Raw genomic sequence first — 66,530 nt, forward strand, 5'->3', positions numbered from 1 at the left:
AATGAGGCGACTGAACTGAGGTCAGATAATGTTCTTGTTTGGTTTATTTCTTAAAAGGGAAGCTGTTCTCGGAACAGTTTGTCAAGATGTCACTTTCATGCACTATAATGTGCCCTGATCACATTCTATGTCAACGTGAAGCTTCAATATGGGTACAGTAGATAAGGGGAAAAGGCATGAGTGTGCATGTGTGTGTGTGTCTGTGTGTGTGTGTGTGTGTGTGTGTGTCTTTGACAAAAGCTATAATGACACACAACAAATCAGCAGACCAAAAAGCACCAATGACCTCTATTTAACCAGTGTTTGTTTATTTCTAAATGATACATATGAGGAAAAATAACATCAATGTCTTTATTGTTTTAATTACGTTTGAGGAGTTTATGAAAATATACAGTACACCAGATGTTTGTTCTGTGACAAAACAAAGCAAAAAAAAAAAAAAAAAAAATATATATATATATATATATGTATATAAAAATAATACAGATCCTTATGGAAAAAACAAATGTAGAAAATGAACTGAATACAAATACAGAGGATGGTGGTAAGTGCCCAAAACAGTGCATTGAAAATGTGGACAGGGTGAATCTGTTGAGAGTAACCAGTGCTAATGCAGACCAGCAGTACAGGAGAACAGATCTAACCCTCTGCTTCAGCTAAAAGCAGGGACATACAGGCAAAAAAAAAAAGTTCCTTTCTTTTTTTTTGGAAAATTCAAAGCAAAATGTTGTAGTTTTTTCTTTAAATCAGTGCAGTGTCAGACTGTTGCAGACATGAGGACCAATCTGGAATATGACAATGCAAGAAAAACAAAGGAATGGACACACGCAAAAAAAAAAAAAAAAAAAAAAAAAAAAAAAAAAGACCAGAAGACGATAAATGTGAACGTGAACATTTTTCTAAACAAACAAACAAACAAACAAACAAAAACACCCCAAACAAAACAAAACAAAACAAACAAACATAAAAACCTCAAAGACAACTACATATTTACTTACATATATATATATATGAGCTACACACGTTTACATGAAGGTTTCTGATAGTATGAGAAACTAGTTATTTGTTCTCGTTTAGAGAGGAATTAATCTCCTCTGCTGCTTACTTGTTCTTTTTTCTTTTTCTTTTTTTTTTGTTTTTTTTGTTTTTTTTTTCCTCTGAATGACGTATTCAATTAGGTCTTACAAAACCAAGGAATAAGCATATGAAGTTACTTTCAAACATTTTAACAAATAATGAATTGAGCATGCAACCATAACCGTAAAGTCTTAAGTCTTGTTTTAAACATGCCAGCTAGTTGTTTGGATTCTGTAGATAAATGGGGGAGGAAAGATGCATCTTTACTGTGTGAGTTTGTGTGTCTTTATCGGTAGCTATCATTAGATTAGATTATGCTTCTCTTTTTTTATTATTATTATTATCTCTTTTACTATGCTGGAGTGTACGTTAATACAAAATGTCTTCCATAAAAGTAAGATAGTACTATTTTCGACCATTATACAAAAACATAATCACATTTATGTATATGTATGTGTAACTAGAAAACAGGAGAAAGGATTCAATAGTTCTTCCACTTAGTCAGTTTTTACACGATCATTGTCGACAGAAAGGCTTTGGGATGACGAAAAAAAAAGGTGTTTACACTACAGACAATAACATCCAGAATGTTGTTTTTTTTTTTCCTATCAACACAACAATTTTCAATACAGCAAAAGTTTTTCAAACCAAATCCCTACATCAGGTGTAATATTCAAACGCTTCCAAAACACCCAGATGTTTAAATGTCCTCACAATGTTGGTTTTTTTGTGCTAACACAGTGACGTAAAACACAGAAGACGCTATTTATTTATATTTTTTCTGAGGTAAACTTGCCTCTCTTTGCCATCAACAAATAAAAGTAGTGTGTCATAAACAGACAGAAAAAAAAAAGAGGTCTTTAAGTGATAGGCTTACCGGGACGACTCGGTACTGGGGGAGAGAAACTGTTTGAGAGGCCTTACACACCTGGTTAAACATCTTAGCAGCTGGAACATCACAAGCTAGCTTTCAACCTCGCTCCTTTTCTACTATTTACACTCCACCACAAGAGCACCTTGAGTTGCTGACCTTTTCAATGTGCGCGCACCCGTCGGAGTTTTTGGTCCAATTTCCTCCTGAAACTGTACATATACTGTAGGCCTGTATGACGTTCAGAACAAGGAGTTGGAATTAAATGCTGTAAAAAAGGAAGCTTTGTACGGTCTGTTTTTCCTGTCTGACATTTCTGTAATATGTGCTACTAAGTGTCGAGAGGAAGACCATGCCTTCCTCATTCCAAAAAAAGTCTGGGGTGTTTTTGGAGGAGTGGAGGGTTAAAAGAGGGGTGATTTTTGACAGTTAGCAGTAAGGTTAGACCTGTATTTTTTTTAAACCGGAACAGAGAAAATAGGCACAAAAAAAAAAAAAACCAACCAAACAAACAACTTTTCATATGCACCAAGTATACATTTGAGACATACAAAAATAACTTAGATTGAACACTGTGTAAATATAAATAAAAATGACAACATTCTTAATAAATAATTCTATTATTTACAACATCGTAAATCGCCAAAAGAGACTTAAATTACTAAAACACTGAAAAAGTAAAGCAGCAAACATTACAGGTATGAGGTAAAGCCAGTAGAATCCTGTTATGTTTACAGTAGACCAAAAAATGTTTTCTCTTCAAACATCCTCATTAAACTTCATTTGATTCTACTCTGTTTTTCATGGCGGGTACAAAACAAAAACAAAAAAAAAAGAGGGTAAATACAGAAAAGGTGATAAACGGAATATGATAGACACATAACCAACCAGTCAGGCCTAAAGGTTCGAGTGATCCTTTAAAAGTTCCTTGTTTTAACATTATTGTTAAAAAAAAAATAGCCACTATTCCTGGACTACTGCTAAAGCATATCATTGTTTATTATGTGTGTGTGTGTGTGTGTGTGTGTGTGTGTGTGTGTGTGTGTGTCTGTGTCTGTGTGCGTGTCTGAAACAGGTTTACAAGTTTTTTCATGAAATTGCACGTGTTGATATTGGTTCTAGGCACTCTCTCCTGGTAATGCTGGCTTTAAAGCAGCAGGGTCTGAGAAATTCTGCATACATAAATAAAACACAGAGAACAAACACACTACAAAAAGCTGGATTACCACATGATCATACAATTCAAATGAATACAGACTTAGATGAAAAATGAATAGAGCGATACACCACACCAAAAACAACAGTCACTACTGAACCCCCTTCTCTACTGCTGTACCTACAATATGAATTCCTTTGTTGTCAGTCTCCACAAACAACGTTTGAGGTCTTAGCCTAACAAACCTTGCATCTTTTTTCTTCTTCTTTTTCTTTATTAACATTGAATATGTTCGAATTTGAGGGTGCCTTTTTTAAACTCTTCCATTCAAAATCTTTTACTTTTTTTCTTTTCTTTTTTTTTTTTGTTTTAAATCAGCAAATAATAGATTGACCTAAGTACTACACGATGATACTATACACTTTGAATACTATTTTAAAAAAACAATTACCTGTCTAACCATAGCAGCTTTTTAATGGTAAACACAATGTTTTTTTTTTTTGTTTGTTTGTTTTTGTTGTTTTTTGTTGTTGTTGTTGTTTTCATCCATTTGATCAACAAAAACTGTACAAGGACAAGTGCAGTAACTGAGGTCAATGGTAAAAATACTTGATGACGCCTTTTAAAAAATATATCAGTAAAAAGAAACACGTTATATAACATTTTCAGTCCATGTATTTCAATCTCACCGCATGCTCAAACAATATCCTCATAGAAATGTCCTTATCCTGGTAATTCACTCTTTAAAACCACTTGCTCCTATGTTTTCCTATTGGCTCATTCAGGCTAGCTTGACCGGGTAAATGTTATCAGTATGGAAGCTTGATAAACAGTATTAGTGTCAGTATGGACGCTTAAACAGTAGGGCCTTAGGGAGGTCAATCTGACTAATATGCAGTTCCACTCAGAACAGGTGAGAATCTAGCAACTGCTACAAACTCATCCAACTCAACCAACTCAAGAGCTAAAGAAAGGGAAAAAGCTAACAAATGTATGTATCCACGGATTTCTATTAATTCGATTTATTTCTGGTCGGCCCAAATGGATGTATCTCAGCCAAGGGTTAGGTTTAAGGAAGACTGCATGCTAGTGTTTTGTCAAGGTCAAAAGGACAGCATCTAAATGGAGATATATTTGGCCATCACTGTAAAAAGCAGTGTATCAGCAGCAACAGCGATACGGACTCAACTGGTCTTTGTTTAGCAATATGGCGCTTTTTTTTTTTGTAACATCTGTTGGAATCCTAATTCACTGCATTAGCATCTCTCTGAGCCAATGAGTTTTGAGTTTGACTTATATAGGCCTAGCTAAGGATGACTTTTGTTTTTTTGTCATTTATTGACAAATCAGATGGAGCAGAATGTCTACAGATTTCCCATATGTAATCCTGTTTTTCTTCCCTTTCAGACGGTTTAACAACTTATTCTACTTACGAAATGGAACCACCAAATAAAACTGTACTGGTGTGATCGTTTCTCCCTGTAAATTTGTACCAAACAGAATTTACTTAACAACCTCGGTTACATCAGCCTGTTTTGGGAGAGAATGAGCTGCTAATCTCCCATCATATGCAACTGAATGACAATATATACGCGTGTGTGTGAATGTTTGTCGATATCTATATTCACCCATTTCGGTTCGCTGGCCTTAACTTTCTACTTTGTTACCGTTTTTTTTTTTTTTTGGGGGGGGTTTTTTTTCAGTATTAACTACAGTAACAATCAAACAGTAACTTTCACTCTCTCATCCTAATACAAAAGAGGAAAGAAATACCACTGCCTGTGTCTCTTTCTGTTCACTTATATTACGTTCTCTTTTCTGTGCTTCAAAAACAACACTGTCTCAGTGCACGTTGTAAAGATGGCGAATTAAAATAAAAGCAAAAACATGGCAACATTCTATCCTGACTTGTTTTTTCCTCTTGTTTTGTTTTGTTTTTTTCTTCTTTTTTTTTTTTTGGACAAAATGCATGGTTGCTTTATGATTATCGTTTGTTCATTCATGAAAAAAAAAAACCCTGTACTTCACATCCCTTTTCAAATAAAAAAAAAAAGAAAAAAGAAAAGAAAAAAAACGTTTTCGTTGCTTTTTGGTTGCGGTCACACACTCCCGTAAATCCATTTGGCTGAATGAGAAGAAGAGAGCATGTTGGTCGGCAAGCGTTTTGAGGTGCATTGTGGGTGAAGAGGTCCTCTTGTAAGCAGCATAGAGAGGAATGTTTTTTCCATTGAGCCTCGGGCCCCCTCCTGGGGACCACCGGGGACCTGAAGCTCAGCCCAGGGAACGATGTCGGAGCCCTTTGCTGTTTTCCTGGGCATTCGGATCCCGACAAGCACAGTCCTCCCGAATATCACATGTCATGGGAAATGGGATTACCTGTGAACGAAGGTCAGATCGAGATCGGTTCAACAGCGCGAAAGAATCGTAAAAGTTTCTAAACCGAGAAGTTATACATGATAAAGTCTGAGTGTCTTGGCTGTTTTTGTTTTAGGATTCAGCTGAACAACCAATGGGAAGGAGAATGGTTGTTCAGCTGAAGATAACTACCTACATTATGGGATATTTTGTAGGTAGTTATCGGTCTTAAGATGTGTGTTACCAGCCAAAAAAACGACACTTGTGATAGGAAACACTAAGGTAAGAAACACTAAGAACAATGACATAAAATGTGAAAGGATTTCAGTGGAATCATATAGGAGTCGTATGGGAACTCGGGGCTTCCCAATGGAGCCAACAGCGCCCTTGAACCAAGATTTTCATACTTATAAGTGTAACTTTCAAAATTAAGACTTCAAAAAAAAATGTACATTTGATGTGAACCAGTTCATTGCCTGTATGGTAACTCTGTGCAGTTTGCTAAGCTTCCAGAAGTCTACGAGTGCAAAGGCAAAGAGTCAAAAAAAAAAAAAAGAGGGGAAAAAAAACAAAAAAACAAAAAAAAACAATTTCTTTGTGGACAGCATTGCAGTGAAACAGAAAACAGACTCCAAGCTAAGAGAAAAGGGGAGGAAAAGAGAAAAAAAAAACTGTTTGCCTCAAACAAGGGATCTCTTGTACAGGGATCACTGAATGGAAGGAATGCCCTCTCATTGCCCTGAGAAATCTGCAGGCTTTCCCCTCACCGGTATCCCCGTTCACACCATGGGGGAATTTCCCAACAGTAAATCTAGCCCATTCACAGTATGCCCCATAGTCCTTTGCACAATCCGTATCTCTCATCAAAGTTCCAATCTAGAATCTTCAAAGGTCATTTTGCAGTGGGGAAAAAAAATAATAATAATAGCAGACTGCTGGTTGAAGGTTAAATTCTAAAAATATCAGGGATTTCCTTGAAGTCATTAAAAAAAAAAAAAAAAAAAAAGTAGTAAAGTCAAGGTATTTTGAACACTAAAGCGGTAACCAAATTTTCTTAGTACGTCTGGCCTTTGCTGAAGAAATAAAAGGTGAAGTTAAAATATACAGTTTCTTCTCTGGAACTGAAAGGTGAAACTCGGAAAAAATTAGCTTAAGGAGATTAAGTTTAAAAACGACTCATTCAAGATCCATTCCCCTAGTCATGACCTCACATAGGAGAAAGTGGAGATGTTATAACAACACGTCATTACCAACCACATCACTTTTACTCATAACCTGTTCATCATCTTCAAGGGACAACACACCACTGGGAATCTTTGTGTCACCGAGTCTGCCTCCCTGAAGGAACCTAACGCAATAATCTGAACCTTGCCAATTTTTCCGAAGTGCCAGGTGGAGTCTGGAGAATGCTGCATTGGCTTCTGATGACACATTGACGAGGCAGCGACCTTGGCGTGAGGGAATGACATGAGCGCTGGACCCAAAACTACATTCTCCATCCAAAAAAAACCCCTTTCATATCGCCGCTTAAGAAAAAGAGACTAACCACCACGTCACAGAGTTAGGCCCCATTTTTACACTCGAAGTCGCTGATAAATATTTATTTACTTCTGAATTCTAGTAGTACATTGTGGCTACATTGTAACTATTGTGTCGTTACAAATGATTACACAAAATTCACATTACAAATGAATGTAAACTATAACGTGCTATTTAAACATTTGGCTGTAAAAGAATATATGGAATGACAGTGTATGGAAAGGTTATTTTACTTTGGCGAAATATCATCATCCAAACACAGTTATTCAGTGCGAACGTATAGAAATACGAGGGATAATGTAAATGTAATTGTTGTGTACCCACGCAGGATACTGAGAAGCCCAATGCATCAGTGTGTGAGGTCCCCAAATGCAGCTGAAATGTTCAGTCAGCCACTCCACCTCAGTCATGATTATGGCTCACTGTTTGTTTATTTTGCTCTTCAAAAACAATGGCCTGTTTTTCAGGGATTCAAGAAGAGCAGGATGTTCAATTTGTTTTATTATTTGCTTGGGTAATCCTGTGGCGTGACCAAGTCAATGGCTCTGGCGTTTAGAAGTTCCTATATGATTTACTGACGCGTTTAAAGAGTCCGGGGAAAAAAAAGAAAAGAGCCCGGCTCTGAACGCTCTCCCTGGGATGTTTCACAACACGTTGTGTATCCTGCTGAGACTGTCCTGGATGCACGCCAAACACACACACACACGCACACATAAACATGTACACACGCACAGACACACACATACACACACACACACATACATATATACGCACGCGCGCGCACTCACACACACACACACATACACACACACACACACACACATATATACACACACACACACACACACACACACACACACACACACACACACACACACACGCACGCACACACGCGATCACAGGCACACACAAACAGATGCACACTCCCAGTCATACATACACATACGCAAACTGTGGTTTCTCTGGCTGCGTTTAAACCTGGAAAAACTCCCAAGCTCGCGCTTCTTCAGAGGTATTGTAATTTTCAAGGTGATTACCTCACTTCCTGTCTGTCATATGTTTACCCTGTTTCCTAAGGCAGCCAAAAAAACAAAACAAAAAAAAAGAAAGAAAAAAAGGAGGGAGTACGAGTAAATAGAACCAAAAAAATGGAGGTAGAGAAAAGAAAGCTAAAGGACACAAGCTAAAGTGTACTATCATACAGGTTAACATCTCTCTCTCTCCCAAGACTCAGAACAGACACAGTTCTGTTCCAGTTCAGTCACCAACTCCTTATGATAGATTCTCAATTATAAACACGCATACATCCAATAAACAACCCATTATAAGCAAGTGACAGGGAGATTTAGTCACCTTGTCCCCCAGTTACGCTAAGTCTAGGACAGGATGTAATTCTCCGCTTTGTTGTCCTCTAAGATCCTCATACAACAGGAATGAGGGTATAAGGAATGACATGCATTTATGGTCCTATCTCACATTAGGGTGTGTCTGGTGATGAGGTAACTACATAAAATCAGTCTGTAAAAATGTATTTGTAATATCCATTTGCATTTGACATTTGTAAGCGAGGGATAACCCTGCTGTGTCTTTGGAAGTGGATGCAGTTCGTACCTTTTTCGTTTTCACAGTGGAGTGGCAGCAGTCGCCCCCGTCGTAGTTACAAAAAGCCCGATTGTTGACGGCGTCACAGTAATTGTCCCCCATGAACGGCTGCAGAGAAATAAAAAAAAAAAAAAATCCTCACCAAAAGTCATATTTTTTCCTCAAAGCTGCGCCGTGACACGCTGCACGTCAACGTACGTATCGCAGTCGACATTGACCATATACGTAGATGTGACTAAAACCATCTTCGTCATCATCGTCGTCATCATTCAACATGTGCACTTTACGCAGGACAACAAAAGCAGATGATATCTACGTATGCATTTGCACAGTGACCAAAAAAAAAAAAAAAAAAAGGCCAAAGTTTCAGCAATTCTGTTGCCCTGGAAAAAGTGAGGAGGTACGGAGCGGGTTGAAGGGATGGAGGAGGCCTTTTTTCACGAAAGGGAGGAGGAGAGACTCTATTAAACTACTATGTGTCTCCCTAGAGAGTTATTCCACATTTCCATTCGGCCTGCGCAGTGTACCTGTGTCTTTATTTTTAAGGTTGGTGTCATCCCTTTCGGCTTGACACAAACCCTTCTCTCTCTCTCTCTCTCTCTCTCTCTGCACCACTAATTACACACCTCCACAAAAACTGGGTCAGCTAGAAAACAGGCTGGTGGGTTTTGGTTTTTTTTCTCTTTTCTTTTCTTTTCTGGTTCCTATGCCAAAGGTGCACTGTTAGGAGTCATGAAAACGCTTTGTGGGTGTTTCTCCTTCAAAAGTGGTAGCAATTAAAGACTTCTACAAGCACCCCCAAAAAAGTATCAATATAAATGAATGTAGAGACTAGTCTTTATTCAGAAAGGGACCAAAACGACTCATTTAATGATTTTTCAGTGACTTTGCCAACAGCCATCATTAGATGGAATGACTGAGTGGCGTGGACTGAAATGGAAAAAAGAATACAAGAGAATCCTATGTGTAATTCCACCTGGAGCTGGCAGAGCCCCACGTTAGCCGCATACCTCTCTGTATCAAAACTCTACACTGGACCTTCGCATCATCGCAAAGGAAGAGTAGAGAAGAACGTTCTTCTCTTTTCTCCTTTTTTTTTTTTGAAAGAGGGGGTAGCGGTGGTGGTTGGGGGGGGGGGGGGGGTGGGGGGTGGTGGTTAACAGATGAGCTTTCCAGGTTCCTCTAAAAAAAAAAAAAGAAAATGAACGTCCAAGCTAACGCAAACAGAGGTGGCTATGAATTTCCGCTCTGTCAGTTTTCATTGTGTCCGTCCAGAGCTGAGCGGGATTAGACCGGTCAGTCCATAACGCCATGAAGGGGCGACACCAGCCTCTGTGTGTTTATTTATGAGCCTCACATCAAAGGGGCCAGAGAAGACGGTGGAACCGACTGCTCAAGGTCGAGCTCAGGAGGGGGAAATTCCCGAGCTGGTTCTCCTCAGCTGTCTTTAAAAAAATAAAAAAAAAAACCTTAAAACCATAAAAAGGGGAGATAAGTGTTTGGCGGCTTGACTTTGTATCTGAATGCGGTCAGCAATCACCCTCCCCTCCCCTTGTTTTTGAACCATGAGAGACTAACCAATGAGAAATTGATGGGAGCTCTGAGAGATTATAAAAGGAAAAAAAATTGTGAAATTAGCGGAAGGCCGTAGATACATATACTAAAAAAAAAGTATATGTATCATGCCAGGTTTACAAAAACAAAATAATAATCGATAAATTACTTAAATAAAAGAGAATGAGAATAAAAGCCCTGAAAAAAAGAGATTTTTTTTTCAGTTGTAAGTTCTTACCTCACAGCCTTTAATGCAATGAAGAGTCTCTGGATTTGGGTACCACTTCAACCCCATTGTGCATATAATACTCTGTGTAAGAGAAACCTCAGTCAGTCCACAGCACCACTGGAGATCTTTACAAAGTTTCTAGTGACAGAATCTCACACACACACACACACACACACACACACACACACACACACGCAATGTGACGACCATCTGTAGCAACGAATAGCCAAACACGATCTGACTTTCATCTGAGTCCTGAAATGGTGAGGAATGTGTTTGTGTGTTCTTCTAATGATGTCATAACACATCATTCCGAAACTTCTTTAAAAACATCAGAGTGAAAGTATCTCACTGGTGCTTATGAAACTACTGAACAACTGAAAGTATTGAGAGACTATGAAAGATGCTGGTAAGTAGAGTTTTAACATGTTTTAACGACCAACTGCGGGGAATTACAACTTTCCTGGCTAAGGAGGCACAATAACCTTCAGGAGAGAAACCCTTCTCCCTGAAAAGAGACAGAGAAAGAGAGAGAGAGAGAGAGAGAGAGAGAGGTACTGTGGCACTTTGCCTCTTGGGTTAGCCCAGGTAGAAGGTGCTTAGGAAGGTGGGGGAAAGAATCTGAGGGAACTCCTAACGCAGAATGGAAATCCTCTGTATGAACATTTCCAAGAAAGTGACATTTGCTCCTGGCACACACACACACACACACACACCAACACCAACACACACACACACACGCACGCACGCACGCACACACACACATGTGCACACACTCACACACTTAGTATTCAGTGTCACACCAAGAGCTGCTTGTTTACACGAGCGTTAATTTAAACCTTCTGCTCCAGTTACCCGTGCTTGTTTTTACAGTTCTTCCAAAAGCCCCACACTGCTGGAGCTTTACCTGACTTGTATTAAACGGACTTTTATACTATCTGTATCTGGACTGTTTTCTATGTATTTATTTATATAAATATATATGTATTTTTAGGTTTTCACATTTTCCAACTGTACCGTCAAAAGTTGGAGTTTCCATTGACTTCTGGGTTTCTTTTAGGGAGCAGGTCACTCCACATGTGCGTGTGTGTGTGTGTGTGTGTGTGTGTGTGTGTGTGTAGGGTGGTATTTTGACAAACAGTAAATTACACGCCAGAGCCGGTACTCCTAAGGCTTCTTAGAGGACTGTTGCTGATATAGGTGCCGACTTAGCTACTAAGGCATCTCCAGACTGAGGATAAATCTGATCCTGGATCAGTGATCTAACACTTGAAGTATGTCTCTACACAGTCACCTCAGAGCTGAAGAGCCTTTGACACATTGTGACCCCTTTGTTTGGGCAGCACGATTTAAAACACAGTTTACAATAAGATTCCATCAGGGCATGCATTCCACACACGGCTACAAACAGTAACACAAACCACGTATTTGTAGTTTTGGGATGCTGGGTGCCTAAACATACAATCCGGAACATTTTCCCAATTTATTTTTTCAGAGCTTTTAATGGTGATACAGAGCCACTAATTCTTGAAACCGAACGTATTCACGCCGTATAAACTCAGCGGACCTGTTTTTATCCTAAAATGACCCAGAGATGAAAGACGTGTTTCTCATCGTTAATAATTCTGTCTACGAGTTTTAATAAGGTTTCAATTTTAAATGAGCTTTATGTTTGTTTAATGTGTTTGTAAAGCGATCACGTTACTAGGGTCTTTGTGTCTGTAGCTCGGGCCGTGAATCTGAGAGTAATTAATCTTTTTCCCAGTTCCTTTCCTCTGCCTATTAAACAACGTGCCACACCGAAATTGCGGCGTGTAGCTTTAAATCTGTTCAGCTCCTTATTACCAAAGTAAAATCAGACTAGCAGATGTGAGCAACTACAATCAGACTAGCAGATCGAAATGACGTCCACAAACACTCGGTTCATGTTTGAGATTAAAAGATGACAAGCGTTTGAACTCGTTTTCTGATGCATTTTGCCGTATGACTGCAAAACGTCCCACATGACGGAAGTTTAAAAATAATTTTGAAAAGGCTGTGGTATTTTAGGATTTTCGATTAAACACTCTTAATGTTTTCTTAACAAAAAGCAAGTTTTTTTGTATTTTGTATTTTTTATTTATTTATTTATTTTTTTTGTACCACCATTTCCGCGGTTTCAAATCTCTATCTTTTAACAGTTTTGTGTATTTATGAATCCTTTTTTGTTTTTTCTTTGAGGGGAATAAAACAGTGTTTGAGCTCTAAAAACATCCTGAGAGACTATGAGAGAGAGGGTCAGCACGAGGCCAGACAACCTCTAACCACATTCAGGCGTGATGTCAGCCAACAATCACTACCATTCAATCTAGTCTATATAAACTGGATGACATAATAAATCATGCAAATGGATATTCCTTTCTTTGCCCTTTCACTAGGCCTCCTTGACCCTCCATTTAATGCTGTTTGGTATCGAATGATATAATTTCTTCCCATCAAAGATATGGAAGAAACTGAGGTCAGTCAGTCAGTGCGAGGGTATGTTTCTCAACATCTTTTCCACAGTGACTCATTTAATGAAGCTGTTTCTTGGAAAGCTAGACTTGGAGCGGTGACTGTGGTCTCTTTTGTCAGTAGGATGACAAACAACAACTCACTGCTACCACGATAAACCCCCACGAAACGGCATACCCCGTAGGCTTAGGAAAGATCTCGCTTGATTAAAGGTTTTTCTTTTCTTTTCTTTTTTTTAAGAAAAAAAAAAAGAGAGAGATACATTATTGAAATTGAGTTAAAGTTGAGGTGTTCTCTCTGGGGGAGCTTAACAGCCCTGAAGAACGGTGAGGAACATTGTTGTAGTTATTGTCGTCCGTTCAGGGGTTCATTCAGAAGTCTGTTATTAACCACACCATACGGTCCGCTTCAGCGGTCAGACAGTTTTTGGAACAGACTTCATTCGGCGGGGGAAAAATAACCAAAGGAGTTTCTCCAAAGCTCTACACATCCGTAACACTAAGTATTTTTAAAACGGAGAAGGTCAAGTGTGACACACGCACACATAAACACATATACAAAAAAATAAAAAATGTGTCACTTGGGTCTAGTGTCTGTAAGTATTTGTTTATGTCTGGTCTGAAGGTCTATGTCGAACAAGAGCACGACTGTAAGTCTTTCTATGAATACTCTTCTTATTATGTATCATAAGAGCTCCAAAAATACTTTATACACTGTATCATAATTGGTTGTACGGTGCTACATATGCACAATTGACTGCTTGGGAACTCTCATTCCTACAGTTATAAAGCACAGTGAGACCATTTATTAAAAAGTGATCATTATACTGACCTACATGAAATGGCCCATCAAAAAATTGTGTCCGAAGTCACATTAGTTTCAGACAGTGATTCAGATTAAAAAAAAAAAAAAAGGAAGACCAGAGTGTCTTTGTGAGAAGCCTCTTACCATCTTGACCAAGGAGGTTTCTTGAATTTAATCTAACCACAATCTTGAGAATGAGAACTATTGAGAAACTTGATTTTTGTTTTGTTTTGTTTTGTTTCTCGGTTGTTTGCGTAGGCTCGGTGGATGTGGGTCGTGGATCAGAACCGCAATTCTTCACTTTTTCTCCTCTCACGCTACCTTACTCAAACAATCCCCCCACCTCCCTCCCCTGCCGCCGCCGCTGCCCCCCCCCACCCCCACCCCCGCCGCCTCCTTCAACCCCCCCCCCCCCCACCCCTCCAAAACCACCCAAACACAGAGGAAAGAGCAAGAGGGAAATGCTGCACAAACGTGTGTGGTCCAGTCAGACTTTTCCACTTTCGGTCTAACAAACAGTATGATGTGTTCTTCTTCTTCTTCTTCTTCTTCTTCTTTTTTTTTTCCACAGAAGAGAGAAGTGTGTGCTCTCCCACCATTTTCCTTTTAGTGTCATTAGCCGTCGATCTCAACATTAATCCTTTTTTCAGTCTGGACAGCAAAAGATGACATTTATGCTGTGTCTGGCAGCTCTGAGGGCGCTGCTTTTTCTTTTATAGCCGTGTTCAGGTTCAGGTGTTAATGTAATTACAGTATGTCACAATGACGTATAAAAAACAGCTCTCGTTGCATTGTGAAGACATCTGATAACTGAGCTTGCACGGGGCGTTGGCTGGAATAATGACTTAACTTGTAAATGTAAGGGTGATAGAGAGAATGAAGCTGTGGATATGTTAACGCAAACACATCACTACAGCTTTCGTATCACTCGAGAAAATGTCCACAACCTGTTAGTTACAACAAGTCAGTTTTTACCCTGTTATCTCCTCGTGTTTCTGAAACGCATCAAAACTATGACAGTGAACACATTTGAAATGAAGAAACGCTGCAAATGTCAAATAAAAAAAAAAAAAATGATAACACGCATTCACAACAATAACTGTTATCTCTCTGAAACAATAAAATTTCGCTGATGGGGTCGCTGGTAAATGTTTAAATTGCATAAAACAGCTATCCTAAATATTTTTTGGCCGCACCTTGACTTTTGGAGGGTTTCTCCAGTGGTCCTTCATTACAGCTTCCACGGTCAAATTTCTGGGAAGGATAACCACACTGCTGCCTCCTTCTTTACAGGTCAGTTCACACTCCTCTCCTGCACACAATCAGTTACACATTTAACGCTACACACCACAGAAGAGCCTTGAAACAACTGAGGTAGCGGTTGTTCAGTAGTTAAGTTGGCTTGAGGTCTTTCAGTAGTCAATCAGTAGTACTTTTTTTGAGTTTTAACCACTCACCAATGTTATGTTTGTTCTTACAGTTGAGGTAAATGTTTGGATTGAGGTTGACAGGGAGCGCGCACTGTCCAGTTATGTGAGGGCAAAGTCGAAACGACCCGGTCCAGTTTCCGTCTTTTCTGCATCGGATCACGTTGGTGCTCGTACCCTGGAAGTAAGATAAAGCATCTCTGTCCATTACTGTGATGAAAAAAACCCCAACTTTGATACATACTGATACATACAATACAGAATGACAAGAGACTCCTAGTAAGTCCTACTAGAGATCTCATTTCACTTACACGCTGGATGTTCAATTAAATTACAATCAGGTGACATGCAGAGGTCCATCACATATTTAATGAGTGTCAAGACAAGTAAAGGCAGACGGTTGACCATGAATTCTGAGTATAATAAGAAATAAAGCCTGTAAAAAGTGGAGGATGTGATGACGAGAGATTAAATGTGGGTGAATCTGATGTTGCAGAGCCGTGCGAAGTGGATGACCGAAGCACAAGGGGGACGTGAGAAGGGAAATGGAAGGAGGCCCCGAAAAGTGAACGAGAGAAGGAAAAAGAGAGAAAGTGACAGACCTGCTTGCATCGACCGTGCTGTCTCACCGTGTGGTTGTCACCGTCGCAGTCGATCCAACAGTCGCTGTTGAATTGGAAACCGTTGGTGCAGCGATATGTTCCGTGGAAGATGGGAGGCGGAGGGTCACATGTCACCGGTTCACATGACCCGGGCTGCCAACTGCCGTCCTCGGTGCACTGTCGTTTAAATGCTCTCCTAAAGAAAGCATAAAAAGCTGTTTGAATCATAAACAAGTTGTAACGTGTGTTATTCAGGCAAATGATGATATCACTATATTTAGAGTAAGACTTGTGAAGCTTTTCTGCACTTATGTTTGTACCTCCTTTCAAAAAAAAAAAAAAAAAAATTATTTTATCGTTTTCTTGCTTTTTATTTTCGCATTTCTTACGCTTTCACCTTTTGAGTTTGTCGGCATTGGCGACGTGGTAGCCGGGCTTGCATTTGTATTTGCAGAAAGAGCCCACTTTGAGACCCGTGGTGTTGCAGCGTTTGGTCTGCAGCACCGCGTTCGGGACAGGGGGAGGTGCTGGACAGCGCAGCTCGCACAGGGCCTCCGGGAAGGACCACATTCCGTCCTCCATGCACGTCAACACATTATTCGTGCCTGTGGTAAGCCGTAGAACCAACACAGAACGGAATCAGAGCGCAGAAACACTTTAGAGTGCAGACGGCTATGCCTAGAGGGTTCACTGCCTGTTTCAAGGGACTGGGCACTCTCTGCTCAAGAGAATAGCTGAAGAACATGAGAACCTACAGCACTGTTCATTAGACAGCCTTCCTATAAACTCAAGAGTAAGGTAAACCACATCAGCAGATATCAGTAATCATGGTGGTTTTAAATGACAGGATGAAAGTCTTATTTGGGTTTGTGGTTGGACAGAGTAACCCCCCCCCCCCCCCCCCCCCCCCTCCCTTAAACCTGAAGCAACCGTGGCATTTTCAAAGCTAATCTTTGAGACCGTTGACCTTCTGCCTTTACCTACCCACGAGCTGAGCCGGTTCCTTGCACTGGAAAGTGCACCTCTTGCCGTAGGTGGTGCCTTCAGGAAACTCAAAGACAGCCGGGTGCACGTGGTACTTATCCGGGCGACCGCAGTCAACCGGCTCACAGGTGACCTGTTTGTTCCATTTCCCGTCAGCACAGGTAAGGGTTACCGTGGAGTCTGACTGTAAGGGAGAAGGAGCCAGAGAAGTGAAGAAACCTCTTTAAACTGTCAGAGCTAGAAAACCTCAAAAAGAGGTTGAAACTGCAATTTACAGGGTACAATGTGCAAAACCCTTTGCAAGTCTACTCTTCTTCTCTTCTCTTCTCTTCTCTTCTCTCCTCTTCTCTCGATGGTAAGGAGACGTCTCTCACGAAGTACTGTCATTGTTTTCCCTAACAGTCCAGAAGCACATACAACTCCCAGACTAATAACGTTTGTTCGCTAATTGCGAAATGTCACCGGATTTTGACAAAATGCCGACCAACATCGACTGCTCTGCCTAGACTAGAACATTCCAGTATTTCGGAGACTCTGAACCAACCCCTTTAGGACTTTAAAGAGCGATTTTGACGGGTGGAATTGTGGTAACATTTACTGAACTATTAAGCAACGTACAATGCAAACAAGCTCACAAGCTATTGATTTATGGATATTTCAGTCCCATAAATCAGGCTATTACAAGGGCTTTCACAGGAAAAAAAAAAAAAATACATATCAAGAGTTATGATCACAATTTTTTTGAAATACAATGTTGACACACCACTCATTCCCAGTAGCCCTTTTTTAACGTCATCAAAAGAAATTAATTAGTGAATGTTTCGATGTTTTGAGAAGGTATGTGAAGTATGCTAACGAACTGATTCTATGATAGCATGTTGAAGATGATGCTAGTGTTGAGCCATTGTAAATTTTCTGGTTTTTCATATGTGGTTTATGGGAAGACTGCATTGTTTTTTTGTCTGTGGTTTTATTACTCGTTAAGTAAAAAAAAAAAAAAAAAAAAGGATTGTATAACACGAACCATACCCATATTCTTGGAAGCGACGAGTAGGCATATTTAAGCGTCCAGACTGTTTCAATGAACTGAGAGCTGAAACATGTTTTCTTTTGCTAGATCTCTTAATTTGTTTATGACAAGTGATGAAAAGTTGGTCGTAAAATGATGACAAAGATGTTTATTGGTCCGGTTTTGGCACAACCAAATGGTTTTTGTTGGTGCAGCGTCACGTTATTGCGGCAACGAGTGTCTTTGTTTGCGTGACAAAACAAAACATTTAGCGTAATCTTCGTGTCACATTTTGACCAAAACAAGACTCCAAGGGGGTAGTCGAGGGTATTCTACCCCTTTTTTATTCTTTCTTGTTCTCTCTCTCTCTCGCCCTCTCTCTCTCCTTTTTTTTTGAAACGACAGACTTAAAACAACTTGGAATGCAGTGAGACTGTGGAATCCAGTGCTTATCTAATGTTCTGTACCCTCACAGGAAATGTAGCGGCAAAAAAGGAAAAAAAAAAGAAAGAAAGAAAGAAAGAAACTTGAACATAACAGCAGGAAACTGTTGAAATGTAATCCAGACACACAGTTACGAAAATGTGATTTCTTATGCTCTCCCTCAAACTTCTTTGGCCAAACACTGTTTTATTGAGAGTCGTTCCCTATGATGTGGAAACCTTAAATTTTCATAGACAATAATTAGGAAAAATAAAAATTTACACGTGACGTGGAAGGTTCTTGTATTCAGCAGGTGTACGCTACATGCAAACAACAAACAAATGCTAGTATGATTATAAAAATGTATACTATGGACTTATAGAGATATCCACCCACAGTTCCCCATTTATTCAATGTTGTATACATTCATTTTTGTCTTCAGGTCAAATCGAGTGCAATTACATCTTTTTCGTGGGAAAACAGTTTCTACGTGATTTTCAGCCATTCATATTCATATGCACTTATTGTCATACAACTTCATTCAAACAAAATTTAGAACCGTCACTAAACAACAGCTCTAAATATTTTTGCCTGAGCAGACCAAGCAAAAAACTTTCCCATAACAAGAAAGGGGGTGGGGGTGGGGGTGGGGGTGAGTGGGGTGTTAAACATCATCACCCATCCCCTCCCTCAGTCACCAAGCCATGGAATCCAAGACTGACACCCTGAGTTTGAACAGGGGCATAGATAAGCAAACAGTCCTCAAATGCCACATACACAAGAATTTAATGGGGAACTGAGACGCACAAGGTGACACATAAGATTTTTCTTGTTCGTATTCACTGGTTGCTTTTTCTTATTCAGCGCTGCACCACATCACCTGGTTTTGGCAAAATAAATAAATGAAAATCACGGATCCTTGCAGTGACACGATCAGCCAGTCAATAAACAGCGATAATCAATAAACTGAATCCTGAGTGATTCTCAGCTTTGCAGCAGTTTTTTTTTTTTTTTATTTTGGTGCTGAAATCTTAACAGCTACGCGGACTCTCCCTCTCTCTCTCTCCAGTGTCCTCCAGGCACTGCACAGGGAGAGAGAGAGCAGGAGGGAGCGAAAGGGGAACAAGCAGGGTGTAAATAGTCAGCTTCGGAAAAGGGGAACTGCCATCCCTGTCGGGGAGGGAGGGAGGGAGGAGAGGGGAGGGGAGGTGGGGGGAGCAGGGGGGGGGGGGCTGCTGGAGGCGGGGGGTGTCTGCGTGCAAGGAGTTTCCTTCTTTTAAAAGCGCACAGCTGCCGATTCGCCCTCCGTCGCATATTTAACTGCTTCTGACTACTGTGCCTAATTCAACACAGATGCTTCTGTTGGACTTGCTTTGCTTTGCTTTGCTTTGCTTTGCACCCTCCTCCTCCTCCAAAACCCGTAGCCTCCAAACTCACACACAGACACACACACACACACACACACACACACACACACACACACACACACACACACCAAAAAAAAAAAAAAAAAAAGGAAAAAGGAAAAAGAGAAAAGCAAACCTCGAACCCTATGCCCCCCTCACACACTTCTACCCCCCCCCCTCCTCCCCCCCTTTCTTGCCCTGCTGAAATGTTGTTTGCCTAATGGTGATTTCAGGACAAGTTCTGCTTTGAATAACACCTTGGCAATAACAAGGGGCTAGCGGCCAGGAAGCTGCGGCCAACATGACACGACAACGTTGTTGTTGCATTATCGTTGTCCTGGACCAGCTCCAAATAAGGTGCTTAGGGAAAATGAGTTCTAAAATAACTGCTTTTTTTTTTTTTTTTTTTTTTTGCTGTTAATAAAAATGATGGTATCTGATCTTGATAACCATTAGTAATGTTTTAAAAGGTGTTTTTAAGGTTTTAATGCAACTTAATTGGCATGCACGCTGTCTAACATGCACGCACAGGCACACACCCACAGCAATACAGGAGAGGAATTGTCTGTCTCTCTCTCTCTCTCTCTCGCTTTCATACAGACACACACACCCATCCACACACACACACACACACACAAACACACACCCACTAACACAGTTCCAGTAACAGATTAATGATGAAATGGCTAATTTCTCTCCGCTTTAGCTTTTAAGAACAGATAGTATCGTTCCCCGGAGCAGACCAATAAGATTCCATCATTTCCCCCGACTGCTGCGCTCAGCACATTCCCACTCAGAATGCTCTAGAAGCTCCTTCTACGCCCATCATCCCCATGTAGATCTCCTCACACCTTCTGGGCCTCCTCCCACTTCATAACAGCCCCCCCCCCACCCCCTAACCCCCCCCCCCCCCCCCCCCCCCCCCCCACACACACACACACACACACACCATCCTCCAAAGTTCCAAACAGCCTCCAACCATGAACCATCTAATCAAAAAACTTCATTAATTCAAATGCTTTAACAAATGCCACATCAGTGAATTCCAAATGGTCAGAAATCTCTTCTGGAATTAATTTACGCAATGAACGAACCCCCCAAAAAACAACAACAACAAAAAAATAACGCTAAAAAAAAACAAAACATGATGAAGCTCTGAAGCATATGGTACACGATGTTTGAAGTTAGGATACTGCACAGCGTACATTGAAATTTGGCACAGCATCAGTGTTTTATGGATACACCGCAGGCCGAAGCAAGCACTGTACACTGTTATATTCAAACCCCGAAGGCTGCATACGTCAATGAAGTAGAACAGACAGTGGAGAGTGGAGACCGCCTCTTAATAGTTCTCCTTCTCACCTTACATAACCACACCACCAGACATTTCCTTACAAAAGCCCCCTCAGAAGCCCACCAGCACAAGTCCCAAAGTGCGCAAAAAGTTATATAAGCCAAACCCTCCCCGAAAAAACAGAGAGAAAAAAAAAAAAAAACGTACGCCGAGTCCCTTCCAAATACGCAATAACTTCTGAGACTATTCCAAGCTTCTCAGCGAAAAATGGTGGTTGCTGGCAAAGCTGAGAGCAACATCAGGATATAGCGCACGCAGGCTCGGGTTGCGAAATTGCACAGTAAAAATTTTGTTTTGTTTTGTTTTGTTTCGCTTTGTTTTGTTTTGTTTTGTTTTTCTTTTTTCTTTTTCTTGTGCACTGCCTAGCACAGGAAAAACATCACCCAAACAACAGGTGTTGGACGCAAAAGCGGAACGCTGCGCTTTGTTTTGCGCGTAAATCGGAACAAATATCATAAAGCAAAGGGCTATGGAAAAGTGATATGATAACGGATTCGAGGAGAACTGTTTCTTTTTCCCCAAGCAGTGCTGATAACAGAAATTTGCCATTCAATCAATAGGGCATGAAGACTACTTAAGGGCTAGTCCAGTAAAACTCTCACTGGACTGCTATACTTTGAACATTTATCTCATTCTTATTGCACTAAAAAAAACAGTGCCACAATCCATTTATAATCATATGAGTTGATCTGATCTCGAGGTAAAACAATTTTTATTTGAATTTTTTTTTTTTTTTCTTTTTCATTCACTTGGGCAATGGCGGCTTCAGCCAAGGTATTTTGATTGACTCCCATGGAAGGTTCTTTGAAACCCGGGCTTACAGTCTGCATGCGCTTTTAATTGCCGTCATGTTTCCGGTCGAGTTGACCTTTTTCCTAGTCCAAATCAGTTGGGATTGTGGATTGGGCTGAAAAGCAGTGTTCACTGGTCAGGCTGGGGTCAGTGAGCTGCCTTAAAGACGCAGAGATCAGACTGGGAGATCTGGAGAGCGCCACTGATCCGTAGCAAGGCTATAAATGAAGCCCTTTGGGACGACGTCAGCGGGTGCGTGTTTTCATGTCAAATAGACTTGAACGGATTGCATCCCAGTCGAGTTAGCTCAGACATGTTTCTGACACGTTAAAAATGGCAGTGAACCTTAAAATGCAAGGACGATGAGTACAGACGACGTGCCAAGACACACACGCTCACTGCCGCACACGCACACACACACACAAACACACACACACACACACACAAACACACACACACACACACAAACACACGCGCACGCACACACACAAACACACACGCACGCACAGACACACACGCACAGACACACACACACACACAAACACACGCGCGCGCACACACACGCACGCACAGACACACACACACATGCACAGGCACACACACACACACGCATACGTGCACACACATACGCACGCATGCACACACAGACACACACACACACACACATGCACAGACACACACACATACAGAGACAGACAAAGAAACACTGTCAGTCTGGCCCTATATTGGCTTGTCTTTTTTTTTTTTGATGGCTGTTGTGCAGCTCAAAGAATTTTGAGAAAACTGTTCAACTGTTAAGAAAACCTTAGGAGAGCCTCTTTGTTCCTGAAAGGTCATAGTGAAGCACTCAGCTTTGCTTTCATTCTCATTTCATTTACATTCCTAGTTTTGTTTCCCTCTGTTAGCATATAAAACACTAAAACAGGTGTTTTTTTTTGTTTTGTTTTTTTTTTCAAAGAAAATCTGTCATCAGGCAAATGATCACTAAAGCGGAGTATATGTTGACTTGCACAGAGAGTGAGCACGAAGCATAGAGTATGAGGAAAGAGAGTAAGAAGTCACCATGCAAGAATTTCAAAAAAAACAAGTACTTACACACTTGGCCACTCAATACCAGCTCAATTTTTGTCAACTTGTCAACATTTGGTCAACAATAATGAGCAAGGAATATGTGCAACCTCAAGTGTAGTGACAGAGATATGTGTGTATGATGAAAAAAAAAAAAAGATTATTATTTTCACTAGGTTTGGCAAACTTAATCATTTCTTCTCTATCCCCCCCCCCCCCATCACCCCCCATCCGTCTTGAAACAGAACCTTAGTTTTATTCAAGCCACATGGAAGCTTCCAGGCTCCTCAAACAAAGTGGTTTCGGAAGAGTGACATAAAACCACAAATAAAGTAGTACCTCAGCCCTGTGTACCTCGGTGCCAGTTAGCATCAGCATTCGCTTCCCCTGCGGCCGCTCAGTTAGAAGAGCCTGCGAGTGTTGTAAAACTTTACTGCTGAATTCTCCATAAGTGGTTTGTATGCGTGAGTAGATGGTTATCGTTGCGTAGGTGGGAGCGTTTATGTGTGTTTGTGTGTGTGTGTTTGTGTGTGTGGGTGTCTGTGCATGTGTGGGTGTGTGTGTGTGTGTGTGTGTGTATGCCCCTTTCTCTCAAGGATGAGATAAGTGGATGAATCAGGAGCTGCTGTGTGCATGTGTATGTGTGTGTGCATGTGTGTGTGTGCGTGTGTGTGAGTGCGTGTGTGCATGTGTATGTGCGTGTGTGTGCCTGTGGTGAAGGGAGAGTGAGTGGGTGGATGTTTGGGTGTCTGTGTTTTGAGGGTGAGGGGGTTGCGAGGTGGGGCGCTTGTGGTGTGTACATTGCTGTCAATCAAAGATTCTTCCAAACAACAGAACAAAAATGAAGTGTACACTGCAACACTGAGAAAAAAAAAAACCCAACAAGAGTAAACACACTTACAAGCACAATGCATTCCTTCATCAACCCTTTCAAATAAAAGTAAACCATTACCTGTGTCTTGATGATGTCATCATCTCTATGGATCTTGAGCGTGTATCCACGGTTACAGGTGATGGTGCATCGCACTCCGTTAAAGTAGCCCGGGCTGCTGCATTTCATTTCCGCGTTCTGAACTAACGGTTCCTGACAGTCGATGGCATCACAAGAGTAATGGACGCAGCTGAGAAAATACCAAAAGCAATAACGTTAGCGTGCGGTTAGACCACGTCAGTGTCAACCCGTCGAATATTCAACTGATATTCATCAGCGTTTCCCCAAAATGCCCTCACGTCCCATTCTTCATAAGAGCGTTCGAGAGGATCAAAATCAAAATCATCATATCTATCTCTTGCCATGTTTAACCACAATCATTGCAAGTAAGATCGTCATAGTTTCAGAGTCATCCGTTTTTTGTTTTGTTTTTTTTTTCAGAGGTGGGAGGAAGGGGGGGGGGGGGGATGCAACGTCTAGATCTTCCAGAATTAACTTTAATTTAAACCACAGGGCTGACATCATTCCGAGTGAGCTAAACTGCTGAAGCAATTTCAAGAAATTCAATCTGGTCTGAGGGCAGACGTGAAGAAAACTTCTTTCTGTCCGAGTTGGATGTGAACCACTGCTGACTAAAGCTGTCCTACCCTTCTTCTTCTTCTTCTTCTTCTTCTTCTACTTCAGGAAAAAAAAAAAAAGGACATTGAGAAACTAGCTTTGCACACAGAGCGTAAAACTGGATTAGGTTGATAGCCATGGAGTTAACGACCTCAGAGAACAGGGGTTTGGGTGTTCTGCTGCTTGGCAGTAGAGTAGCATTGGGCTTGGCTCGCAGATAACTCTCTAAAACCTGAGGGGCCTGATCTGGGGGCATAGGCAAAGAGTGCAGGAAAATCCCAGCATGCATTTGAGTTACATAAGGAGAGTAGGTCTCAACCGGTAATAACACGTATGATCTTTTCTTAATAAGGGCAAATATGTGTTAGTAATGCAGTGAATATGCAAACAACTGTTTTTCAAGTTGTGATGCAGGAAGTAAAGATATGTCTGGGATTCGGGACACTGTTTGTGGTGCATTTCCTTCTGTGTGTGTGTGAAATGTCTTCTTTGCACCAATGTTTGTGAGATGGTATTGTTCCATACAGCCGTGCCCTGTGTCCTCCATCATTTATGACAGCTAATAATTCTAAGAGGACAATGTATTCTATTGTATTCTATTCTATTCTATTCTATTCTGTTCTATTCTATTCCATTCCATCCACAGTTACATTTAGGCATACGAACATTGAGCTGTACTTAAAAATACAGTAATACCAAGCACGAACATCTACAAGATAACGTGATTCAAAGTTATGCATCAGTCACAAAACAGTAATACGCTATTACCCATTCTAAAGTATATCTAATTACCTTTCAATTAAATCTATTTATTCAGTTGATTTACTCTATTCAGTAACTAAAGATGAGTTTTGTAAAACCTTATGACACCTTCATGATGCATTGCACACACAAGCTATAAATGAGGTGATACAGTCAATATAGTCTCCTATGGGTTTGGGGGGAGGGGTCTGACCTTTGACCCATGGGGTTGTAGATCTCATTGCTCTGACATCCGCTAATGGTGATGGGGTCAAAGTACTGGAAGGAGCGTAAGCCTACGCCTGAAATGGCCACCAGGGGTGAGGTGAAGCGCACGACAATGGCCTTGGTTCGATAAAACGCCACGCTGAGGTCATGAGTCACTGGAATCACCAGGGGGTTGCTACGGCAACTCAAGCGCCAGTCACCTAAACATATTCGATGCCCAAAAAGAGATGTAAAAACGTGAGACCAAGAAAAAAATAATAATAAAAACACACTGACAACTTTGACGCATAACGGTCAAATCTAAAATAAACACAAAATAAAAAGATACACAGTCAAATTAAATGTATGATACATCTGCATATACCTTAACCAGACCTTACATGGCTCATCAAATATATAAAATACAGTGGAAATGGCTTATAGTGGTCATGGTTATAGTGATCAATCACTTATATGGATCAAAAAGCTTGGGAGAGAATCATTCCTATACAAGTACAGTGTTGTATAATTCACTTATAGTAATCAAGTAGTCCGCTTACTGTGCTCATTTGGGGTCTTTTTATACACGACAACATATGGATAAAAATTAAAACTACGGTAATCTTTTTTTTTAACTTTACTTTGAAAGGCCTACTTTGTCTCGCGGCAACCTGTCTGCTTCCCGCTAGCCACTTGAGGCTAATGCTGCGTGCACAGAAATCATGACGGCAAAAAGAAAGTCATTTTCTCACAGTGACAAACGTAGACTCATCGAAGCTTATGACAAACTGCCAAAAACGAGCCAATGAGATGCAGCAGCGAAACTTGGTGTTCTTCAGAATATTTTACGAATAAGTTTGATTTCAAACCCTGCTACCAGTCCAATTCAATTGAGAAACGCACTGGAACCCCGGCCAAGCTGTGGCTTAGCCTGTATTTGCACCACTGACGTTACTGTATTTTGTAAACCGCACAATACTTTTCCGTTTTAGGCCACGCCTAATTATAATTTGAACTACAATAAGCTATATTTTATATGCGGCACTGTACTGTATTATAGTGTATTTGAATTATACGCAGTTCAGTAATTTAATTTGTACAGTACTGTCGTTTGAAAAGCGTTTGAAACAGCCTGTAGGCCTCCTGTATTGTGAAAGAGTCCATAAAATTCTGTAAACAGCGATGCTGTAAGTTTCATTACTTTATATTCATGTAACAAGTATACAAATGTCAATTAGATGGTAATCTGCATGGGAAATAAAGAAAAAGAAAAAAAAAATTGGTTTCAATGAGATGTGATCGCTACAAGCGGTTTCCATTGTACTTTATATTTTTAATACGTATTTTATTAATACTTGCTTCGATCTGATGAATATATACATCACAGATAAATGTTCTTGAATTTTACAGCTATGGATTCTCAATCAGCAAAGGTACTAACTAGTCTGATGTGTTTGACTTATATAACGTCTGTTTGTAGGAAATCATTCATCTCTTAATGATGAAATTCATATGAGACACAAACCTAGATTGTGTGTTTGCTCTTTAGTGTCCACTAGTTCAACAGTGATATTGCACTGCGTCTGGTCCGTGTAGCCTGTTCCATCTGCAGCGAGGTGGATTATAACTGCTGCAGCCACCATTGGGTGAGAGTAATATGCCTAAAAGCAAATGAAATATCACACAGAACTGTTGGAGTCTGTTTAAGGCCAAAAAAAAAGTTATTCTGTTTTTAGACGTGCGCCAAGGACATGTTCGTTCATTTTTATCTGTATGTATTTTAACTAGCTTGTAACCTTAAAGCAACTCTATTTGAGGTTTTCCATTGGCTGTTCAGCGTCTCAGTATGCTTACAGTAGCATCCTTATAGTTGGAAATAATGGGAACACATGAGGCCAAGATTGGCTATCCATAATGATGCTAATGTATCATAAAGCTCCACCGTGACAGCCAGCGCCATTTCATAATTCCCCACTGACAGAGTTGTTTTAAGGTAAAAAAACAAAAAAAAAAAAAAAAAAAGAATAACTTGGCCCCTTTAACCATACCTCAGTCACATTTTGTATGTATTAACGACCCGAACATAAGCAGTAAATAAAACAGCTCTGTCGTTTTAAATGAAAACGTAACTGGAGCATCTGTGGCGGTCATCTTTTTCTTTTACCTTCAGCCAGTACTGTGTGTTCCATGTGTCCTGCTGGGCCTCTTCACAAGGAAACCAGGCGTACTGTGAGACGCCATTGGAAAGATCAAACACCTTGGACTGACAGGACTGTGTAAACAAAGACACGCAGACACACGTGTATACACATTCATCATCATGTTAGAACCACGACAAATTCCAGACCACTGGAAATATGACATAATTTGATATTGCACATACAATGACTTTCTTATGCTAAAATAATCACAGCCTTTTTTTTTTTTTTTTTTTAACCACTCGTGACACGATGCATTTATTCTAATTCAGTAACGAGGCCCGATTCAACACTGGAAGAACATCTAACCCTTAAAAATGAACAGAGACAGAGTGTAAGTGACACCCTGTAGGCTGAGAGGACGTTCCAGTATGAAGTTCCACCTCTGTTCACATCCGTTACGTCTCGGTTCCATTCACGTACCTCAAAGAATTTCACACAGTCTTAAATCATATGAAATCCTCGCTATGAACTCCGTGAACTAGCATCTGGGTGACGGAACTGCATCGTTAGGTGACACTGGAGAGCTGTACGTGCTGTAAACGCTCCACTCTGGTAATTATGTGCAGAGTGTAACAGTACTGAGGGGGAGAGAACCATACAGGAGCAGTCTGACCTCTTGCCTCAGAACAATTAATCTCTCCGGTATTTTTTGGACGGTGGGGGGCGGGGGGTTGGGGGGGGGGCAGCTTGCTGGAGGAATTCTGCACAGTCAGCAAAAGCCTTGTTTGCAATCGACTGTCTGGACTTAAATATCGACCCCCTATTCCTTCCCTCACACGCAAAATTTGCCCCTGCGGGTCGCGCTCATCGTGTCTCACCGCCGAAAACAATGACATACTGGGTAAATTCCAAAGGAGAAACTAAACTGAAGGATTACTGAAGTAAAAAAAAAAAAAAAGAAAGAAAAAAAAAACAGGGTACGTTAGTCATGTTCTGCTGTAATGCTGTACTTGAACCATATTAAAAAACCACATTCAGATCACAGTACCTTTTGATTTTATCGCAACATTGCACAGCCACATATGAGATCACTCTAACTGATAAACACCTACTCATGTTTACCTGCTTAGCCCTCCATGGTTAGAATGTGAGGTCACATGACTACAATAATATACACTCTACTGTAGTGTACACTGTACTGACGTTTGCCTCACCAAAAGACTCCACATCATAAAGTAACTTATTCATTGTCACTGATTCACGTGTGTATGTTTTTTTTTTTGGTGTGTGTGTGTGTGTGTGTGTTGGGGGGGGGGGGGGGGGTTGTCTGAAATCAGTACCATGCCTGCTGTTGACTGGTGACTGGCTAGAGTATTCAAATACAACTTACATCATGTTACATAACCCACAGGTTCTACAGCAAAGTTAGAGCAGAAGAACGAGATTTTTTTTTTTTTTTTGCAGAGCGGATCTTGCTGAATGGGTAAAGTGAACCTGGGCACTTCCGCTGAGGGGGTCTCTAAGATTTTTTTTTTCTCCTCTCAAATGGTACAACTAGGGAGAAAAAAAAGAAAAAAAAAGGAGGAACTGGAGCAAGAGGGATTCATAACATCCTTTTTCATTTCTTAACACCTCATGCAATTTGAATGAAAGCGTTACAAAATTAGCCACAGGGATAGAAAAAAATCTGATGTAATGCCCCGGGGACCAGAGATGGAGAGTGAGAGAGACAGCGATGCTCCACTGACTTCATGCACGTTCTGCACCTCCCTGCGCTGAAAGCCGCGGCTCCATCCTTTCCCGCTACCTTTTTTTTTTTTTTTTACTCTTTCTTCATGCCATAGTAACCTTGCTCACCTCCCATCACATCGCTTACTGCACTGCTCAGGGCGCACGTCGACGGAGTCTGCATTGCAACTTTATTTTTGCGACAGTGAGGTTCTACAATCGCAGCGCCCTTTTAAAAAGAAAGTGGCCCCTCGGTTGCAAATCTGGTGTCTGGAAATAATAACTCATTTTTTGAGGAGTATTCTGTTGTGTTTCCTCATCTGTAGCGCTGGCTACTCTAAATTAGATGATGGGAAAATTCATTTTTATTATTACTGTTAGTAGGAGTAGGAGTAGGAGTAGTGGTATTTGTTTAATTTAGTCTGCACTGGTGCCCATCAAAACAAAACAAGTAAAATAAGGATGGCGAAAACATTTTTTGAGAGGATTTCATAGAGAATGCAAAGTCTATACAAGCAATCGGCAACAGTAGTTTCATGTGGTTCTTTTTTGTGGTTGATTTTGCAGATGGAAATGTGACCAAGGTTTCAGGGGCTTCACTAGTGATGACCCTGAGAGAGTTACATTACAGCATGTAGCTTTGTCTCTGAACAAAATACCACCAGCCGACACGTCATCAGCAATAATCGCCTGTGATTAAAAGGTTAAGTTCTGTAATGACATTTGATTTAGGTTTTTTTTTTTTTGTTACGTTATTCAGGGTGAGGTGGCCGTTACAATTAAACGAACTTTCGCAGATGGTTATTTCGCTGCAAGTGAATACAAATTACACGCGCGGATCTGGAAATCGTTTGTTCGAGATGTTGTTACACGCGCGTTTACTTTGCAATCTGCAGTTGAAAAATGATCTGAATGATTGTGATTTAAGTTGTTCTTCGTGATGTCTCGTTTTCTCAAAAAATACTCAACCGCCTTTAAAACCATTATCTACCGCTCTGCCATAACTTTGTTTCAACGTTTAGGCTTGTTTTGCCTGATAACTTTTTGGGAAAAAGGGCAAAAAAAAGTACATAGATTTGAAGAAAAAGAGCAATGTATTAAAAATGTATCTGTGTAAACAATCAGCAAAGAATGTCGTAAATGATATAACGTGTTTTGTTTTAAGCATTCTTTGTTTTGAGCTCATATACTGATATTTCTCTCTAAAAAAAAAACAGGATTAAAAGAACAGTGACATTTTGCCGTTTCTCACCACTCTAAATCCTCCACTTGCTGGGAACAGTTCTCTGACATGATTAATTTAGCAGCGTGTATAACTGTGTGCACAAGAGACTTTCACTGCTAAAGCTGTGAGAGGAGAGAGGAGGAGAGTGGCCAAGAAAACTCCAGAATTAATAAATGTATCATGCCGAAATATCCACGGGGCGAAACAATACGGTTTTTTAAGGGTTCCTTTGGAAGCAGTCAGTGCTTTACAACTTCCATGTGTGAGTGTGAGTTTTTTTTTTTTTTATATTATTTTTATGAGTCTCTGTAAAGGAATCTTGTACAGATTTATTCATACGTTCAGTATTATACTGAAGGGGCATTTGAGTGTGTGTGCATGTGTATGTGTGTGTGTGTGGGTGCGTCTGGTCTGTGAGTTTCTGTGTGGTTGTGCATGCATTGTTCAGATTAAGTCATGTCCTTGATTTTTAACAACAGGTGGGATGAAAAGGACAGATCATTGTGCGTATGTGTGTGCATGTGTGTGCGTGCGAGTGTGTGTGTGTGTGTGTGTGTATGAGTGTGAGTGTGAGTGTGTGTGTGTGTGTGTGTGTGTGTGTGCAAGTGTGTGTGTGTGTGTGTGTGTGAGTTTGTGTGGACGTGTCTGAGGGCCTAATCCGATCAAACCGCCATTACATTAATATGATGATAACAATGAGCCTTTAGGCATTTTGCCCAAAAAGCGTGACACGTTTTTCTTTTGCAGCAGCGTGTAACTAACGAATAAATCCTTTTTTTATCTAATCTGTTCATTTGTCTTCTCCTTTTTTTCGTTTGCATTGCTAACAGCTGGTTTCAGCCAAGGTATCAGGTTAAGAAAGGGCACCGTGGCAGACTTTTTGAGTCAGGGGCACAGGTGTTTATCCAATCACAGAAATTCAAAAACCTCACCTTTGTCACTGCTGGATAGCCAACAGCCACCTCGGCCGGGCAATGTAATCTCTCCTCATTAGACACCTCCACTCCTGTAGGCCACTGGTCCAGGAAACCATTGGGTGTGTAAAGGCCACAGTCCCTCACGCTTGTCTCACGCTCGAAATCCTCACACATGCCATCGCCATCGTAAAAGTAGCACAAACTTGGCTCATCTTCAGGATGGGCAGACCGAGAGAGAGAGAGAGAGAGAGAGAGAGAGAGAGAACCAGTGAGGCAGAAGCACTCTTGGAACACTTGCATGCTCACAGTTTATCAGATGAACATCTGACAGGAGGAGCTCTTCAAAGTCCTGTTTTTCATTACAGATTATTCTGTTCTTTGACTATGTTGGTGTTCTCTGAGCTTGTTCATTTTTCTGTTCTCTTTGCTTGGTAGTCAAACAAAAGTGTAGCCACACTGTATGCATCTCTCTTCATAGATGTAAACCAGTATCTTTGGCACGTCAGTGGTTGTGATTAGAATAAATTTAATGTTTGGACATCTTCATCCTTACTGAAGAGAGGGGTAATTCTCCAACTGGAACAGAATTCTGCTGGACTGCAGAGTCTTAAGAGAACTCTTACTACTCAGTATCTAACGTGATCTCTCTTCTGTCTCTGGTCATATTACACTGCGGTCAAAAATTTCTGTTACCATAAACCTTTCAGCATTGTTTGGGAATTTTAAAAATGTGCAAGTTTGCGCTTCATTATTATATTTTTTTTTTTTCGTTGTTGTTGTTTTTGAAATACCGCTGCTCTCCATACCGATGTCGACTGGACCTTGAGGTGTTTTTTAGCACGGGACATCTGCGCGGACACCCTGCCGTCCCTTCGGGGGGAAACTTTAGCGCCCTGTTTTCGACCGGCTACAGTTCCATCACCTGCTCAAGTTGATGCTGGTCATCCGTGACAAGGTACCAGTGAACTCCGGAGAAGGGAGGTTGGGAGCGTACAGGAAACACACGTACAGGATATCCACTTATCAATCTCTACACTCTTCCCACCCGCCCCTCCTTTCCCTGCCCTCAAACGGGACTGAGACAATGTGGCCGACTAAGCTTTTGCGAAAACAAGTGGCATCCTCCTAGCCCACTGGGGCCTCATATATATCACCCAGCGGAAGAGAAAAAGTGTGAAAGGCTGGAGAAACCCCCGGGGCAGGACCCTTGTCCCCTGTCTTCCTGCTCCGAAAAAAAAAAAAAAGGCTTGTTTTATTAACGCCGGGTGCGTGAGTCGAGAGAGCGCTGGAAAATAGCGGAGAGCAACTAATGTTACTCAAAATATTTTTTGCTGTACTTGTAAATTTGTCTTGGTGTTCTTTCAATACAAACATGCATTGGGGGGGGGGGGGTGAGCGGGGGAGAAAAACCCACTGTGCCGAGATAAGAGGGAAAGAGTGAGAGCCTTTTGTTTTGTTGTGACATTTTACTAGGCTGAAAAAAAAACAACTGCAAATGGATGTGTGGTGGAATTACAAAAGTCTGAATGACATCTGAATTCAATTTTGTGAAATGATCTTTAAATTCAGGACCACTTCACATTATATGTCTTCCTTTTTGCCAAGGCACATTACCTTAACACCTGTAGGTGTATAAGTGTTTTTTTTTTTTGTATGCTCTGGTCAGACTAAATTTCTCAATCTAGATAGAAACTGCTGATGTAATTAAAGTGTGTAGAAGCACACAAAAAAGAGAGACATAAACAGATAGAAAGCCTTGGGACACGGCTGCCATGACATTATGTCACAAGGAACTTTCTTCCTTGATTTTCCACCAATCGGGAGGCATCAGCCACCCTGTAACTCAGCATGACTGGACATTTGAGCAGGACAGGCACGTGAACACGTGAAAAGTCACAGGTTCACTGGAAAACAGCAACTAAAGACTTCCTTAGAGACCAGCCAGCTGCAGGAGTTGTCAGTATTCCTATGTATTTACAATGAAAGGATGCCACATGACAAAAGTACAACTGTAAGATAATAACCATAAACATCATAGACTTCCAATTGTTTCTAAATGTGATTAAACAAATAAAATTAATAAATGACTAAGGCAATGTTAGAGACAAAGCTGTATGAAAGGTGATTTTAAAAGAAAAGAAAAAAAATCATAACACAGTTCCTGATCACACGTATCTCTTACAATGCAATACTGAATTTGTTTTCAATATTTTCAGTATGTGAGTTCACACATACAAGAAGAAGTTCAGTCTGCATTTTCGTGCACAGATAAATGCAGGTAATTATAGCACTGCATCTTTGCTATTCAAACTTCAGCCAGAAATGGATGGATATGGGAAGAGGAGGGACGCAGCGCTTAGCAAAACGCTGATGCGGTTCTTTCCGCGGAAAGAAAAGGCGAGTTTATTGAATTTCGCCGCTCTCTCATTTAAGCCTATAGAAAACGAACTCATTGAACTCAGTGACAAGCAGCGTTCTTGTCTACTCCGTGAAAGTGGTGCTAATTAACCGCCGTCGGACTTCTGATGTTGCAAACAGCCACACAACCCCAAAGCTTAGCCTACCACAGGTGTTCTGGTCAACCAGGGACAAGCCTTTAGCGCGAGCTGAATGTACACTTTAGAATGCAGTTCAAAGTACGGCTAGATTGTTCTCGCGATCGTTTTTTCCCCTTTATTTCTTCACCCCACTCCAGCTACTTATTCACACGTTAAAAGAAAAATGAGGAACAAAAGCTAGCGAAAAGAAGCTCAAATGGATTTTTTTTCTACTCTCTTTTAACCGGACTGTCAGATCTTGAGAATTACAAACCGAAAGCAATTTCTTTTGTGAGTTGCGTGAAATATGGCAATTACGGTCTCACTATTCAGGCTCGGGTTTTTTTTTTTTGACAGCCTCGGATACCGCTACAGCCATAGTTAGCATTTCAATCAACGAACTCACCCTTGCTTTATAGCTTTATAACTTTGTTAGGCTTTGACAAACTGACAGGCACTGTGAGCAGTCGACTAAGAAAGGATATGCTAACAGGAATGCCCACACAGGAGAAACGGAGGCCAGCGTAGAGGCTGGGAAATTGGGGCAATCGAACAAGCGATTATCACAAAGACCACACAGCAACTGAACTGGTTCAGACGAAGCAAGAAACTCATTGTTATACAACCAGCTGAAGCTGCTACAACTGGATTCCGACGTGAAAGGCCCTGTCATGTTTAATATAAAGGCATTACCAAGGTGAAGGTCAAAAATGAATTTTTGCAACGATTACTAATTAATTTTGCTAAGCGTACTGTCGGATCAAACCAGTTGAGGAAACTAATGTTTGGAATCTCTGAAACATACCGACACAGTTGAACAGAGGCTCCTTTTTACACTGACTAGAGCATCCATCACCGTTGGCAGAGTTCATGTCATCACACTCTTCTCCCAGGTATCTGAAAAACAGAATATATGCTAATTTGGTTAGGATTTTCATTATTTGAGTTAATCTACATGAATCAATTAACCATGAGTTTAAGAACTGAACAACTTATTTGCCTTTGATTGCACTTAACGCTGTATTTGAAGTCATAAAGTAGCCAGGATAAACCAGTTCTCCTCCCACAAGTCAAGATGTGAATTGTAGGCTATGCCTGTGCAGGGAGAGGCAACTACCCCTTCTGTAGTACCACACCTCCTTCCTTAATGTACTCCTGATTGAGCTGTCCATTCACTTCCCATGAACTTAAATTAAATGAATCAAGCATGTCTAGAGCTGCATCAAAATCCTACATTTACTGTCATTTCTTCAGAGAGAGCATAGCATTCCCCTGATCTGGATCATCGGACGTGCCCTGCAAGAGGAGCTTTCTCTAACCCTGTCCCAAAATCTCTGTCCTCCTCTCGCTACATCTCTTTTAACAGGACCACTTCCACAGAGGCTAGACGACTGGAGAACGGAGGCCAGGAAGGATAGCTGAGGAGACCTCTTCAGAGAACCGAAGCGGGGCCGCTTACTTTTGGATACGTCCGTCTCCGCAGTAGGGCATTCCCAGCTGGTGACTGAGGGGTGGGGAGGCTTCACTCTGAGCCTCACTGGACACTGTCAGCACGTGGTAGGTGTACATCACTCCAGGTACAACATCCCTACAACAATGGTAGCACGCACCCACACACACACACACACACACACACACAGAGAGAGAGAGAGAAGGAGAAAGACATTCCTTAAGTATGCCTTCAGCTTAAGCAGCATTACTGGTGTCTGGGTTTCTCACATAATAAAAATTTCTCCACTTTCCTCAAGTCATTTCTCATGTCATCAAAGCCACGTCTTCTGTTTTGATTTTTTTTTTTTCTCCCCTTTTGTTTTTGGCGACGTTACAGTATTTGTATGTGCGGGTGTAGGTGTGTGAGCAACTGGATGCTACTACGCGCAAAACCCACCAAAAGTGCAGCTAAAATTAGCTCCATAAGAAAGTTTTTAAAAATGTATGTTAGTAACGGTGAGCTCGAGTTCCTTAAGAGAGCAAGGGAGGGAGAATGAGAAAGAGAGAGAAACTTTGAGGGAGTGGTAGAAATGTGAGCTGCTGTACAGATGCGCAGTCATTAATACAGAGCATCAAACGATCTCACCTTTCCCAGGGACAGTCTGAATCACTGGGCAATGAAGTAACACAAAATGCAGAGGTAAGTGGGAGCAATGCAGGGCAGAAAAACGAAACTATAAAAAAAAAAATATCAATGCACGCATTGTGCAGACAGGAGTGTTTAATGTGTGGAGTCTCAACCTAATACGTCGTACAGCTTCTTCTGAACTACACATTCTGATCAAGGTCAGAATTTAGCCGTGTTAAACAAGTGTAAAACTGGCTAATGACAAAGAAGCCATGCTAAACACTGCACCAAACAATTCAGGGTGACTTTGGCTATGCAAGGCAAAGAGAAACTCGAGAGGACCACATAAACATAACCTAGACAAAATTTTTCGTACTTTCAAGCCTTTCAACGTAAATCTGTAGCATGACCAATTAATAGCATAATTCTACCCCCCCCCCATGTTTTCCTCTTTTCCCCTTCATTTCTCCTTGACAATGAATTTCCAGGAAGGAGAGAGAGAGAGAGATGTTGCCCCAGAACAGAGGATCATAGGGGAGGGGGTGGGAAAGTGCCAGAACTTTTGGGAGAAGGATAATGTGGGCCTCACAGGGTTCTCAACTCTTAATTCTCTTCCCTCAACCTCTTCCAAGAAACGTTTGCACCACTAATACGTCAACCTACACATGCTTATAGAATTCATTGAATAACAGATTTATTTAACACGTCTTCCTCTAGGCGTAGGCTTTTACCACTGCTCTGTGGAGACCAGCTTGGAGATTAAGTTTATAAACTGGGGATCAGAGGGTTACTCCCCACCAAAGGAGATGCATGATGATAGCGTGCTCCAAAGCTTTACGATCATGGCAAAGGCCCTCCAACCTCAAGTTGATATCGGAGGTTCTGCTAGGAATAATTTTACATAGAAATGTATATGAGGCATTTCAGATATCAGTGTTGCTGTCAAGCAATCCCTTTATCCTGTGTGCTTTTCTATTTGATCGAACTATAACAGGACCGATTGTGTTAATTCATCTTAAACATGCTGTATGGATCTTAATGCAGGTTCAGTAACAGGCTTGGTTAAGATTGGGGGGTGGTGGTCCTCGCATCCATTGAGTATTTGGACAGGGGAGAAATACATCAAACACATATTGGTCCCGCGCCTGGGTTCTGTTCCATGACGCTCCTGTTCTCACCAGAAGAGTAAGTTCTCAATGAATTTACAGTACCCTTGTTAGACTCCGACAAATACAAAAAAAAGGCAGATGCTGTAGAACCGTAAAGCCCTCATTGTTCCAAACTGCACTGTTCAGACGGCAGAGAGCGAGTCAGATGATCGCAGAGGCGTGAAAGTAGAGGAGCTTTGGACATTTAAGTGTTTTAGCCGTGCTTGGAATCTCCTGTGGCCTGAAGGCGGCAATTGGAAGCCCTTGGCCCGCAGTGTGGTTTTGTGGTTTTATTTTCAAAAACCCATGTTTCCCACGGACACTCACGGTGGCTAAGCTGAATTAGAGTTTGGTTTTTTTTGGAACTAGAATGTTCACTTAGACATAAATCAATGAAGCTTCTCTCTCTCTCTTAACAACCTTAACAGCATACTGATAAAAAAAAAAAAAAGTATTTGCGCTAGAGTAACTATACTGGTATTTGTTTGTGGAAAAAGCCAGTTGATTAAAGCGTAGACCCATTCACCTGCACAATAGTGGGTAGGCAATTTGTTGGTGGAGAATTGAGACAAGTTAAGAATGAGAGGTAATCCTTCAGCTCATGGGGAAAGTAAGACAAAACTCCATACATTTAGCCTACCCATAAGCAAAAGCAGTTTTAGAGACATTAGAGAAGCTAAGCCAAAAAATGATTTTCACGGCAGTACAATACTGCGCGAAAAATCGAGATCGAAAAACACAGAGCAGGTTTATGCCTCCAGTGCAGATGCAAAGACAGCAAGCCAGAAAACTCTTGCAGGCTCAGTTCGTGCCAAACACTGTGACAGCCTTTTCCTGTGCTTTGGTTTTTCGGACGATAACAATATTTTTCAAGCCCTGGTCCTGGAATGCACGGAAGCCTGTGACATCATTCATCCCGTCCCGCTCAGGGATGCCCTCGCAATGTGGGGGGGGCCCAGCTGAAAAATCAAGATTGAACTGGACATGCTGGGAACCAGTCTTGGTTTTATGTTCAACACCATTTACTGGCTGTTGCCTGAATCAGGACCACTGCTAATGACTTTAAGGCATTAAAGGAATGTTTTTTAAAGGCTGTTTGGACGTCATGTGTTTGTTAGGTAATTATCCACTTATGTGCCGGATATATCAATTGTAAGTAAGACCAGTTTGAGGACATTGAAGGCCATTGGAATGAGGAGAAAATTAGAAGAGAATGGTTGGTAAGCTTAGTACTCAGACAAGAATGCAAGCAATTTTTTTTTTGTTTGTGATCAAAATCAAAGTGCACATGCTTTAACAAGCCAAACTAAACTTTGACCAGTCTGTCAAACAATCCACCAAACCACTGCAGTTTGATCAGTCATTTCGATTAATCATCAGGACAAGGCTGAATAGGTACCAACTGACTAACTTTCCCGTCCCGACAGGGAGCCAGACTAGAGTAGCTCACCTTTTTATAACCATCCCTGACCTCAAAGGGAATGAAAAAAGCCATAGGAGAAGAAAATTACTCAGTGGCCTCCCCGTAGGTGACTCCAAGAATTCCAGTTCAACGTGGAATTAATGAGTTTCCTGGATTTTCGGACCCCACATAATACTAAGATCTCTTTCAGGCATCCGGAATTCTTTGAAAACGTCCCTCTACTCAGGGACTGAGATCCTTTTTCTTCCCTACCTAATGCCTCCAAAAGCATAACAGCACAAAATATTAAACCACTTTCTTTGGTAAAAAAAAAAAAAAAAAATGGCGGGTGGAATTATTCGCAACTGCCACAGTGCAGGGAACACAGCTGTTGCAGTTTTAGCGTGTTGCAGGAAAGCCAAACCTCAACCCAAACTGTGACCCGCTTTGCATATCGTGCAAATCCCCCTTAAAACCAAGTTTACACTTAATGTTCTGTATTAATTATAATGAGTTTTAAGCTGGACTCCAGGAGGACTCGCGCTTGCCAAAGCAAATCGACAATAATTTGGGGAAAAAGAGAGCTGCAGAATAATGCTGCTATAAGTCTACTGCCGTAGATGCGCTGGTAGATTAACATCCTGGGGAAACCTGAGGAATAAGTTTGAAAGTTCATTAACAATCAGATTCACTAGTCGACCACAGCCAACAACATGGAGAAATGGTGAATTTACTGCAGCCTACACGTGGAGGTTTATCTCAGGTTGGACGTTTCTCAATTTTTTTTTTTTGCCAAAAGTGTCCCCCCCACCCCACCCCCCCAGCCATCCAGTTTCATTTTTATAACAGCAGTAGACATGCTTAATTGCATGGCGCTGTGGAAGCGAGGTGCACCGAGTTCACGTCAGGTCTCGTCGTAAATAAAGCGAGAAGAGTTAGTGAGAGCTAATGTATAGTACTGGCACTGGACCAACAGAGGCAACAAGACCCCCACGTCAGGAGGCACAGAAGAGCTCGACAGTCTCGCGCACAAAGGCCATGCAGACAAAGCCTGCCTCCTAAATGACTAAAACTCTTCATCTCTTCATTGTCAATAAGAGACACTTCTTCCAGGAAAGAAATAATGGGATCTTCTATAGGGCTATAATTTTTTACGCTGGGAGAGAAGAAAAAAAAAATGCTTTGAACTTCATTATGTACAGTGTATAGATGTTACACTTGACTGAAGAGAGACAAAAAAGCAAAATGAGAATTGTCAGTATTGCTCTGCGGGAGGGGAAAGATAATCGGTGGCCTAAATGCAGACTCCATTGACATCAACTGACTACATTTTTCACAGTCTACACACTATGGACATATATATCAAACCTGTCTCTTTTCTCAGCCCTGGCTCAGACAACCTAGTGCTTTTCACAAGACAACAACAAATCAAATGGTACGACAAGAGGAGACTATTTTTTTACAGACGTGGTGAATTGGTATCCCTTGGCCAAAAGAAACAAGGTAATCTGAGTACACCAAAACAAGGCATTAAGGTACAAATATAAGACCTGAAAGCTCAACATAAAAAAGAGGTCGTCCAAATCAAATCAGTCCAAGGTATGTTTTGTTCTAATGCCTGTGAATTAACAGTAGGTGTGTACATGTAAGTACAGCTCAGTTACACTGTTCTCATGTACTAACTAAATTGAAATATTGGCAATTACATTCAGAAACATTGTTGAAATTCAATACTTTACACCGAAACAGTAGTGACAATTTACCATTGGCCTTACACACAGTAAGCCTAATGACTTTCAGAAGTAGGTTGTTGTAATTACCTGTCTACGTATCGTCGACTGAGGTCTGCTGTGATAATTCCATGGGGATTGTTAGGGAAGGGGGGTTGACGCGTTAGCCGGTAGTGGAGTGGTTGGCAGGCTTGGCACAGTGGACTGTTGGGCTTGGATGCCAACAAGGTAGCGTCAATCTCTAGGTGCTGCTCCATGGTGAAGATCTGAACCCCATAAACCTCTTCATCCACAGCCAGTTTGAGTGTGAGTGGAACATCACAGAAGACGTTCTGGGGACCCAAGGACACGTTGGAACCTCCAACCATCAGAAGGATGAGGTTATGGATAGCCGGAAGGCCTGTCTCCTCCGGAGAGAAGAAGGTGACCCAGACAGTGAGGTAATCTGGTACCAGGGGGTAAGGGAAGTCCAACTGGAGCATGCAGCCTTGGAGCGGACAAGGAGGGGAACCAACGCTACTCGAGTCTAAACCAGCGTTAGGGCTCCATGTCCGGACACTTGGCTCACAGACTTGCTCCACGTCAGGGGGACCTAGAACAAACACGTTTAAACATCAGTCCCACATAGTGTTACATCCCATAGCATCGTAATAGGTATCTCCATATGATCTGAAGTAAACAGACATTAATATCGAATCATTTCATTTACAGTTTTTCAGATGTTAGCATTTCTCTCAATATGTGATCTTTTTAGTTATTTTAGTTGTTCTGCTTTGGTTTTGGTAGGTTTTGAATATGTATGTATCTATCTATCTGTCTATCTGTCTGTGTGACTATCTATCTGTCTGTCTATTTATCTATCCATCTGTCTGTCTGTAATCACTTTTACTCATCCCACTGCAGCTTATAATATAACTTAGAGTACAAACTTCTGTTACCAAAACATGAGTTCTTGTATCTGTAGTGAAACAGTTAACTGCAAAATAATTATGCTTTCTTCCAAAAGCATTTTAAAAAACTATAGCATCATATTCCGCCTAAATCTGTTTAAAATGCACATATAGTATATATATATATATATATATATATATATATATACAACAAACAAATAAATAAACAAGGAATGTGAGAAGGCCAAATGAAGTGTGGCATGGTGAAGCATTGAGAGGTAGTCTAGAGCCTTTTTGGCAAGGGTCCCAGCTATCTGTGAGAAGCTGTGAGGAGGTCAGTGTGAGGTGGGTAAAAAAGAGGAGGGGCCCTGAACAGGGGCAGACTTGGCTGTGAGGCCCAAGTAAGGAGGACAGGAAAGGAGAGAATTGAGGAGAGGGGATGAGAGAAGAGAGAAAGTGAAGAAAATAAATGAAGAAGAGTAAAGGTGGGCATTGAAACAAGAGAGGATGGTATAGAAGAAGAAGACGGGGGAAGGAGCAGAAAAGACACAAGAAAATATCTCAGTTCCGATTTCTGACAAACTGCTGTGTGGTACGGTGCCAGATGCTGGGGCCTGACGCTGGTTTTAAAACTGGACTCCAATAAAAATAGTCAGACTATGTGTAGTCATCAGTAGACTTTATATCAAATGAGTCTGGTTCCGTCACTGCAAGGACACTGTCATTTTCAATGACTTAAAAGTCTGTTTTTATCATGTTTTGTGTGCAGTTATACACACACAAACGTTGTTGAATTCCAGCACAAAACCAATAGCAACTGAACGGATATCAAAAATGAATATGCAGTGTGCTTTAAGGTGGTCTCATCTGTGCACGAGTCTGAGACCAGTTTTAAGTACATGACCAGTTCCTTTTTGCCCCCTGTAAAATTCATATCAGATCATTTGGGTATCTGTCATTTTTAACCATGTGTACTGGGTTTATTAGTTATGAATATATATTCATCCGTTATATTCTTAAATGTTGTCCTGCTCTTCTAGTGAAACATATCAGTTAACAGTAATCACAGGTAGACTGATATTTGTTTTAGAGGAGAATCAGAATAACTATGATCAAAAAAATTCCATTCCCTTCCTGATGATGGAAAATACAACCCGAAGGCACAAGCCTCAGGAATACAAGTCGGCTGACATAATTGTTTTTCTTAATTGTTTTCCTTTTCACCTCTGTGCTGTATTGCTTTTGGAGCTCAGACCTCAGTAATGAATTACTCCTGTGTAGCTGCTACTTGTCTAAATGGAAGATTACCGAAATGTTATTGTTTTGAGTGCCCTTATCTGCCACCTGGCCACTCGACTATAGGTATCAACGCAAGTCTGTCTTTCCCGATTGGAAAATTGAACAGGATCTGAACAGAAAAGGAACTTTGATGAAAGTGAATTTTTTTTTTCTTTGCCTTTAAGCACAGTGGAGCTTTTAGCCTCACTTACGTAGCTGGGTCATTGAGTTGGCTTTTTAATGACTGGCAGGGAAGAGCAGACATTTTTCTGACTTGGTGGCTTTCTGGGCAAGTGCAGAACAAGAGAAGCATGAAGCGTTGAGGTAAGGTAGGGGTGGAGACGTCATTCATTCCACTCGTTCCTTGGTTTTGGTCTCACATTCACTCGCTCTCTTTCTCTCTCCTCAACGCAGTGTTTTCAATCAACTGTGGGCTCCTTCACACGAACGCCACTAACCGCAGCAAGATTCGCACGGCACTGGCAAATTGATCCTTTTTTTTTAAAGCATAACTTATGCAAAACATACTGGTCGTGCTTTTTGTCTAGTCTCTGCACTTTGATACGGTCATCACTCTATCTGAAATCTTTTTACCCTTTTAGACAGTAATTGAGTAACCACACACACACACACACACACACACACTTCATTTTGGCAACGCACATTTTTTCCTCAGTGTTCTTGCATTCTGCAGTTTGATAAATAAATCACAAACCATTTCTGACCAAAGAACACACCCACATATTACATACAGTCGCCACAATTATTTTGTGCAGGTGAAGAAAGGCAGTCATTTGAATGATGTAAATATTGCAGGTAGGTTTTCTAGGAACCTGGAAGGGGAGGCTGACACAAAGCAGCTCTTTCTTAAAACAGCTGTAGGTCATCAAAGACAGGTTTGTATCTTGACTGTACACAGTGGAAAGATGGACTGAGCTGAAGTACACCAGGGAACCTTTCCAAACAGGGAGAGAGGCAGTCAGAATTCTGCGGCAGTAGGGGCAAGCCCAGGCATGCCTTCTCCGACTGACTGCGTTTATCCAGCGTTTATCCAGCGTTAGGCCAACACTGCACTTACGGCTTTCCCCGCCACAGAACTGACTCACTTATTTTTAAAAGCAACCTAAATAAGCCAATTAAGTAATTAAAAAGATGGGGAGAAAAACAATCCAGTGCTGGGAATGAAATGTATGTGTCTAAGGTTGTTTTTCAGCGTTTCAGTCGTCAAGTGCAGTTCCATTTTCGGATGTATTTGGGTTCAAGTGAAAGCATCATGATTGGCTGACTGTTGTGGTAGCTACAAGTTTAAGATAAACAGCAATCATTTCATTGGTTTGGAGAAACTTTTCTTTCCCCCCAAGAATGATGATAAATCAGTTTCAGATACTTTTAGCTTTAAACACTGAACCAGAAAACAGATTGAGGACATAATCTTCCATTTGGCAATGTATCGTTTTTGTACAATGCTGGGATCAAAGGTGGCAGGGGAAGAGGGCAACAGATTTGATATAGCCAAGGAAATTATGAGTCAGTCCCAATGGTGTAAAAACATCTTCAGAATTCTTTCTTTCTTTCTTTCTTTTTTTTTTTTTTACTCATTTATGTGCGCAAAGCTCTATGGACTAATCTTATTATATATTTATATGGCCGTATTTCCCATCTCTTAAAATAAACACATGAGAAAAATGAAAATTTATGACAACCCTGATGACTAATTTTTTCCGCACGTTTGACTTCTTTTTTCCTGAGATCACATTGCTGTTCCAGTCCAGTATTGGCCTCCTTTGGCATCATATAGAGAGTGCAAAGCTTTTAATCATCTATCCTGCTCATTAAAACTGCACATTAATGGTTTTGAATGCCGCTATCCAATTAAACGAAATTTCCAAGTGTCAGTAGAACAGGTCAACTAGACTTTTCCAGCACAGCCAAGGGAGCTTATGTGAAGTCTACAGACTCGGGCGGTTCCAACACATTACATTACACATTATAAACACAAATACACAGATCTTGTTTGTGCCATGTATAATGACAGACAGAATCTTGCCAGCAGAGTTTTAGAATAGTAGTCGTCAAGAGGAGGTGGGGGTGGGGTGAAGGGTTGGAGGGGGTGATTTCCTTTATCTTACCCTCAGCCTCGCGGGGACTCCAGTGTCCAGAGGGAGCACAGGGACGAGGGGAGGAGGCATTTGTTGCATACTGAAGGAGGACTTTATCCTCAGTGCATCTGGCACATACTAATCCCACTTCTCTAGGAAAACCAACAGACAAGAGAAGCAGGAACTTAGACACAAACCTCAAAAAGATACTCAGGGCACCATCCAGATATAACTGGCATTTTGTTTCACAGTAATGGGTATAACAGTCCTCAAGAGAAATGAAAACCTTACAGACAAACCACTTTGGACCCAAAATACATTTTTTTCCTTCCTTTTCTTCTTTTTCTTTCATTCTAACACAATGCGCCTCATGTAAGAACCACTTGTACAAAGACATTTGCTCTTAAATAGCTGGTATGAGCGATTTAAGAGAATTTGCTCGTTTTTAAGATGTTCTCTTATGCACAAATGAAATTTATGAGTGGTTTGGACTTTTCATATGAATTATGTACAATTAGTATGCCGTTCAGCTAAGCTAAAAAACTTTGTTGTTGACTAATGGATTGTATCTATGTCATCACTTTGAAGGAATTTTGAGTTAGAATGTAAATGTTAAACTTAGTGTATAACTATAGTATATAAATATGTTAAGATGATCCTTTTTGGCATTTTTCATTTTTACTCTGCTATTTGAATTATAATGTAATTCAAAATGTATTAATATAACGATGTTAACATTACTGAGGCTATTGTATTACATTACGATATCAACATCTCCAGCTGACTGTGCAACATCATCTATTTTGGCATGTGTTCTCCCATCCATCTTGACAATGGAGAATAACTTTTGACACCCCCCCCCCCCATCCTCCATTTATCATGTGTACGTGCGGCACTTACAACCTTTTTTTTTTTTCTTTTTCAATTTACAAGCATTTCCTGAATCTGACGTACCAACTCATACAAGCCCACCTCGCAAAAAAGTGCAAGAATATTGAGAATGCAAAAATGTTCTTGCACGAAGCCCAATACGAAGTCCTGTAATACAGCTTGCGCGTCACGGTGGGCTTATTGATTTTCACCTGTCGTTGAAGTGGCCTGTGATAGCCGGGAACCACTCCAGTGTAAGGGAGTCCGATTCCTGCGCCATTAACCGAGGTGCCAAGGGCACAGGACTCGGTTTGCTGCCAGGACGCCATGACTGATAGACGAGATCCAAGTAACAGTGCATCCGGGCCACTTGGTTAAGGGTGAAGGAGTCCGTGCAGTCATCATCTTAAGTTAAAAAAAAAAAAAAAAAGACAGAAGACAGTTAATGAATGTAAGTATTATCGGAATGAGTGAATATCTTGTTGTTTATTGGGTTATGGGGACGTGTACCCATAACCCAATAAACATATACCCGTCACCCGTCACAAGGCTTGCAGGTTATTCTTTTGATAGGTCAACATATTTCACTGAAGAATGTTAGTCCCCGTTTACATGGAACTGAAAGAGTGAAATAACCACTGGTCTGTACAGGCTGAAAGCATTTCTGCGCGGTTCTGTCTCACCGGCGTAACTCATGTAGTTATTGAAGGGCGTGTGGGTGAAGTGCCGACGACCACACGTCTCGTTGCCCGGCTCGGGGTCTCGGCAGTACTTGTACTTGGGCGTGGGGTTGGTGTCGGCACACAGGTCGCCTGTCTCCAGCGAGGGTTCCGTCTCCAAACACGCGTCGTTGCAGGACTCCACTTCAGAGATGCCGCGGAAAACGTGGTAGAGTCCCAGGCTGTGGCCAATCTCGTGGATCATGGTGTGCGTGTGACCGAATGTGCCATAGAACAAAGGATTCAGCACAATCCCACCTCAAAAGGAACACAAAAAAAAAATGGATATGCGTCGTTAGATTTCTGGTGAATACTGTGTAAAAAAAAAAAAAAGCTTGTTGTTCGTTATTTTGAAATGTCACGAGATGCTAAAGTTGGATGAAAAATTCAATATAATTGAAGACAGCATAACAATCGGACTGTACTTAAAATACAATCTTTGGAGGTATTTGTAGGAAACAAAACCAGACAAAAAATTTTTTTGTTTTGTTTTGGAATGGGATTTCCAGTTTTTGCTGTTGTTTATATCTCTTACACGAGTTGCGTTGTTTACCTAAATGTGTTAACGCCTCCTTGTCCCAGGGCCAGGTGGCAACTCCAGCCAGGTCTTCGTCGGAAGAGTTGGCAAAGAAGACGTTCAAGTGTGTGGAACCGTCCAGACGCAGAATCTCTTTCAGCTCTTTCACATCCATATAGGCCCTGAAATGAAAAGAAGTGTTTTAAGGAATTACCAAGTGCAACTGTACTCTAAGCTAGACTCTGGGAGAGGGATTAAGGAAGTAGGGAAGAGGTAAGAGCAAGGGTAAGGACAGATTTGGAGATTTCGATGAATATATGTCCTCAGAGAAGATTTCACTTTGTATAGTGCCAAAACACAAGACTGTCTCACACTAAAGTTTAATAGACTTAAAGTTCTTCTCATATATGTTGTGAATGGAGCCTTGGTTAGAGGTTAGAGACAAATGATGGGTTCGGGGTACAGTTAAGTTTAGGTCCATCTTCCCTCAGAGACAGTTTCACACAATGGCTACAGCTTTTAGAATGCCGGACCAGATAACGTCTAAAATCTGTTTTTACTGGATAGATTCAGCCTTTTGTTCTCACCAAACAGATTTTCTTATCATCACCACAACACAGTGTTGTAGTGTCATTTATTCCTATACAAATTGTTCTACCTTGAGCTAGCTGAAAAAAAAACCCAACCCAAATATATGTTTTGCTATTTTTAATTAATATTGAGCGTCAGACCCTAAGGTGAACCAAAACATCATATTTTGAGGGAAAAGCCATTAGTCTAAAACACAATAAAGTCACTCATTGGTCGCTGAGGGTTTCCACATTAAAAACGCGGCCAGAGAACTAGCAGAGGCAAACAAAGTCACAGTGAGAGCTGGCCAAGGTTGTGTGTGTGTGTGTGTGTGTGTGTGTGTGATGACTTGTAGCATTCTGTAAATTAACAGGTCTCGCGAGGCTGTCACACTTGGAATTTGTATTTGGAATGAAACTTGAGCCCGTCTCAGAGGCCAGCTTGGGAGGTCAAATGTCACTGGCCCTGTCTAGTTAGGAATGTATTGTGTCATTTGGATGGTTCCAACCAAGACTCCTTTTAAAAATGGTCATTATTTTATTTCGGATGCGTCGGACATGTTATTCTTCAGCAGGGTTTTCCCTCTTGTAGTGAAAAAAGAAAACAAGACTAACAAGTCATACAAGGACAGGCTATCGTGCATGCCTGATTGTTTGCTTACCATAGAGATTGGTTTCCACGTATAAAACTGCATAGCGTTGAATTACACATCACGGTATGGAGCACTGGGAGAATATATCTTAAAGAATGTGAACTACGCAATGCATAATTCAGTATTTGCTGACAAGTATGGTATTTCAGACTTAAAAATCCACCTCTTTTGTCCTTACTATCCCTGTTGAGCCCCCCCCCTATTCCTTTCAAGCCCTTGGAAAAATGCTGAAACCCAAAAAAAGGGAAAACATCCCATGTTTTTCCACATAGAACCCCCCCCGCCCCCCACACACACACACACACACACACACACACACCCCTCCCCAAGCCTTACCGCCGATAAACATTCTAAACTCCATTTTTCTTCTTCACAGCAACATCTGTTGTCCAGCATTTAAGGGACAAATCAAACACTTGGGTCTATTCTAACAAACACAGAGTGTCGATTGGCAGCTGTGTTACAAGAGGGTGCTCTTTTCTCTGCCCTGTTTTATGATGTATTAGTCTACAGTCACATTGAACAGTACGATTACCGTTTTCCCCGTGTGGAATTTTGATATATACTTCAGACTGCTGCCTTGAATTTCCCAAGACTCTTCTCACCGTTGTAAATTAAGCAGGGTTACAAATCCAACATTAATCCCTTTGTCAGACAATCATTCAAACTTTTAAACAATTCCAACAGTCATGAAGGATTGGCAGTGAGAAACCTAATACCGCAACTCTCTAAAGAATTTTTGTTGGGGTTAACAGTCGCTATGACAGCCTAAAAAACAATAAAAGTTAATACCATACTCATTCTCGAAATGCTATCGTCTTTAACTGTAAAGTAACAAAAACTAACCTTTCCCTGTTTCCCAATTACTAGTCTCAGAGGAGTGGTGATACTGTCACAGTGATCTGTGTAAATGTGCGGCCTATCTGTGATCTGCAGGGCAGAAAATTGATGATTAGCCGTGGTGATGGTGTTACAACCCTGAGCAGCTGTCTCCGTGCAGCAGTAAACAGGGAGACGCTACTTGTGTGGTACACAGCTCTGTTGTCTCGGGTACTCCTCAAAAGAACAAAATATTTTAATACTTCAGTGTCATTAGAGGGAAGCTTAGACCATGTACCCCCTCCCCCCCCAAATCTCCACCAAAGGAAAAAGAAATGATTTTGAACATTTGGTATGTTAGGTCAAAAAGTACAACTTTGAGAGTTTCATTTCCATAATATTTTGAATGACAGCCTAATAAATTCATATGGATGGAGATGTCTGGATCCTCTGTTTCTTAATGGACTTCAAATGACCTAAAATGTGACCCTCTCTCTCTCTCTCTCTCTCTTTCTCTCTCTCTCTCTCTTTCTTTGGGATCTCTTTCTTTGGGACCTGTTTCATTTGGAGAGAGAAAGAAACACCCCCACTGTAAATTGTACTGTACGATACAAATTCACTACTTTGGCCTGGTCTTGTCATTACCTTCCTAGTTCCCAATGCCTGTTACTGCACACACTGTCTCCTGAACCTCTGTCTCATGCACACTTTCATCCACAGTTCTAAGGTTTATCTTGGCTTCGCCTGTCCTGAGATTGTACCAGACTCGTAACCCAGTGAACGACCTCCTTTTGGAAAGGTCGATTAAAGCTAACTTGCAAAGAAAAAAAAAAAATAAAAACATGGAAAAAAGCTACATATCACCGCATTTAGAGATTTGGGCCGCTCATAAGGGATTATACCGGGCAATGACGCCATCTTCTAGAAAAGCATGAAGCGTGGAGCCAGTACACAAGGAAGGCTTTATCGAACGATAGCAGAGGTCAGCTCGTGAAAACAGGGAAGCTTGCTCAAGGGACGCACCAATGGAGACCAGCTGATATAAGGTTTCCTTCTTAATAATTTCAGGAATTTCATTATTTCCTATGAAAATATTTGGCTGGCTTTTTGGCTGTGTAGAAAGAAGGGGGGGTAAAAACGAAAAAAAAAAAAGGGGGGGGGGGTCAGTGAGTTTAATGGCGGTTGAACGAGTAAGCGATGGATCGAGTGCAGAAAAAAAAAAAAAAAAACAGCCCCGGCTTTTAATAAAAGTTCCACTACTGTAGGTCAGAGCCACGTAATCTGAGTTCAATTAAGTCTAATCCATGGGTTCAACTGTAAAGACTCAACACGAATCAGATGTGGATGCAGGCCTACTACAAAAACAGCGGGCCAAAGTTTGCTTGCATTAGACCAAAGTATGCCGGCAGCAGCGGCGGCCAATGCTTTTGTATTGCACGGGGGCAGCAGTACAAAAGCATTTAGGAGAAGGCAGTTGTTTTGGTCCCGCTCTTCGAGCAGAGACAGAGAAGCAGACAACACACGGCCTCCAAAGCTCTTAAACTTGTCCTAAGTGATTCAGTCTGTAAATTCTATCCATAGGAGAAACTGTCTAGACAGCTTTTTCAATCCCCCCTTTTTTTCATGCTTTGCATAAACAAAAGGAAAAGGGACAGAGATGAACCTCCTTGAGTAATGGAACTGGAATAAGGGTTGGGGGAAGGGGGGTTATTGCTGGCAGGTGGTCAAAAAGTTAATACAGTTCTGATTACCGTTAAAAGAACAGAGTTTCTAGATATGATAGAATAAGAGAGAAGGTTTGGGGGGTTCACTAAATGCAGATGTCGCTGCAAATCAATTCCGCGTGAGCGGACGCGGAGTACTCTAACCGGCCTTGTTGATGCATTCATATTTAATGCATATTAAATGCATGATTACAGGACCATCCATTTACACCCATGCATTATTCATCGGAATCCATAAATGTAAGAAAAACGTACAAACGTATCACATGTGGCTCACGTAGGGCCACCGGTATGTTGGCATGGCGATAGTCGCCGACGTAAGCCCCACAGTGTCCTTCCGGGGGAACATCTGGGGAGTTCATCAATCACTCATTCCTTATGGACTGATGAGTTTTATGGACACATCAGGAAAATTCAGTGGGGAAAAAAAGATTAAAGTAAGTGATTCATTGATTCTTGACATTTTTACATCAAAAAAATGACCCTAATGACCCTTCTGCTTCGAACATGAGGAATCTATGAGAGAGTCTACTCATGTATATGTGTCTGTGTGTGTATGTATGTATGTGCATGTGTGTGTGTGTGTGTATTTGTCTTTATGCACTGGGAGCACAACACAAGACTGTCAGTCTCTATGAAGGCCTCAACTCCCCTCACAGTCATTACTGCCTGAAGAACTTTAGAATGTCCTCATCTTCAAAGTGAGATGTAGAAAAGGAATCTGGCATAGAGTATAGGAATCTTCAAATCTCTGCATTGGAAGGTCTGTCGGAGGGCCTAACACACACACACACACACACACACACACACACACACTCACACACACACCCAAACGAATTCACTCTCGTCACAACAGCCCGCTAAAAGGCTACTTAATCGCTGCCACTAAAGAAGAGGAAATCCCCTCTGTACCCGAAGGGATTAGCCACGGCTTTAGTCCTCCTCCGGCTTCCAGGCAGTGGGCCTCCAATCCTATGAAGTGTGAATGAGAGTGAGGGACAGGTACCAGTGCTTAAGGGGTAACAGGTGCTTTTACTAGCAAGTCATAAGCCTTTAAATAGAGGTACTAAGACTTTTCTCTCTGTCCCTCTCTCTCTCTCTCGCTCTCTCTCTCTCTCACTTCTAATCCACAATTAGGTAATGCCACTCAGATCTTCAAGGTTTTTTGTGAGTCGAGAGGCTCTGATTTAGAGACTTTTGCATGACACTATTGTAAGGCCATGCGGGCTGTTCGTGTGTTCAATCCTTATTGGCTCTCAGAGAAAACAAATAACAGTGAGGCTGTGAGAGAGTAAAAGAACATCACTGTGTCTTGTAAATGGACCAAGGGAAAACAAACAGGGCCAACGCGTGCTTTTGGCACTATGATGTGAGTTAGTCCTGAGTTTCTTTCCCATGTATTCCCTTCATTTTCTGGCATTCTGTCATTCTGCTTGTCCTCCTTGCTAAATGAATACACAACTTGATCAGTATCAAAGGACATAATAATTTATATGATTTACTGAGAGATCTTTAAACAAGTCTTATTTCTCTTGTGTCTGCAAGTAACAAGAATCCACATGCTAAGTGTCTTAAATCATTAAGGTTCAAAAACATAGCTTGAAATCTCTTTATCAGATGGATCTGTGATAAAAACAACAGCATGTCGCAGATTTAAAACCCTTGAAAAAAAATTACAGTTGACCATGTGAGATTCATATTTGTGGAAGTTTCTCTGAAGCTTTCAAATCCATTGTTTTGTACTTGCGCAACTCATTGTTCACGCATAGTTGTCCAATCAAAAAGGAATGTAAAATCATTTTGTTATGCAGCCTTCAGGCAAAGTACTCCAGACATACCACCATCAAATCAAAACAAGCAACAAGTTGAACAGTTTATCTCTTTCTTTTAAAGACACACACACACACTAACACACACACATATTCATGTCAGAGATGAGGCAAGAGACCTTTATGTAATTGAATGCTTTGTTGTTTACTTACCTGTCTTACTAATCAAAAACCTATTGCCAAACATGCCTTCAGGTGATGGTTTTGGACAAGGTAGGATTTGTCAGTTTCTCTTTGTCAGCCAGTTGACTTGAACCCAGAATCAAAACTGTCCAATAGGAGAGTATTTAAGAAAACTATTTGGCAATCTTTGTGTTTTGTGACCTAAGTTATCTGGCTAACTGAGAAATTCCACTTTAAGAAATATCTCCTCATTGTTTGCTTAAAAAAAGAAGTTATTCAAAAATAGCAACAAAACCTCAACACTTAAACAAAACACTGATTACTGTATTTCCCCCTTAGTTGAAACAACAGTTGAAACCTAAGAGCATGGCTGGAATATTAAGGTTCAGTCACTGTAAAGTATGCCCTGGCAGAAATGACCTTAGTTAACCTTTACATGCACTGCTTAGTTTCGTTTACTGTGGCTAGCCAAATAAACCCCACAGTTCTTTAATGCGTGCTCAAGACCCTTCAGAGAAAACCAGTGTAGACAAATAAGAGGAGGACTGCTGCTCTGTTGAACAAGACATCTCACAAGTACTCAAAAGCAATTTTACCCACTTTTTGCAAATTTTTAGTACGTACTTCCCCTAACCTCCAGCCCTGTCCACTATCCTAAAGCCCCCATTTACCCACCAGACCCCCCCCCCCCCACCACCACCACCACCACTTCAGTATATTTTTGGAAAATTTCTGCTTCTGAATAACACTCCCAAAAGAGATACTGCTACTATAAGTAACAGTGTTGGAGATCTTACTATGAAACATAATTGCTTTCTCAGTCGTCCAGGGGGGAAAATAGTTTCCATTCCCACTTACTCTATATCAATCCCTTTTTATAAGGCCTCGAAAAAATAGGAAAACTATGTCCGCAATCTCTTCTTTCTTTCCATGCGGTTATTAAGAGAACAATTTGTTTCATCCACAGAGCGACAAGGGATTGGTCGACAGGCTTTGGAATGAATGCCAAAATGGACTGCAGGGATCCATTGTGTGGGTTCAAACATAAAGGGCTCTGGAACTCACTGAGAACAGCAAAACACAGGCTGCAGTCATCCCAGTCTGACCACAGAAACCAACACATACACTCACATGCACATGCATATCTGGCTCGTAGTCTTGTTATTTTTTTCCATATGACTCTTATTTTTGTCGATAGTATTCCTGTTAGTATTAGTAGCATCTGTTTTATAAAATGCTTTAAACTCATGTGTGGCTGATGTGGAAATATATATAAATTACATTGGGTATTATCACTGCAACTGTATGTGTCACTATTAAGTTCGTTTTGGGACAATAAAATGTATGCAGAAAATGAGATCAGAAACATTTCACAGATGCTAAAGAAACGGAATGGAACTAACCTGTACGGGGATGCAGGATTAAAACAGGTCTTGGTGACGTCTGTAGTATTAGGGTTGCAGCAGTCCCCGTAATCGTAATAGAAGTTATCCCAATTACATTCAGGGTCACAGACTCCATTCCCTTGCTTGTACTCTGGGCAACTAGCTGTTTGACGCCTGCAGTATCCGGCGTCAAAGCCAGTAAGAGTGTGGTTGCATTCTGGGTCACATTCCTCATCACCCACTTTGCTGATGTCGCAGTTGGCAAGCACCAGTCGATCTCTGAGCGAGGAGTTGTAAACGTTGTGGACCGTCCGTTCCCATGTGATGTTGTAGACACGAAAGGCCTCGTTCAAGTGCTGGTGCTGAAGGCTGATTTGGTGGTCAGTAACAGTAGGCCGCCGTCCCTCATCGTCATAAACGTTGATCACCCGGTAACGCACCGTCTTGGGCTTGCGGAAGCTCCAGTATTGATTGTAGTTTGTGATCACTTGGACGTTATCGCAGATCGTCTGACCACATGGTGGGGGGTCTAGCGACGTGTCCATGGATGCCCCCAGGTTCACAGTTCCAGGCCGGTCGGAGAACTCCACCTCGGGGTAACTGCCATCTTTCACGCTCAACCACTTCCTAAAGGTGGTTTCAAAATTCTCATGGACCACTAACTGGGAGAGGTCATCTGGATCGTCAGGGATATGACCTCGCATGTACCCGATGATCTCACGCTGTGTCAAGGCCCGACGCCATAGGCTCAGGTGTTCCAGGGTTCCGCGGTAGTTATGGTTGAGGGCATTCCCGCCAACCATCAACACCTTGCACTTCTTGGTGAGCGGGCTAAAGATCTCACCTGATTGGTCCCTGCTGACGCCCACCTGAGCTCCATTCACAAACAGCTTCATGTGGAAGCCGTTGTACGTCACTGCCAAGTGGGACCAGTGGTTGGGCCAGTAGGGTGCATTGGAGGTAATGGTGGTGACTTTGTGGGCCCGGTCTGTCTTGAGAGAGAAAAAAAGACGTGGATCCCGGTTGCCTTGGTCACTCATCACCCTGATTCCGACAAGCCAGCCTCGGTCGCTGGAGGCGTAGAAGCATTTATCATACAGACCTGAAAACCAGACAAAGGCCCAAGTGAGTTCTAGATCATGTTTTATCACAATCTGAGGGCAAGACTGTTAATTTAAGGCAGCTGGGCTACCTTACTTGACAAGACCAAATTGGCTCTATGACTCTGGGACCACTGTAAATTAAATCTGGGATTGTTTGGCTGAGATGCAAGCTGACAGGTGTTGACCCTTCAAGTTCTAGAGCAGAGTAGAATAGAACCTGTTTTGACTGATAAATGACTATTCAACAAGTGGTGTTCTGAAGCTTGCTAAACAATTGTTTGAGAATACTACACGCCATATATGTGTTGTAATCTGGCAGAAGATGGGAAAACTGGAGATGTTACACAGTTCCCATGGTAGGGTCTCTCACCGCTGCCTAGTCCAAGGACTACAAGGCTAAAAGAAGCCATCTGCTAACAATCAGGTCCTAACAGTGTGGTCTTAGATCAACAGAGCAAAGGTTACATGAACTTTCAGTCTATTTTCTTGAAATGTTTCACGACTGAAGGGGGAAGTTAAAAATCAGGAATGGTTCTTTTTTGGCAAAGAGGACCTTTGTTATCATAGGGGCACCCAAATCCTCCTTTCCTGTTTCGCTTGGAAAGCGTCCGTTCGGTTCAGAGAGGTAATGTGTTCTTACATCCAATCGGAATGTTTCGCTTCATAATCCACTTCGAAAGAGAGAGCGAAGAAGCAAGCAAGCGTGAAATGTGTAGCACTAGGTTAGTGGTGCTATGCTTCAGAATAAAGACCAGTGTGTGTAAGTACCCATTCACGTTTTTTTTTTTTTTTTTTAACATATTCTGTTGTGGCACACTGTATGTATCCGAAACCAAAAGAGTAACACTCCAAAAAAGGACGTATTGTATATTTATTTCAAATCACATGTGTTCCCAAACACCATTTAGCAACTTCTCTTTAACGGTGCACAATAAAAGAAATGGAACACAGTAGTAGGAGAGTGTTATGTAGCACATGGATGAGATTTGCCTCGAGTCTGAGGGAGAGAGGGCTGAGTTTTAGATCTGTAGCACGGTGAGGTTTACCTAGCATGCCTCTCTCCATGTGTGGAATCCCCTCTCTATTCTCGCACGGCTGTGAGAAGTGTGTTTGCTAGAAGTAATTGGTGAAAATCATGTCGGGCAAATAAGCAGTAAAACGTTGCCACGGCAGCAGGGGAAAAATATCAGCATTTGTTATGAAACTACGCGTTTCATGGCACGTACTTGGCCGAAACAGGTTTAGCATAAATCATTTACATTTAAAGTCATTCATAAATTCCGAAGCTTAAGAAACATAGCTCTTTTTTGTCATGAAAAGAGAAAATGTGAGAAACTGGTTCCAAACTTGATAGAAACTCTTTGAAGGTTGACTGAGAAAGCTTAATTGCAAATTGCTTCAACTTTTCTGACATGTACTGGACATGACGTAGAATAGCTCTTTTGCTTTGCCCACCACCAAGCACAGACTTTTCAGTGCAGGTAAGAGCCCCCTCGGAGTAAAGCGGACAGGGGCACACAAGAGCGTGCAGTTCGCTCGCACTCCTGTGTCGCTTGTGGTAACCGTGCCAGCATCCATAAAAATAAATTGTACCATAAAACCAAGGAAATTACAATCTGCGAAATCCTGGAATGAGACCACAAAGTGGCAAATAACAAACAGGTAAAAATCTTGCCAGCTCCTAACAGTAAAAGTGCATGGGGTTCCTGACAGGGAGGGAAACAGGGTAGTGCTTCTATACAAAGCCCAAATAAGACAAAATCGCAGCAATTACTGATTTTAGCATTTGGATCCATGGTATAAGTGAAAGAGCAATATATGCTCATTCAAAACCTCCTCTTTTATGTAATGGTTAAAAGTAAAGTCAGAGTCTAGAGGCTTTTTTTTTCATTTACAGGCCCAACCAAAGGAAATCTTCAAAGGAACAGACGTTATGCGAGAGAAATCTAGAAAATTCCAAGGAAGTCTATAGGTTCACATGGACTCCCATTGATTAGATCAAATCCTCATTTTGTCATGTGCCATATATAAGGATGCTTTAAACAGGCAAGTTGTATTCATGTGTTTGTTCTCGTGCCAGGATGTTTAAGATGTGAAACAACTTAAAACATGCTCTCTTCTGATTGGCTGGTTTATCCACTTGAGGGGCCTCCATTGCCCCATTATCCAGCACCATGGACAGGGAATCAGAAAGTGAGCACAGCGAAATGGATGACACTGGATCAACAACAGCCTGAAATTAGCTAAGCACCTTCCGGGTGTTCAGATAGTCGCACAGTGAATCGTTATATACAAGTTCTCAAATATCAGAACACTGATTCACTATGTGGAATCCCTGATTTAATCACTAATCACAAGTCTAGTCAGTTTGATACGTCCGCTCTTTACTAAATAAAGCCTTTATAACCATTACCACCTCTGATTTCCGTCGATTTTTACGAGTTTCCCTAAATGTGTACTAGTGCGGTTCAACGCCCAACATCACACTGCCACTGGATCACGGACATTTGTAGATGGTTATGCTAATGGCATTAGCAGTCACACTTTTATCACCCTTGACAGCTTTAGTTTTTTGGGGGGGGGGGGGGGGGGTTTCAGCCTCTAGCGGGATCATGTAATGGTTACAAACATGTTGTGTTGCAACATGAAGCTGCTGGACGCACACACATGAACATGAACGTTGGATGTATACACATCTGTCAGAGACAAAGGGATGAGGCTGAGGGATATAGCTGCAGTACTGAGCAAGTTCCAACAGAACAATATTTACTGTTTCGGGGGCTTTTCCTGGTGGTTATTCTGGCTGCGGTTGTACTTTCACAAAACTAGACAGCAACACACAAAATAAATAAATAAATAAATAAATACATAAATAACTGTGCAAGGCGCAAAATTCATGGCTTATTTAGCCCACCAGAACTACTTCTTACACTAATGAGAAGGTGTTGTCTGGTAAATTAAAACAATACCAACTTTCAAACAAGGCAAACTTATTGATTAAATATGTCTGAGAACAGCTGTGCTTGACAGTCTGCAATTAAATAAATGTCAAGGATGAATTATGGAGAGACTAAACATAAGCACGTGTTCCGTCCTTTCTGGAGATGCACAAATGAGTCTAAATTTCTTTTCCCACCAATTTTTTTTTTCTGAATAGGTTTATTTGACTTTTCAGAGTTGCAGCAGCCACAGAAACTCTTCCAGCGCCCCCTCGTTGCTCGGCAATGCTATTGTGACTTAATTGATTGTGTAGACACACAGGAAGAACACAGTGATTTCTGCCATGGTGACAAAGATCAGTTATGACATCACTTAGTGTTCCATACTGAATTTTAAGCAGTGAGCTACTTAAAGAGTTCTGGCAACAAATAAGCAATAGGCAATAAACAATAAATAACAAACAATGATGTTATTAGATATGAAGACCACATTTGTCACGTTTATGATGATATTCCTGGCAGTTTTCTACAGCTGAAACTATCGCCTATACACTTCATTAGTGGAAAACCGAGTTACAGTTTATCTTTTAATTAAACACTTTTTAATTAACCACTAAAATGGTAATAAGAGAGCTTTCTTTTAGAAAAATACTCATTTTGAACCATAATTATAAAATACATTTCATTCACATCAGTCTGACCAAAAAAGCTGAGTAGGTAGTATAAAATAGCTCGAGGCAAAAACGCCACGGCCAAAAATCTTTCCATCTCTCACTTAATCTGTCATCATAATGGCTACATATGAATATTTTGTTTCCTGTGGTCCCCTGGATGTGTCAGTCGGGCAAACTGAGGCTATGCAGACTCACAAGTTCGTGTGATTAACACGAAGACGTCACTCTATGCATGCTTGACCTGTGAATTCCGTCTCAGAAAGTATCATGATATCTTCATTCGTAACATAAACAAAATGCTGCTTCACGTCACGCATTCGTTCTTTTTCAAGTTTTAATTTTGACGTTCAGTACAGATTGCAGGGATACGTGCCGGACTACTCAGTTCTCATTACGCTGTGAAAGAGTATTACGCTCTCTGTTGGCAAGCGAGGGAATAAGACAAAAATAAAATATATTTGAAGGGAAAAAGCACCAAAAGCCATCACGCCCACTTACTACACTCCCCACGTAATAAAGACCATTCATATATTTCGTGACTTTGAACACCAAGCCATTGTCCAACTTCAGAACATTTACTGTCTGTCATCGTTACTCGGGAACCCTGCCTTTGCTCCTGTGCTGTGTTTCAAGATTCAGTCTCAGTTTCCAACATTTATAATGTATTCACTTTTAAATTTCGCCGTGACAGAAGTCAATTAAGGCTAAGTGCAAGTAGGCCTACGCGTGTAACACCTACTATGAAGGTCCTGTGAAAACGCTGCCCTTATCCACACAACTGTTTTCAAGGAATTGAAGGGTACCCTTCAGTCCGCTTAATTAGGGGGCGGTACACCACGTAAGGACACACATTATGCCTTAAAGAGCTTACGTGTTTGACGAGGACCCAAACAAGCTGAGAAGGTAATGCTTAGCACATTTTTTTTAGATCAGTGGTCACTGGACATATCCAAATATTTACTTTTTCTTGGTTATTCTGTGCCGTTCAAAATTGTGCCGCCCGTTTCATACATAAGATTTTAAAGTTGGCAAAAACATGCACGAATGTTTGATAACTTTGTTTTCTTTTTGGATAAAATGATATCACTTCGCAAACAACATCCAAGGGTCATCACCAGACACTGTCGCTCAGTGTCCTAAGGGAATACATGCAATGTAATTCGGCGAATAGACACGGGAAAAAACGAGACCAAACAAAACATTACGTTAATATCTTGTTTCCACTGCTAAACTAAGCGGTGTACGCAACACCATTCGACACTGCATCATATAACGGAACGCATTCCTGCATACGCTCACCGTTTGTTTGAATATGGTTACAAAAACTTTGGCGAATATCAAAAGCGAAAAGTGGTAAGGTAAATAAACGATGATCTGAAATAAAAAGTTAGAGTCAAAGATCAGTTAACGTCATATTTAAAAACAAGAGCGTTTGTTGGATCCAGTATCAAAGATCCGCATCACCTTACAGGCAACAATAAAAATGTGACATTCTACATGCCACGATACAATTTTTAGCTCTGAACATAAAAACTCACATTGAAAAAATACTAAGCTTTCCGTCAAGAATTTATGGAACATATCTCTAAATTGTCTGTAAGAATTAAAGTCAATACAGGTGAATAATGAATTTGGATAAAATAGCTGACATATTAATATCATGTCTTGGCGTCTAAGATATACTACATATTGCAGTTTACTAATAGCCTACACCATGAGTTTGTGAGACAGAATACGGGCAATAAAATAAATCGAACCTGCAATTACAGCAGGAGAACGTTGACCCCCTTCAGGTTTGATCCACATTTCCAGAGTAAAATTGCCCCGCGGTACCTCCACACCAGGTTTCAGACGTAGTTGGTCTCCTCTGCCGGTAAAGTAAACACTCTTTCGCCGACCTGGAGTGTTCTCACCAGCCTGAGAGGAACGAGAGTGCAGGGGAGGCGAGCGCCGATCCATCCCGGACAGAGAACGCTTGCCCCGAGGCAAACGTGTGGCACAAGCTCCTGGTAAGGTAGTTCTGGTTTCCCTAATGCGCACCAAGTCTCTTTTAGATCTCACCGTCCTACGAACAGTCCCGGACTCAGATCCCAAGCACATGATAAAAATCAAAAGGCATGGAAACCACGAGCAAAAAAGCAGAAGTTTCATTTTTCAAGTGGAGCAATAAGATTATATTCTTATGCAAAAAAAGGAGAATTCTCAAAACCTTAGTAACGTGCTTAAGATCTGTCCCGGTCTTCTGGTTTCACAAAAGCTTGTCAAGACACGGATTCTTCAGCAACCAAGAAAGCGATGCTGTCTTATTTTTTCCTTTATAATGTTAAGCCACGACCCCCTTGCCTTGCCCCTTTCAAAGACACTTCAACACGGATTGAGGGGGGGAAAGGAATATGTTAATTCATCCAAGTGCTCCACCTTCTCAATTGAATGGATCCCATTAAACTGGAAGGATGACTAAGTTGGTGATCAATCAATGTGGAGAGGTCAAAATCACTTCCCTTTCACTGTTCCCATAACCTAATTATAAATCTATTTCCAAAAACACACATTTTGTACACGTCACACTTTCACTGACTTTTCTGCTTTTATGCAGTAATGTAATGTAGTTAATAAAATGTAATGACAAAAAACAGCTTTTGGCTACTGCAGTTTGGGGTAGGCTATATTTCTTTAAGACGATTCTATCATGTAAAAGTTGAAGCGCACAAAATAATCTTGATGCAAAAGGAGAGGGGAGTGCTGAGGCAACGAAATACGCTATTACACATGACTCTTAAGAAAGCAAAAGCTTCAAAAGGAGAGTTTTTTGAAGTGAGCAAGTACTTTGAATTCTTGAGTTAATGTTGTTATGATGTAGAATGGGACCAGTGACCGCTGTTTTGGTTCTCAGCGCGTATTTGAACGGGGTATGGTGTTTTTTCTGTGTCTAACGCGGGATCCCTCTAGTGGCGACTACCAGAACTGTCACTTACCTAAGCGTATCTACGAATCAAAGCATCTGTATCAACAGCGTTCCGTGTCTGACTATGACGACAGGACGAGAAAATGATAGACAGAACAACAGGACGAACGACAAAATGATAGAGCGACGAATAGAACGTTAGAACGATAGAATGATAGAACGACAGATAGATAGATAGATAGATAGATAGATAGATAGATAGATAGATAGATAGATAGATAGATCGATAGATCTTAATCATATGCTTGTTCATATATGAAAGCGTTTATTTCTGGAAACTCAAAAGGCTGCATAAGTCATTGTCATAAATACTGCCACCGATAGCTCTAGAGGAAAAGAGGGGCTGACCATCTTTTTTCGTACACATAGTAGATTCGTAATTAAACACAGAGCTCTTCCCAGTATAGCTTAGAGTGAACATCGCTTCACGTTATTACTTTTCACACCGACTGTCAGTTGACAGAGAGCTCGGAAAAGTACTGAGTATGCTCTCTACAGGTTCGCCTCTTGTTCTCAGACTCTTGTCCTCACAGCTGTGAAAGAAGTCCTCGCAAACATGTGACGTAAGTCCCACTGCATATCAATGGACGCTGCCGCGCTGGGGGAAGCGCGAAAAACCGAAAGGGTTTTTATCGTGATATTTTAGCTGTCTTATCGTAATGTCTTTAGTTCTGTTTGTAGTCTGGAAGAGTAGAGCAAGATATACGATTGTAATCTACCCACATACCCAAGTGACCGCACCACTTGAAAATGACATACCAAAAAATCAAACGAATGACATCTGAAGACAGTTTTTGCTGTGGAGCTGAGCTAGAAAAAAAATCTCATGAAGCGGTATAGATGGACCAATTTCTGGGTTTGAACTTGTTGCAGGAGTTTGTAGCATACCTTAATACTTAATCACTTTATTCTCATTACTCTTTCATTTTGACATGACAGGCTTCTTTCTCTTCCTTTCCTTTGGAGCTATTCCACCCTCTCCAATAGCCTACTGAGTGACTGATTGGTTTTATTGGGCAGAAACGTGTGAGGACGGCGCATGTATTATTTAAAGGAAACCCGACCAGAAAAGAAGCAAGAGGAGCAAACCAGTAAGAGGGTCCGAAGAAATGGGAAAACGTCGTCGAGCATTCGCCCTCCACACTGCATTTAAAGCTTCATGCTGTACGTCCCTTAACATTAATATTAAAAGATCGATAGAGGCTCACTTGCAACTGGTGACTGGTGTTTTTTTTTAATTCTCTTTTCTAATTCTCTCTCTCTTTCTCTCTCTCTCTCCCTACCTACGTCTCTTCTCCTTCATTTTTCTGGGCTTGGGCTGCATCAGCAACATCTCCCTGGCCCGAGAAATAAAGCATATTTATTGTTTTGTTTTGTTCTGTTTTTCAATCTCCATAGAAATGCTAGTAGCAGCTTGCAACTTCACTGACCCCACTTTTGGGGGATTTCAAGGTCCATGCAAACTTTAAAGTGTAATTTTCAATATGGCCTTTCAAAAGGCTACAGCTTCCTGTGGTTTAATGGGAGTAATTGATCATTAGCATTTATGAGCTGTACATGTAACATTATGGACCAAAAATGGGAGAAAATTCTGTCTAGCTACCTGTCTACTTTATTCAGTGTTCTATTAACAAGTTTCTTAGAGGATATTTTTTGAATGTGCTTCAGTTAATCTTTCCTTAAAGATTAAATGAAATGAGTGTCTCATTTTGTGGAGTATCTATCTATCTATCTATCTATCTATCTATCTATCTATCTATCTATCTATCTATCTGTCTGAGTGACTCAGTACATGTCTGTCTGCTTAGCTGTCAAATGCTCCATTTTCAGTTGGATGCTCTCTGGTCATCCTGTAAGCAGTAAAGAAATTAAACTTAACCTCTCACTGAAACATAAGATTAATGAGGGTTCTTCATTTCACATCAACTCCTCTTCCCCCTCGTTTATAAATCACCCTTATTTGATATAGTGGGCACAGGGAGAGCGTTCCCCAGCGTGACTTCATTTACGTCACAGACTTTGGCCTCTTCTAGATGGGTGTCACCTCTCGTCCTTGACTCAAGTTCTCTTTTCCACCCTAATTTGAGAGACACAATAATTATTTTACATATCGGGAAACAAATGTCTGCTCTCCTAAGACGCACTGCAATATATCTAACAAGTTTTACGGCTAAGGGGCGGCTTTTAATAGCACTTGTCTTGACTTGACAGCACACTCAGACACAGGCAAAACCAGCCACTGCAGTAAGAGTATCCCTTTTTTTTTTGATGAATAGATTGAGCTTTAGACGGCCAAGTGACGTCATAATGACGTACATCCTCTCGTTCTCCTTGTTCCCCCACTCCCCCCCCCCCCCCCCCCCACCCCGCTTCCTCAATCAGGAAATGCAATCCCAGTTAATTTGAATTGATCCTAGTCTGTCTCCTCTCCATAGTCTATAGTGCTCCCCCACACCCCACCATCACCCACTCCACCCCTGAGTCTTAAGAGCAATTAATAAAACAGTAAATCCCGGGGGGGTCGTGACTCTCTGTACCAAAGTCAGGTAGACACCCCTCCTTCCACCAACCCCAGGCTTTTAACAGACCATTCAGAGCACTAAGTATGACAGCCTAAAGCCTGGTAAAATATAGAGAGAGGGCATAAGGCCATATGCTACGAGTCACAGGTATAATTTTCATATTTCGTGATGGAGATGGATGGTTCTGAGACAGAATAACATGCCTGCACATCAGTGCTGTTCTTGCTCCTCTCTCTCTCTCTCTCTCTCTCTCTCACTCAGGCTTCGTTGATAGTCCGTACACTTACTGCAACTCTGAGCCAATTAGGCGGGGGGGTTGTCGAAGCTCCTATACTTTTGTTCAGCGTCCAGATAACAAATTTGGTTTGCTTTCCTGGCAGTTTGACTGGCGTTAGAGTGGCAAAGAGCCAGGGACTGTTTGAAAAGTTTGGGGATTTCAATCTTTCTGCAAAAATTGGATGCCAACCCCCTCTGAAGTTTCTCCTTAGATATAAAGCAGCTTTGGTGTGGATATGGTTATCTGTTCCAACATTAAAGTTAATTCATGTTCACAAATGTGGTTCTTGTGTGAACGCACAGTTCGAAGGGACATTTAAGAGAAAGTGGATCCTTTATCTACAGTAAGATTCATATAAGGATCTCTGAGAGTATAGTCAGTGTATCACTTTGGCCTGCTCTCCTAAGCTAAGTTTGAATTACATCTTTGCAGTGTAATGTAAAGGCATCCAGCCCTAGTTCTGCACCTGCAGCAGAATATAATCTCTCACAAACATACGTTCTCCCGGTGCCAAGCATCAACAGATCCTATCATTCGTCCTTCAAGAGGTGAAATATAGACAATAACAAATGGTAGGAAAAAATGTCTACGGATGCATACAAAGCTGCCATTGGTCATGATTGCAATCGAAGGGTCACTGAGTACTATAAATTATGAATCTTTTGTCAATTCAAGACATTGGATTGAAATGGAACATTTTCATCAGAGATTATTACTTAAAAATAGCTATGTCTTATAACAGTATCATCAGCATGTCCACAAGAAGACATAGTGTGTGTGCGTGTGGGTGTGTGTGTGTGAGAGAGAGAGTGTGTGTTTATTTATATGTGAGTGTGTTTTTATAAGTATGTGTGTGGTTTCATCACCAGGGAAGGGGGAATTCCACCTATTGTGTACTATACCTGAAGATAACTATCTGAAAGCAAGAGTGAGACAGTTGTGTGTTTTGGCATCTATAGTATCTTTTCCAATACGGCACATGGTTGTCACTCGTTCCAAACTTCATGGTGTTCCTTCATCGGAAAAGATCAATCCAAAACTCAGCACAGTCCACGGAAACTCCCTCAGCTCTGAAGTCTTGACGGATTTTGATGAATCGTTCCGTAGTCATGAAAGCATCAAAAGTCTGTCATTGCATCAGTGTTGTGTAAACACCCAAAAAAAAAACCGAACAGTACATTCATGAATTTGTTAGATATTCATATCTGTAAGTCACACTTCATGTATAAGGGTTCAGGTCACGGAAGATGGCAAAAATCTTTTTGAATGTGACAATAATCCAAGATTTAATGAGTCAAGTTACATATGTTTCCTCATTGACAGAAACAGGCGTTATCATGTGCCAGTATTACAACACCAGATGGACGAGCTCTGTATACACAGGCTAGTTTCATGTCTCATGCACCGAATGGGAAATTCCATGCAGTGGTAAGTGGTCCATTATCGGACGAGGGGGTCAGTCTAATTGCTTTAGCTAATCTAATAAATTGGCGGGATGACCTTATTAAGTGATAAAGGCCCTTTAGCACAAGCGGTGGATTACCATGCCAGTACCAGAGATTCTTAGGTATCAAATTAAAGGCGTATTTACGTGTTAGATTGGTCGTAACTGAACAGCACTAATGAAATGCTGTGAGAAACCATTATACGTTTCTGAAGAGTCTAATGCTTTTCCATTAACATACCCTTGTCATGCAGCACAAAATCTTAAAAATAGATTCTTGCATATGCAATGCACATGCGATGTCTCACAATTTAGAACTGCATGTAGGCCTACATAAGATATTAAAGTGGTCAGCTTCATCACCGAGTAGAAAATATGGATTTTTATGTGGATTTTATTCACTACAGCTGGACCGTGTAAACATACATAATACAGAATGTCTTGCAGCTCTTATGAAACTTTTAAAAGCTCTTTGGTTTGTACAAGGAACGATCATATTTGTACAAGAACTGATTCACCCTCCTTATGCTGACTAAATGTTTATGTACTCGTTATCATTTACATAAACAACACGTATAGGCCTCTGATTGTTCGAATGTATCCAGCACCTGTGAAACTGCATGCTCATTTGACCTCTAGTCCTCTTAATCTTGTCTTCATAAACGCGACGATTTCCCCCTTTTCATTTGGTCGTTGGAATTTTAATGGCGTTTCCGTTCGACGAGTACATCGAATCAGATTGTTATTTGACTGGTTCCATCAAGCTTTGGCTTTTGTCATGTTCAGTGAAGAAGAACTAGAGAGACTGGACGAAATATGAATCCGAAACGCGCTCGACTCCACTAATCAAACCTCCCTCGCTTATTTTAGGTCGTAATGACCAAAAATGAAGATATTGTATAGGTGAAGGTCTTTGTGCACGCAGTGTACTCCGAATATCAGTTAAGCGGCGATAAAAACGTCTTATTCGCACGGGTAACACTCCACTCAGCGTATTTACAT

At 41.2% G+C, this 66,530-nt stretch overlaps 1 protein-coding gene across 1 annotated transcript; it reads right to left on the bottom strand.

Moving 5' to 3' along the window:
• Window positions 1–5,375: 5,375 nt before the first annotated feature.
• Window positions 5,376–60,471, bottom strand: pappab (pregnancy-associated plasma protein A, pappalysin 1b). Its single transcript, XM_030791667.1, has 22 exons — window positions 60,078–60,471; window positions 53,623–54,706; window positions 46,539–46,684; window positions 45,950–46,243; window positions 45,479–45,671; window positions 44,427–44,548; window positions 40,220–40,721; window positions 35,250–35,378; window positions 34,596–34,687; window positions 31,269–31,465; window positions 27,407–27,514; window positions 26,768–26,903; window positions 25,250–25,463; window positions 23,698–23,866; window positions 16,694–16,877; window positions 16,107–16,314; window positions 15,737–15,905; window positions 15,138–15,285; window positions 14,877–14,992; window positions 10,393–10,464; window positions 8,610–8,708; window positions 5,376–5,480 (listed from the first exon to the last, which is right to left on the bottom strand). Exons 1-22 carry the CDS (start codon window positions 60,469–60,471, stop codon window positions 5,376–5,378), a joined length of 4,881 nt encoding a protein of 1,626 aa, XP_030647527.1.
• Window positions 60,472–66,530: the final 6,059 nt, after the last annotated feature.

The sequence above is a fragment of the Chanos chanos genome, chromosome 14, assembly GCF_902362185.1.
Source record: "Chanos chanos chromosome 14, fChaCha1.1, whole genome shotgun sequence".
In the NCBI taxonomy this organism is placed as follows: Eukaryota; Metazoa; Chordata; class Actinopteri; order Gonorynchiformes; family Chanidae; genus Chanos; species Chanos chanos.

Excerpts from the sequence above, each read along its gene's own strand:
- pappab (XM_030791667.1), bottom strand. The coding sequence starts at position 60,471 with ATGAAACTTCTGCTTTTTTGCTCGTGGTTTCCATGCCTTTTGATTTTT. Across the intron at positions 46,244-46,538 it reads GGAGGCGTTAACACATTTAG|GTGGGATTGTGCTGAATCCT; the intron begins GTAAACAACGCA and ends GTTCCTTTTGAG. Across the intron at positions 5,481-8,609 it reads CCACTGTGAAAACGAAAAAG|GTAATCCCATTTCCCATGAC; the intron begins GTACGAACTGCA and ends CTTCGTTCACAG.